The 71936-nt window shown below is 44.3% G+C and overlaps 3 protein-coding genes across 6 annotated transcripts; 1 reads left to right on the plus strand and 2 right to left on the minus strand.

Annotated features, from left to right (window-relative positions):
- The first annotated feature begins 11454 nt into the window (after window positions 1-11454).
- On the plus strand, window positions 11455-14614 carry LOC120058350 (frizzled-5-like). The gene has a single exon (XM_039006951.1). It carries the CDS (start codon window positions 12382-12384, stop codon window positions 14131-14133), a length of 1752 nt encoding a protein of 583 aa, XP_038862879.1. The 5' UTR covers window positions 11455-12381; the 3' UTR covers window positions 14134-14614.
- Window positions 14615-17869: 3255 nt separating this feature from the next.
- Window positions 17870-31485, minus strand: LOC120058352 (cyclin-Y-like protein 1). Of its 3 annotated transcripts, none has more exons than XM_039006953.1 (10): window positions 31329-31485; window positions 26210-26284; window positions 25863-25897; window positions 24337-24431; window positions 24209-24244; window positions 24016-24067; window positions 21836-21955; window positions 19678-19844; window positions 18356-18518; window positions 17870-18150 (listed from the first exon to the last, which is right to left on the minus strand). In XM_039006953.1, exons 1-10 carry the CDS (start codon window positions 31483-31485, stop codon window positions 18034-18036), a joined length of 1017 nt encoding a protein of 338 aa, XP_038862881.1. In that variant the 3' UTR covers window positions 17870-18033. The 3 variants fall into 3 exon arrangements, with proteins under 3 accessions (XP_038862881.1, XP_038862880.1, XP_038862882.1); XM_039006952.1 differs by having other exon boundaries at window positions 25854-25897; XM_039006954.1 differs by lacking the exon at window positions 26210-26284.
- Window positions 31486-42287: 10802 nt separating this feature from the next.
- On the minus strand, window positions 42288-55297 carry creb1b (cAMP responsive element binding protein 1b). Of its 2 annotated transcripts, none has more exons than XM_039006957.1 (8): window positions 55145-55297; window positions 51122-51234; window positions 50373-50519; window positions 50035-50135; window positions 49793-49941; window positions 49355-49537; window positions 49105-49261; window positions 42288-42326 (listed from the first exon to the last, which is right to left on the minus strand). In XM_039006957.1, the coding sequence occupies exons 2-8, from the start codon at window positions 51224-51226 to the stop codon at window positions 42305-42307; spliced, it is 864 nt and encodes a 287-aa protein (XP_038862885.1). In that variant the 5' UTR covers window positions 51227-51234; window positions 55145-55297; the 3' UTR covers window positions 42288-42304. The 2 variants fall into 2 exon arrangements, with proteins under 2 accessions (XP_038862885.1, XP_038862884.1); XM_039006956.1 differs by lacking the exon at window positions 42288-42326 and adding an exon at window positions 46306-48665.
- Between the last annotated feature and the right edge of the window lie 16639 nt (window positions 55298-71936).

The following is a 71936-nucleotide window of genomic DNA, read 5'->3' on the forward strand; positions in this document are numbered from 1 at the left end:
GAGTTATTCACCCTTTTTGATAAACAAATAAGGTTTTATATGTAAGATGGCTAAAGAAAGAGCAAAATTATTGATTATTATTATATTATTATTTGTGCCCTGGTCCTATAAGAGATCTTTGTCACTTCCCACGTGCCGGGTTGTGACAAAAACTCACACTCATTCTTATGTTTAATAAATGTATTGTATAGTGTGTGTGGCAGGCTTACAATGATGGCAAAAAAACAACATTTGAGATTGAACTGACCCTGGTGCTAGAGGGGGTACGCAGCTGGAGGTTGAATGTTTGAAGGGGTATGGGACTTTAAAAAGTTTTGTAACCACTGCCCTGACCCTTAGCCTAGCTAACGTTAGCGTTAGCCACCTAGCTAACGTTAGCCACAACAAATTGCAATTCGTAACATATCATACAAATTGCAATTCGTAACATATCACAAGAATTGTAATTTGTAACATATGATACGAAATTAGATGATGGACATCCACAAATTAATACATACCATGTCATACTAAATTGATTTTCCTGGATTTACATACAGCATAATATGCAGGGCCTCAAGGTGGGTCCTTGTGGTCCTCTGTAGCTCAGTTCGCAGAGCATGGCTTTGACTTTGGCGCTATTTTACTCATGCTAGGCTGTCAACCATGTCCAATCACCATCTCCATGTCCATGTTTCAAAAGCCAATCATGTATAGCTTCTCATTCTTTGGAAGAAGGACTCAGCCTATTGCGTCGTTCCATCTTTTGAAAGATGGAGGGGTGTGATGCTATTGGTTGACTCAACCAGACAGAACTGTAGCTAGCTAGCTACTGTAGCCAACCGTCTCCAACTTTCTCCTAAATTATCAGCTTTTCATACCACAAGGTAAGATTAAACACCATACTGCAATGGTGATATTAACCAGAGCAAACTTGTTTTCCAACAGTAGAAGTTAAATAGCAACCGCTGGTAACGGTACAGTAAAGTTACAGTAACTCTAGCATTAGTTTTCATAGGTAAGAAAACTCTCAAAGTTGGTGAGATCTAAAATATAATACAATCTGCTAACGTTAAGTTATTGCCCATTGTAGTAAATGCTATTCTGCTAGCTAAGTTTATTAGCTATCTAGCTAATGTTTGCAATCTATGTAAACAGCTTAAGGTACGGTCACGCATTACATTTTGACATTTTTTGCTAGGTAGCTATATTATTATGCCAGCTAGCTGTATTATTATGCTAGCTAATTTAGATAATGCTTTGATATCCAGGGGATGAACTTTGTTCTAGCCATAGCTAACATATGTTTAGGAATTTAGGAATTAAAATCAGTCAGTCCATGATATTTTATTTAACCAGGCAAGTCAGTTAAGAACAAACTCTTATTCACAATGATGGTCTACCCAGGATGACACTGGGCCAATCACGGCCGGTTGTGATACAGCCTGGAATCGTACCAGGGTCTGTAATGACGCCTCTAGCACTGAGATGTAGTGCCTTAGACCGCTGCACCACTCAGGAGCCTAGCTGATATATCAAATCAAATGTATTTATATAGCCCTTCTTACATCAGCTGATATCTCAAAGTGCTGTACAGAAACCCAGCCTAAAACCCCAAACAGCAAGCAATGCAGGTGTAGAAGCACGGTGGCTAGGAAAAACTCCCTACAAAGGCCAAAACCTAGGAAGAAATCTAGAGAGGAACCAGGCAATGAGGGGTGGCCATTCCTCTTCTGGCTGTGCCGGGTGGAGATTATAACAGAACACGGCCAAGATGTTCAAATGTTCATAAATGACCAGCATGGTCAAATGATAATAATCACAGTGGTTGTCGAGGGTGCAACAAGTCAGCACCTCAGGAGTAAATGTCAGTTGGCTTTTCATAGCCGATCATTAAGAGTATCTCTACCGCTCCTGCTGTCTCTAGAGAGTTGAAAACAGCAGGTCTGGGACAGGTAGCACGTCCGGTGAACAGGTCAGGGTTCCATAGCCGCAGGCAGAACAGTTGAAACTGGAGCAGCAGCACGGCCAGGTGGACTGGGGACAGCAAGGAGTCATCATGCCAGGTAGTCCTGAGGCATGGTCCTAGGGCTCAGGTCCTCCGAGAGAGAGAGAGAAAGAAAGAGAGAAAGAAAGAGAGAATTAGAGAGAGCATACTTAAATTCACACAGGACACCGGATAAGACAGGAGAAGTACTCCAGATATAACAGACTGACCCTAGCCCCCCGACACATAAACTACTGCAGCATAAATACTGGAGGCTGAGACAGGAGGGGTCAGGAGACACTGTGGCCCCATCCGATGATACCCCCGGACAGGGCCAAACAGGCAGGATATAACCCCAACCACTTTGCCAAAGCACAGCCCCCACACCACCAGAGGGATATCTTCAACCACCAACTTACCATCCTGAGACAAGGCCGAGTATAGCCCACAAAGATCTCCGCCACGGCACAACCCAAGGGGGGGCGCCAACCCGGACAGGAAGATCACGTCAGTGACTCAACCCACTCAAGTGACGCACCCCTCCTAGGGACGACATGGAAGAGCACCAGTAAGCCAGTGACTCAGCCCCTGTAATAGGGTTAGAGGCAGAGAATCCCAGTGGAGGGGAACCGGCCAGGCAGAAACAGCAAGGGTGGTTCGTTGCCCCAGTGCCTTTCCGTTCACCTTCACACTCCTGGGCCAGACTACACTCAATCATATGACCTACTGAAGAGATGAGTCTTCAGTAAAGACTTAAAGGTTGAGACCGAGTCTGCGTCTCTCACATGGGTAGGCAGACCATTCCATAAAAATGGAGCTCTATAGGAGAAAGCCCTGCCTCCAGCTGTTTGCTTAGAAATTCTAGGGACAATTAGGAGGCCTGCGTCTTGTGACCATAGCGTACGTGTAGGTATGTACGGCAGGACCAAATCAGAAAGATAGGTAGGAGCAAGCCCATGTAATGCTTTGTAGGTTAGCCGTAAAACCTTGAAATCAGCCCTTGCCTTAACAGGAAGCCAGTGTAGGGAGGCTAGCACTGGAGTAATATGATCTATTTTTTTGGTTCTAGTCAGGATTCTAGCAGCCGTATTTAGCACTAACTGAAGTTTATTTAGTGCTTTATCCAGGTAGCCGGAAAGTAGAGCCTTGCAGTAGTCTAACCTAGAAGTAACAAAAGCATGGATTCATTTTTCTGCATAATTTTTGGATAGAAAGTTTCTGATTTTTGCAATGTTACGTAGATGGAAATAAGCTGTCATTGAAACAGTCTTGATATGTTCATCAAAAGAGAGATCAGGGTCCAGAGTAACGCCGAGGTCATTCACAGTTTTATTTGAGACGACTGTACAACCAGCAAGATTAATTGTCAGATTCAACAGAAGATCTCTTTGTTTCTTGGGACCTAGAACAAGCATCTCTGTTTTGTCCGAGTTTAAAAGTAGAACGTTTGCAGCCATCCACTTCCTTATTTCTGAAACACAGGCTTCTAGCGAGGGCAATTTTGGGGCTTCACCATGTTTCATTGAAATGTACAGCTGTGTGTCATCCGCAAAGCAGTGAAAGTTAACATTATGTTTTCGAATGACATCCCCAAGAGGTAAAATATATAGTGAAAACAATTGTGGTCCTAAAACGGAACCTTGAGGAGCACCGAAATTTACAGTTGATTTGTCAGAGGACAAACCCTTCACAGAGACAAACTGATATCTTTCCGACAGATAAGATCTAAACCAGGCCAGAACTTGTCCGTGTAGACCAATTTGGGTTTCCAATCTCTCCAAAAAAATGTGGTGATCGATGGTATCAAAAGCAGCACTAACGTCTAGGAGCATGAGGACAGATGCAGAGCCTCGGTCTGACGCCATTAAAAGGTAATTTACCACCTTCACAAGTGCAGTCTCAGTGCTATGATGGGGTCTAAAACCAGACTGAAGCATTTCGTATACATTGTTTGTCTTCAGGAAGGCAGTGAGTTGCTGCGCAACAGCTTTTTCTAAAAATGTTGAGAGGGATGGAAGATTCGATATAGGCCGATAGTTTTTTATATTTTCTGGGTCAAGGTCTGGCTTTTTCAAGAGAGGCTTTATTACTGCCACTTTTAGTGAGTTTGGTACACATCCGGTGGATAGAGAGCCGTTTATTATTTTCAACATAGGAGGGCCAAGCACAGGAAGCAGCTCTTTCAGTAGTTTAGTTGGAATAAGGTCCAGTATGCAGCTTGAAGGTTTAGAGGCCATGATTATTTTCATCATTATGTCAAGAGATATAGTACGAAAACACTTAAGTGTCTCTCTTGATCCTAGGTCCTGGCAGAGCTGTGCAGACCCAGGACAACTGAGTTTTGGAGGAAAACGCAGATTTAAAGAGGAGTCCGTAATTTGCTTTCTAATGATCAGGATCTTTTCCTCAAAGAAGTTCATGAATTTATCACTGCTGAAGTGAAAGCCATTGTAACGCTCGTCCTCCTCCTCGTCTGAAGAGGAGCATGGATCGGACCAAAACGCAGCGTGGGTTGAATACATACTTGTTTTATTAAAGAAAGACGAACACGAAAAAACACTTGATAAACTACAAAACAATAAACGACGTTAACAGACCTGAACTTGTGAACATATAACATGAACGCACGAACAGGAAGGAACACACGAATGAAATGAACGAAAACAGTCCCGTGTGGCACAAACACTGACACAGGAACAATCACCCACAAACAAACAGTGAGAACAGCCTACCTTAATATGGTTCTCAATCAGAGGAAATGTAAAACACCTGCCTCTGATTGAGAACCATATCAGGCTAATTGAACATGAACCCAACATAGAAACACATAACATAGAATGCCCACCCAGCTCACGTCCTGACCAACTAAACAAAGACAAAACAAAGGAAATAAGGTCAGGAACGTGACAGCCATCCTCTCTTGGGGAATGCTGCTTTTTAGTTAGCTTTGCGACAGTATCAAAAATACATTTTGGATTGTTCTTATTTTCCTCAATTAAGTTGGAAAAATAGGATGATCGAGCAGCAGTGAGGGCTCTTTGATACTGCACGGTACTGTCTTTCCAAGCTAGTCGGAAGACTTCCAGTTTGGTGTGGTGCCATTTCCGTTCCAATTTTCTGGAAGCTTGCTTCAGAGCTCGGGTATTTTCTGTATACCAGGGAGCTAGTTTCTTATGACAAATGTTTTTAGTTTTTAGGGGTGCAACTGCATCTAGGGTATTGCGCAAGGTTAAATTGAGTTCCTCAGTTAGGCGGTTAACTGATTTTTGTCCTCTGGCGTCCTTGGGTAGGCGAAGGGGGTCTGGAAGGGCATCAAGGAATCTTTGGGTTGTCTGAGAATTTATAGCACGACTTTGATGATCCTTGGTTGGGGTCTGAGCAGATTATTTGTTGCGATTACAAACGTAATAAAATGGTGGTCCGATATTCCAGGATTATGAGGAAAAACATTAAGATCCACAACATTTATTCCATGGGACAAAACTAGGTCCAGAGTATGACTGTGACAGTGAGTAGGTCCAGAGACATGTTGGACAAAACCCACTGAGTCGATGATGGCTCCGAAAGCCTTTTGGAGTGGGTCTGTGGACTTTTCCATGTGAATATTAAAATCACCAAAAATTAGAATTTTATCTGCTATGACTACAAGGTCCGATAGGAATTCAGGGAACTCAGTGAGGAATGCTGTATATGGCCCAGGAGGCCTGTAAACAGTAGCTATAAAAAGTGATTGAGTAGGCTGCATAGATTTCATGACTAGAAGCTCAAAAGACGAAAACGTTGGGGTTTATTTTGTAAATTGAAATTTGCTATTGTAAATGTTAGCAACACCTCCGCCTTTGCGGGATGCACGGGGGATATGGTCACTAGTGTAACCAGGAGGTGAGGCCTCATTTAACACAGTAAATTCATCAGGCTTAAGCCATGTTTCAGTCAGGCCAATCACATCAAGATTATGATCAGTGATTAGTTCATTGACTATAACTGCCTTTGAAGTGAGGGATCTAACATTAAGTAGTCCTATTTTGAGATGTGAGGTATCACGATCTCTTTCAATAATGGCAGGAATGGAGGAGGTCTTTATTCTAGTGAGATTGCTAAGGCGAACACCGCCATGTTTAGTTTTGCCCAACCTAGGTCGAGGCACAGACACGGTCTCAATGGGGATAGCTGAGCTGACTACACTGACTGTGCTAGTGGCAGACTCCATTAAGCTGGCAGGCTGGCTAACAGCCTGCTGCCTGGCCTGCACCCTATTTCATAGCCTAAGCTGATTATTTGCTAACACCATGTATTCTTGTAGGCTGACTATATTAGCATAGTTTACATTAGCTTTGCTGTGTATTGCTAATTGTTCTTGTGATAGTGTTATACATCCATCCTGTTGGTTTCAGATGTCTAAAAGAAGGGCACTGTGTGCTAGCTTAGCCAGCTAGTCCTAAGGAGGACTCCGGCACACTGCAGGCGGGAGGTGGGGCGACACCGTGTGCTTTTGTACTTTTTGTTCGTCTAGAAAACATACTGTATTACTAGAAAAAGCTGTCATTAAATATAGGCCTTTACTACTAATGAACAGCAACTTTATTATAATATTTGGCCATCAAATTGTCATTGCATATTGTAACAAAGAGTATACACAGTGTCAAAGTCCCAAGCTGTGATCTTGTCAACCAATCACAACAGGTTAACAAAAGTTCCAGAGAGAGGTAGAGTTCATCACCCCTTGACTCAAGGTTTTGGGTGTGGGGGATGGGTAGTGGGGTGAGCTGCTTGTGAGTTCTGGGAGATGGTGAAGTCACCAGCAGGTGACTTCATAACAGGCTTCCTTATGTATTGTTACAGATAGAGAATTGTCCAATGCAGGTCCATGGACAACTCTGCTCGGGGGGCTTCAGAGATGTGTCTGTGGATTTCACCCCCAGGAGATCAAATGAATAAAGCTTACAGGCTAAACGAACATGCATTCTCTTTTCTGATTTACTGAAATTAGATACCATACTCTAGTGTTGTCTCTGTATTTTCCCCCCTATATTTGAAGCAGGTCTCTATCTACAGCTTCGCCAGTGCCTGTGTCTGTGTCTGCTGTTCAGACTCCTCCATTGAGGACTGCAACTGAACTTGTTGTCAATGGTAAATGTTACATTTCTTTTTTTTACTATTAGGTTTTTCTTTCTCTTTTGCAGTTCAATAAGCAAAGTTTTTGGAGGCTCTCGTTTCTGCAGTAAGACCAAACCTTAACTTGGCAAGGAAGCCTTTTAATTTTTTATTTATTTAACCTTTATTTAACTAGGCAAGTCAGTTAAGAAAGCCTGCTCATGTAAATCAAATACAGACTAACCTGTCAAAAGCTTGGCTTGTATTGATCTGTTTTTATAACAGTATAACCTTAAATAATCTTAATGTAACTACATAGATGTCCGTAGCCCGGCCAAGTTCTCTACAGCCTCTCTGAGTGCCCCCACCACTACACAGCGTCTGAGTACCCCAATCCCTGCACCCCTGTCTGTGAGTGGAATTGTACCTGCTACATCATACACTGTTGTCATTTTAGAACTAATACCTAGAACTTACATCAATCAAACATGATGGAGAAAAACTATTGTGTGTCATGTTTGAAATATCGCATGACCATATTGTCGGTATTCATACACATATTTTCCTTTAGCATTTCAGCATGATGTGCCTAGGAAGCCTGTTTGGGAACATATTATATAGCTTAACCTGTCAAGAGCTTGTTTGATTAATACTGTTCACCCTCAAATCATTTTCATATTAGGTTATATACACTGCTCAAAAAAATAAAGGGAACACTTAAACAACACAATGTAACTCCAAGTCAATCACACTTCTGTGAAATCAAACTGTCCACTTAGGAAGCAACACTGATTGACAATACATTTCACATGCTGTTGTGCAAATGGAATAGACAAAAGGTGGAAATTATAGGCAATTAGCAAGACACCCCCAAAAAAGGAGTGATTCTGCAGGTGGTGACCACAGACCACTTCTCAGTTCCTATGCTTCCTGGCTGATGTTTTGGTCACTTTTGAATGCTGGCGGTGCTCTCACTCTAGTGGTAGCATGAGACGGAGTCTACAACCCACACAAGTGGCTCAGGTAGTGCAGTTCATCCAGGATGGCACATCAATGCGAGCTGTGGTAAAAAGGTTTGCTGTGTCTGTCAGCGTAGTGTCCAGAGCATGGAGGCGCTACCAGGAGACAGGCCAGTACATCAGGAGACGTGGAGGAGGCCGTAGGAGGGCAACAACCCAGCAGCAGGACCGCTACCTCCGCCTTTGTGCAAGGAGGTGCACTGCCAGAGCCCTGCAAAATGACCTCCAGCAGGCCACAAATGTGCATGTGTCAGCATATGGTCTCACAAGGGGTCTGAGGATCTCATCTCGGTACCTATTGGCAGTCAGACTACCTCTGGCGAGCACATGGAGGGCTGTGCGGCCCCACAAAGAAATGCCACCCCACACCATGACTGACCCATCGCCAAACCGGTCATGCTGGAGGATGTTGCAGGCAGCAGAACGTTCTCCACGGCGTCTCCAGACTCTGTCACGTCTGTCACATGTGCTCGTGTGCTCAGTGTGAACCTGCTTTCATCTGTGAAGAGCACAGGGCGCCAGTGGCGAATGTGCCAATCTTGGTGTTCTCTGGCAAATGCCAAACGTCCTGCACGGTGCTGGGCTGTAAGCACAACCCCCACCTGTGGACGTCGGGCCCTCATACCACCCTCATGGAGTCTGTTTCTGACCGTTTGAGCAGACACATGCACATTTGTGGCCTGCTGGAGGTCATTTTGCAGGGCTCTGGCAGTGCACCTCCTTGCACAAAGGCGGAGGTAGCGGTCCTGCTGCTGGGTTGTTGCCCTCCTACGGCCTCCTCCACGTCTCCTGATGTACTGGCCTATCTCCTGGTAGCGCCTCCATGCTCTGGACACTACGCTGACAGACACAGCAAACCTTTTTGCCACAGCTCGCATTGATGTGCCATCCTGGATGAACTGCACTACCTGAGCCACTTGTGTGGGTTGTAGACTCCGTCTCATGCTACCACTAGAGTGAGAGCACCGCCAGCATTCAAAAGTGACCAAAACATCAGCCAGGAAGCATAGGAACTGAGAAGTGGTCTGTGGTCACCACCTGCAGAATCACTCCTTTTTTGGGGGTGTCTTGCTAATTGCCTATAATTTCCACCTTTTGTCTATTCCATTTGCACAACAGCATGTGAAATTTATTGTCAATCAGTGTTGCTTCCTAAGTGGACAGTTTGATTTCACAGAAGTGTGATTGACTTGGAGTTACATTGTGTTGTTTAAGTGTTCCCTTTATTTTTTTGAGCAGTGTAATAATCTTCTACCATTTCCCCTTCCTCTCGGCCCTTCTCCAGCCCTGCTACAGCCTCTGTGAAGACCACCTCGCCTTTCTCCCAGACCCCCTCTGCTACATCCTCTGTGAAGACAGCCACTGCTGTTTCTAATGGGCACCGCCAGCTCTTCTAGAGCTTCTGAGTGCTCTCCTCTGATAGAGCCTCTAAGTGCTCTCCTCTGATAGAGCCTCTAAGTGCTCTCCTCTGATAGAGCCTCTAAGTGCTCTCCTCTGATAGAGCCTCTAAGAGGAACCTCAGTACATAACACGCTGTCATTTCTTAACTAATATTGTTTTTAAAACTGTGTCAGTGTTTTGATTTTATTAAGATATTGTGAGTAATCATATTAATCTATTTTTGGCTTGTTTTGCATTCAGTTGTCTTTGTCATTCTCAGGAGAGCTGATCGGTGTGTGGACAACCTGCTCAGGCAGACTGGGAAGGCCATACATGACATGGACCTGACTCAGAAGAGACTGATATTCAGGACTATTCAATGGACCCCAGAGGCTAGTCTTTTGGATGGCTTCACTAACACCACCACTGCTGACTTCTCTGCTGCCAGGCCCACCCAAACTGCTCCCACTACAGTCCAACCTGCTTCCTCCAGTGTCAAGTCTGCTGCCACCAATACCTGGCCTGCTTCACCCACAGCCCAGTCTGCTGCCAGCCAACTCCTCCCATGCAAAAAAACTTGAGTGGCAACGCGTCACTAGTTTCCATATAGACCCTGCTGGAAGTTTCCATATAGACCCTGCTATACTCCAGCCCTTTTTATCTTTGCTAAAATTAGGGTCATCGAGTAAATCAGACTGAGCATTAACCCACGGTTGTTCTCGTGTGTCACAAACCACTAGCTTCCTTCCCACTGGGCACACCTGGGTAGAATCTATTTGGTTCCCACGTCATTTCAATGAAACTACGTTGAACTACTACACGTTGAACTACTACGTTGGTTCAACGTAGTTTCATTGAAATGACGTGGGAACCAAATTGAATTGACATCTGTGCCCAGTGGAATGTGATGAATTTATAATTATATCAGGTAATATGCAGTCCACAAGAAACTGCAACAGATAACTGAATATTTAAGATACTAATTGCAAGATACTAATTGTATAGTACTCGAACTGGGGACCTTAGGGTCCACTCTTCCCCTTCCTCTCCCCTCCCCTTAACTTATTATTGTTCCCCAGCTTTGGCGCTTGCTTTGATTCCCGGGACCACCCGTATGTAAGAATGTACGCACGCATGACTGTAAGTCGTTTAGGATAAAAGCGTCTGCTAAATGGCATATATTATGTTATTATTATATGAATTCGTTTTTCCTGACCATGTGCAAAGCTGAGACTGACCCTAGGGACCTATAGGAAGTGATGTCAAGGGGATGTAGTTCCTTTTTCTGCAGGTGTGTGTTGATCATTCAGGCTGCATTTTAATAGCTAAGCAGACGAGTTTCATGCCACTTCATTCCTTTGCTGGAATAGGCCCTTAGGGTAAACACACACTATACAGGGACCCATGAATACACACACACACCCTCTCCAAGACAATCCCCACCCTTCATTTGTCCCTACATTGACTCTTTAGCTATTTGTTTGACCCACGGTGCATATACATATACAACCTGCTGGCTGCATCCATGTATTGTGTGAAATCCTGTATTAAGACTACACTACAGTAGGGTCTGGCTGCCATCATCTGGGTCACAAGTTCACATACTGAGGGTATGTAGGCTACATTTCCCCACATACTACTCAAAAGGTTGTATTCATCCCACAGTATACATCTAGAGTATGGCATATTTGGTGTGTGTTATCATACTTTATTTTTTTCACCATCATACTTTTCCTTGAAGTGCAGGTGCGTTACGTCTCCAAATGCCACCTGTCCCTCCACATCCGGTGGGCTACATCTTAGTCCATAATTGAACTGATTTGGTCAATATTGTCGCCCACAACTCAGGTCCTGATTGGCACAAAAGGTACAAGGGGCGCGGCGTTGAAGTGCGAGTAGGCGTGGTAAAACGATCCAAACAGTCCTGGGCAATGAAACCGAGTGCTCGAGGACTGGCGCTCTGAATGAGGTGGGCGTTCTGTAGCGGGACGAGAGGGGTCTCCTGAGTTATTTCGGCTCGAGCGCAGTGAGATGTGTAGCGCAACACAGTGATACCTGCTAATATCATTGGATACAAATTTGGAAAACAAGTGCTTTAGTTTGGAATAAAACGTCTTTGTGGTTATCCAAGTGATCGGACAAAGGCAAGTGTAACGAGTTTCCCAAACTTTGGATAGAGAGGAGTGTAAACCTGTTTTCTTCCTCTACATTAGGACCCCGAGAGCGGCTGCATAAAGAGTGGATTCTGTTTTTATTGGATTTTAATCTGGACTTCAAATTAAACACATTATTTTCCTAAAATGTATTCAAACATTTTTGCTTCCAACTGTTTTTTATTGAATATAGAGCCGCTGTGACCGAGGCACGGGTGACTTCACCTGTCATGCGGGATACAAACTAGGAATAGGAAATCGTTTCCGGATTAAGCCTGCGGTTACAGTTGTTACATTTATTGGCGCGTGATTTAACTGCAAGTAAAGAGGAAATTAATTTTAAACTCATGTAATTGTAAAGGTTGGTGAATGATTTACAATTCGACCTCTTTAGACCCTCGACTTGGTGCTTTAGTCCATCTTTCGAAATCCTCACACATGTTTAATTGATTCGTTGGATTAAACAACAGTGAACGTTTATTTAGATTTTTTCCCGGACCTTAACTGCATTTATAATCACCATGGTTCATTCGAAAGGTGCTCGTGCTGTTGGAACAGAAACTTGTGGTCTGGAATGAAACTTGTCGGTGATTTATAGAACAGAGGACTCTGGGCATGCTGCTGGAGCAATTACTCTCTCCTGGGAGTTCATATTTCCGAGATGCAGTCATAAATTAAAGGAAGGACTGAGCTGAGAAAATACTCAAATCCACAGCACACAGTGCAATTTTTCTACCTATATTTCTTTCTGGAAATATCCCACTTTCCAATGGCGACCACAGTAAAAACCCCGCTATGCTGTGTCGTCCGTTGGCTGCTCGCGCTGCTCCTCTCCCAGCTGCCCCGGCTCGCGCAAACTGCCTCCAAGGATATAGTGTGTGAGCCCATCACGGTGCCCATGTGCAAGGGCATCGGATACAACCTCACCTACATGCCCAACCAGTTCAACCACGACACCCAGGAGGAGGTGGGCTTGGAGGTCCATCAGTTCTGGCCCTTGGTCCGCATCCACTGCTCCCCAGATCTGCTCTTCTTCCTGTGTTCCATGTACACCCCTATCTGTCTGCAGGACTACAAGAAGCCCCTGCCCCCCTGCCGCTCTGTATGTGAGCGGGCCAAGCGAGGCTGCTCACCCCTCATGATCCAGTATGGTTTTGAGTGGCCAGAGAGGATGAGCTGTGAGCAGCTGCCTCAGCTAGGAGACGAGACTCTGTGTATGGACCAGAACAGTAGCGAGACCACCACCCTTTCCCCTCCCTTGCCCAAACCCACCCCCAAAGGCACCCGCCGCAGGCAGCCCGCCCCCAAACCCCCCGCCCCCCAGGAGTGTGACCGGGACTGCCGCTGTCGGGACCCTCTGGTGCCTATCAAGAAAGACGCCCACCCCTTATACAACCGGGTCCACACTGGCCCTGTGGATAACTGTGCCCAGCCCTGCCACCACCCTTACTTCTCCCAGGACGAACGCACCTTCACCACCTTCTGGATCGGCCTGTGGTCCGTCCTGTGCTTCGTCTCCACCCTGACCACCGTTGCTACCTTCCTCATCGACATGGAGCGCTTCCAGTACCCTGAGAGACCCATCATCTTCCTGGCTGCCTGCTACCTTTTTGTCTCCCTGGGCTATATTATAAGACTAGTGGCGGGTCACGAGAGGGTGGCGTGCACTGGGAGCGGAGACCAGCAGCACATCCTGTATGACACCACTGGCCCACCCCTGTGTACCCTGGTCTTCCTGCTCATCTATTTCTTCAGCATGGCCAGCTCCATCTGGTGGGTGGTGCTCTCCCTCACCTGGTTCCTGGCCGCGGGCATGAAGTGGGGCAACGAGGCGATCGCTGGTTACTCCCAGTACTTCCACCTGGCTGCCTGGCTGATCCCCAGCGTCAAGTCCATCGTCGTCCTCGCTCTGAGCTCTGTGGATGGAGACCCAGTGGTGGGGATCTGCTACGTGGGGAACCAGAGTCTGGAGAGCCTGCGGGGATTTGTGTTAGCTCCCCTGGTGGTCTACCTCTTCACCGGCTCCCTGTTCCTCCTAGCGGGCTTTGTGTCTCTGTTCCGCATCCGCAGCATCATCAAACAGGGAGGGACCAAGACAGACAAACTGGAGAAGCTGATGATCAGGATCGGATTGTTCACGGTGCTTTACACGGTTCCTGCTACTATAGTAGTAGCCTGCCTGGTGTACGAGCAGCATTACAGGCCTGGTTGGGACCGGGCTCTATCCTGCTCCTGTCAGGCTGAGAGACAGAGGCTGGGCCTGGGGCCCGACTACGCCGTCTTCATGTTGAAATACTTCATGTGTCTGGTGGTGGGGATTACGTCCGGTGTGTGGATCTGGTCCGGAAAGACCCTGGAGTCGTGGAGGAGGTTCACCGCTCGCTGCTGCCTCTGCTGGGCCTCCAAGCCCACCGCACCCCCCTCCATGTACAGCGAGACCAGTACGGCCCTCACAGGACACCCCAGTGCGGCCCTGCCACCAGGGTCCTACCACAAACCTGCCCTGCCCTCACACGTGTGAACGGGACCCTAGAGGGTAGAGGAGCCACGAATGCACATGTCCAGTGATAGCCCCCTGTCCTATGTTGACTGTGAACGTGCCTCACCTGGAAATTGGACAAGATGGTGACTGTGATAAAAACACCATACAGCTCTCTGGAAGGAAAAGGGACAGAGGACAAGGAGATAACCAAGTAATTCCACAGGTTCTAAATAGAACATTTATTGACCAACCAGCCTCACTAGCTCTTCTTCTTGGAACATGAAGAACAGACACAAATGTGTTTTAACAGGAAAGAAATGGAACGTTTGTATCATATGAACTCTGTGGTACTTCTGATGCGCCTTACTGCTTTGGTAAAGTACCACTACTTCAAAAGAGCCACTAGAACATTCTCTGAGAGGGGGGAAATGGAGATGTGTTTTTATGTGTATAAACCAGTACTCCTGTCAATCTATCTGAACCATTAGAGATTACTCACTATTTATTCCTGTATACAGTACCAGTCAAAAGTTTGGACACACCTACTCATTCAAGGTTTTTTAATTTTTTGAAACTATTTTCTACATTGTAGAATAATAGTGATGACATCAAAACTATGAAATAACACATATGGAATCATGTAGTAAACAAAAAAGTGTTAAACAACTCAAAATATATTTTAGATTTTAGATTCTTCAAAGTAACCACCCTTTGACTTAATGACAGCTTTGCACACTCTTGGCATTCTCTCAATCGGCTTCACCTGGAATGCTTTTCCAACAGTCTTGAAGGAGTTCCCACATATGCTGAGCTCTTGTTGGCTGCTTTTCCTTCAATGTTTGGTCCAACTCATCCCAAACCATCTCAATTGGGTTGAGGTTGGGTGATTGTGGAGGCCAGGTCATCTGATGCAACACTCCATCACTCTCCTTCTTGGTCAAATAGCCCTTACACAGCCTGGAGGTGTGTTGGGTCATTGTCCTGTTGAAAAACAAACGATAGTCCCACTAAGTGCAAACCAGATGGGATGGCGTATCGCTGCAGAATGCTGTGGTAGCCATGCTGGTTGTGTGCCTTGAATTCTAAATAAATCACAGACAGTGTCACCAGCAAAGCACTCCCACACCATCACCCCTCCTCCTCCATGCTTCACGGTGGGAACCACACATGTGGAGATCATCCGTTCACCTACTCTGCGTCTCACAAAGACACGGCGGTTGGAACCAAATATCTCAAATTTGGACTCATCAGACCAAAGGACAGATTTCCACCGGTCTAATGTCCATTGCTCGTGTTTCTTGGCCCAAGCAAGTCTCTTCTTATTGGTGTCCTTTAGTAGTGGTTTCTTTGCAGCAATTCGACCATGAAGGCCTGATTCACGCAGTCTCTTCTGAACAGTTGATTTTGAGATGTGTCTGTTACTTGAACTCTGTGAAGCATTTATTTGGGCTGCAATTTCTGAGGCTGGTAACTCTAATGAACATATCCTCTGCAGCAGAGGTAACTCTGGGTCTTCCTTTCTTGTGACGGTCCTCATGAGAGCAAGTTTCATCATAGTGCTTGATGGTTTTTGCGACTGCACTTGAAGAAACTTTCAAAGTTCTTGAAATTTCCCGGATTGACTGACCTTCATGTCTTAAAGTAATGATGGACTGTCATTTCTCTTTTCTTATTTTAGCTGTTCTTGCCATAATATGGACTTGGTCTTTTACCAAATAGGGCTATCTTCTGTATACCACCCCTACCTTGTCACAACACAACTGATTGGCTCAAATGCATTAAGAAGGAAAGAAATTCTACAAATGAACTTTTCACAAGGCACACCTGTTAATTTAAATGGTGACTACCTCATGAAGCTGGTTGAGAGAATGCCAAGAGTGTGCAAAGCTGTCATCAAGGCAAAGGGTGCCTACTTTGAAGAATCTCAAATATATTTTGCTTTGTTTAACACTTTTTTGGTTACTACATGATTCCATATGTGTTATTTCATAGTTTTGATGTCTCCACTTTTAATTTACAATGTATAAAATAGTAAAAACAAAGAAAAACCCTTGAATGAGTAGGTGTGTCCAAACTTTTGACTGGTACTGTGTATGATGCTCTATAAAAGATTATGGATTGAGCTGGCCCAGAATGCCCCCATTATCCAGGGTATTATTCATTGTGGACACTGAGTCCGTAATGGGTGAAAACAAAACTCGAGGAACACTGATGAAAATATATATTTTTTATTTTCAGCATGATCCCGTGATTTAAATCACAATATTCTGTATGAATCAAGTACATATGTGGTATGGATGCTGCTCGAGTTGAATCAATCAGTATGTACCAATGCACAAAATCTTTGCCATATTCTGCCTGGTAAATCCAGCTTGGTTGACTGGCCGGTCTGTGAACAACCTAGCCGGTCAGTACAATAGTAGGATGAGGACCTCTAGCCCAACTGTTGACCAGTTGCTGGACTGGAGTTATGGTAAAACAGCCTCCCAAGAGGTAATCAGAGTATGGATGTGGAGCAATGTACCAGTAAACAACAGTTATGAAGTCTATACTTTTCTCAAACAGTGTATTATTTTATTTTAGAAATCAATGTCAAAGGTAACCTCTAAAAACCACAAGCCCCATAATAGCCATTGCAGTAAATGTAGTGCTTTGGAATAGCCTTGATACTGAACATGTTGTAAAGTGGTTTGGAGAGACTACTGTCTGTCAGATCAGTCTCCCAGGCCAGAAGAGAGTAGTCTCAAAGTGCACCTGGCTTTTGCTCAGTGAGTCCTTTGCCATTGTGTTACTACCCCTAGTGGTACACACAGGAACTGTTCACACCAACCCAATGGTGAACTTATGTATCTCTTAGGGCTCTGTATACATTTTCAATGACCGTGTCAGTACTTATCTTGTGAGTTTTACAAGTCAGAGGTTTACAAAAAATGGCAAAACATTTCTGTTCAATGGTATCCTGCAGACATCAAAAACTGTCTTCTCACACTTGATATACTAATCATCTATAGGAACTGTGGTGGAGAGCCAGAGTATGGTTGAACCAAAACTCTGGGTGAACCAAAACTCTGGGTGAACCAAAACCTTGTCAAGTAGCCGTTTTACTCTGCTGTGCTTGTCCAAGTTGTCGTGTGCCTCATTGTTTTTCTAACCAGACTAATGTGTAAATGGTCCAGTGTCTGTTTAATTTATTAGCCTGTTTCCTCTGTGTGTGTTCTACCCCATCATTTGTACATCTGCTTTGGCATCCTTCCATAGGAGTCTGGACTGCATCGTTGTGTGTACTTAATTCTCCAAGAATGAAATGTCAGATTTCTTTAAATAGATATTTATGAAAATGCTTTCTTTCACTCGTTTCATTTGTCTCTGACTGATAGAGAATTAAACTGTGGACCAATCTGTTTCTGAGTATGTGTCATTTGATGTGTAAAGTAAAATGTACATTTTCTCAATGCGCTGTGCCACTCTTGCATAGTCTCATCTCCACTCCAATGAAAGCCACACGGATGTTTCATGATTAGTGTTTATTTAAAATACTCCATCTGCAAATTATTTTTCCATTTAAAAACAGAAAAATGTCACAGCTAGCAGCCTACATAGTAAGCAATTTTTTTTTTTTTTTTTTTAAATAAACAGGAAAGGAGTCTTTTCTTTTCTCTCTGTAGTGAAGAAGTTATTTTGCACAGGGGTCTGGGACCGGCCAGTCAGGGGAGTGGGCATGAGGGGCTGCCAACGACAAATCCCTGAGAGGTACGAGTTGGTATGGGGTTTGTGGCGAGTCATGGTTAGGTATCCTGGAGTGTTTGTTGGTTAGGCCGTAGAGGTCAGATATTGTGTCGCTGTCCAGTGAGCACAACATTGGAGTATGGCTGTCCAATAAGAGAACAGCATTCGAGTGACATTTGTCCAATGAGAGAACAGCACTGTAGTATGGCTGGCCTATGAGAGTACAGCATTGGAGCAGCGGATGCCCACCAGGTTGTCAGCGCTAAAGGACCTCCTCATGGCTGCTCGGCTCCGGTCCTTATACTTGTCCTCACACAGTCTGGAGATGGCCTGAACACACACACACAGAGATGAGTGACTAGTCACTGTGGCTTCAAACCTAATGGACTGGTTAAATTCCCTTTCTACAACTCTTATGTGTCCCTCTCTGCTACCATCTTTTCTGTGACGCATTCTCAAACCTCTACTGATACCTGTAAGCTCCATCATAGCCCTCTCCCACCCACCACCCTTTAACTACCCCTCATTGCCGTACCTCCAGTTTCTGTGCCCTCTCGTTGCCGAGTGTCTCCAGTGGGAAGCGGAGGTTGTTGTCGTCAGCCAGAGAGCGCAGGTCGAAGTAGTACTTGGCATAAACACTAGCCGGGACGTTGATGTTGAACTGCAGCAGCTCCAGGAATTGGCGTTCCATCTCGTTCCTGAAAGGGGAGAGAGCGAGGGAAACATGGTTAATATACACATTCCTAGTAAAAGTTGCTCTTAGGCACAGCTATAGGATCAACCTCCCCAAATGAAATAATAACCCTGACAATCAGTGGGGGAGAAATGCCAAATGGACTTTAGATCAGTGATAGGGGTAGCTTCATCCACAGGCAAGCGCTCAGGGCATCAATCTAATCAATAGCAAACTCCACTTGTCTTTCCCTGGAGTAGCAAGGAGAACGGTACATGAGGGCTATTCATTCTAACTGTCCTGCAGTGAAGACCATACTGGCTTTCTGACAGAGCGGCTTGCTTCAGGTATATCATGTCTCTCCCTGTACAGATCCCCCTCATCATCCTCATCTTCACGACAATGAATAAGAGCGGCATGCCGGTCACCATGGAGACAGCATCCAGGATGCTTTGTGGGAAAGGAGACATGAGAGGGCCAGGGTGGCTGAAGGTTGGTGTGTGTGTGTGTGTGTGTGTATTGGAAGGCTGGTCTCCCAGGGAAACTAATGGAGCGGGCGAGGGCTGAGGCCATTATGTAGTAGCGGTGAGAGCCACTCCAGACCCTCCCTCCCCTTTCCTACCCCCGCCAGTCCTTGGCCCAGCTCACAAAGAGCACTTCAATGGAGGAGATGAAACTAGACCGCGAGAAGAGAGGGAGAGCACACACACAGAAAAACATGTACACACGTGTACTGTTAAACAAATGAGACATACAACACACTCCAAAACCTACTAGAATGATGGCCAGTAGTGTAGTGAGGAGCAGCCTACTGATTGCTTTGAGATTGCCTTCTGAACACAACCTCACTCAGCCTCCGTGCCTCTCTCCCTCTGTAGTCTCCTCTCAGTTTGATCCTAACACAGGGGCCCACATCACACAGCCCTGATCAGAGCTAGAGACAAGACTACTATACCAGTCTACAGACCACTGCCCAATAACTGATCATCAGACCAGGAAGGCGGTCTACGTCTGTCCTCCACCTGGACATGACTCAAAAGAATGACTGCCAATGAGCCTTTTCCTTCAATGTGAAAAGATGACATCTGAACCAGCATAGTACGGTTCAGGTTGGCACAATAGTGAAAAAAGGGTATATTGTGTGTAATGACTCTATATAAAAGTGACAACTGTGGCAGACGTACATGTCCTCCACGGTGATGTCTTTGAGGATCTGGCAGTAATCTACGTTCCAGACAGCCTGGTCATCCCACACCTTGGAGGCCAGCAGGATGGCCCCCAGTACAATGCGCTTCCAGTTACATGGACAGATGTCTATCTCAGCGTAGGTCAGCAGACGCTCCAGGTACACCTGGTGAGGTAGATAAACCTGCGGTGGCTATTTCACTTCAGAAATGTGATTGGCACAACAAAGAAAATAAGTAAGCGCAATCAGTGGGTAACAGCATGTTATTGATTTATTTGAACCAATCACACTGTAATAAACAAATGCAGGTCTACTCTGTTCATTGAGATGAGGCTCTGTTCACTTGACTTGCTGTGCTTTATCAATGGTTTCTAATACTTTGCTTCCCTCTGGTGGTACATTAGTGCAGATGCAGGTTAATACAAAATCAAATCAAACTTTGTCACATGCACCGAATACAAGAAGTGTCGATCTTACCGTGAAATGCTTACAAGTCCTTAACCAACAGTGCCGTTCAAGAAGAGTTAATAAAATATTTACCAAGTAGACTAAAGTAAAAAATAATAAAAAGTAACAATAACAAGTCAGTGTGGGTACAGCTTAGAGGTCATTTCTACATGCAGGTAGGGGTGAAGTGACTATGCATAGATAATAAACAGCAAGTAGCAGCAGTGTACAAAACAAATGGGGGGGGTCAATGTAATAGTCCGGTGACCATTTGATTAATTGTTCAGCAGTCTTATGGCTTGGGGGTAGAAGCTGTTAAGGAGCCTTTTGGTCCTAGACTTGGCGCTCCGGTACCGCTTGCTGTGCGGTAGCAAAGAAAACAGTCTATGACTTGGGTGACTGGTCTGACAATTTTATGGGCTTTCCTCTGACACCGCCTATTATATTAGGTCCTGGATGGCAGGAAGCTTGGCCCCATTGATGTACTGGGCCATACGCACTACCCTCTAGCGTCTTATGGTCAGATGCTGAGTAATTGCCATACCAGGCTGTAATGCAACCGGTCAGGATGCTCTCGATGGTGCAGCTGTAGAACCTTTGAGGATCTGGGGACCCATGCCAAATCTTTTCAGTCTCCTGAGGGGGAAAAGGTTTGGTCATGCCCTCTTCACAACTGTCTTGGTGTGTTTGGATCATGATAGATCGTTGGTGATGTGGACACCAAGGAACTTGAAACTCTCGACCCGTTCCACTACAGCCCCGTTGATGTTAATGGGGGCCTGTTTGGCCCACTTTTTCCTGTAGTCCACAATCAGCTCCTTTGTCTTGCTCACATTGAGAGAGAGGTTGTTGTCCTGGCACCACACTGCCAGTTCTCTGACCTCCTCCCAATAGGCTGTCTCATCGTTGTCCATGACCACTGTTGTGTCGTCAGCAAACTTAATAACGGTGTTGGAGTCGTGTTTGGCCATGCAGTCGTGGGTGAACAGGGAGTACTGGAGTGGACTAAGTACACACCCCTGAGGGGCCCCAGTGTTGAGGATCAGCGTAGCAGATGTGTTGTTGCCTACCCTTACTACCTGGGGGCAACCAGTCAGAAAGTCCAGGATCCAGTTGCAGAAGGAGGTGTTTAGTCCCAGGGTCCTTAGCTTAGTGATGAGCTTCGTGGGCACTATGGTGTTGAACGCTGAGATATAGTTAACAAACAGCATTCTCACATAGGTGTTCCTTTTGTCCAGGTGGGAAAGGGCAGTGTGAAGTGCGATTGAGATTGCGTCATCTGTGGATCTGTTGGGGCGGTATGCGAATTGGAGTGGGTCTAGGGTATCCGGGAGGATGCTGTTGATGTGAGCCATTCACCAGCCTTTCAAAGCACTTCATGAGTACCGACGTGAGTGCTACGTGGTGGTAATCATTTAGGAAGGTTACCTTCGCTTTCTTGGACAACAATACCTAGCGGAATACATCTACAGCACAGGAGGTTGGTGGAACCTTATTTGGGGATGGGCTTGTGTTAATGGCTGGAGCGGAATGGTATCAAATACAGCAAACACACGCGCCGTTCCAGCCACTATTATGAGCCATCCTCCCCTCAGCAAACTCCACTGATCTATTGTATCCTTTCATATATGTGTTGATTAATCATGTATTCGCTGCTGATACGTGGGTGTATAATGTGTTTGGATTGTGTTGTTGCTGACTGGACTCACCAAGGTGACGATGGCACACTCTGCAGTGAGCTGTGCAGCGCTGAACAGAGTTCTGACAAAGCGGTAGATGAGTTTGTGCTCGGGGTCCGTACGAGAGTAGTCACCAGGAACCTGCTCTCTCTTCAGGGAGAAGACCGTGTTAGACACAGATACAATATACACCAGTGGAGGCAGCTGAGGGGAGGACGGCTCATAATAATGTCTAGAAAAGGAGCGAATGGAATGGTATCAAACCATGTGTTTAATGCATTTGATACCATTCCACTCATTACCACGAGCCCGTCCTCCCCAAATAAGATGCCACCAACCTCACATGATACACCAGCCCAGATTCAACACATTCAGTCTTAAATGGCGTATAGACTACTCTCAACAAGATACAGTTGAAGTCGGAAGTTTACATACACCTTAGCCAAATACATTTAAACTCAGTTTCACAATTTCTGACAATTAATCCTAGTAAAAATTCCCTGTCGTAGGTCAGTTAGGATCACCACTTTATTTTAAGAATGTGAAATGTCAGAATATTAGTAGAGAGAATGATTTATTTCAGCTTTTATTTATTTCATCACATTCCCAGTGAGTCAGAAGATTACATACCAAATACTAATTGATTGTATCATTGCCTATAAATTGTTTAACGTTTCAGGTAGCCTTCCACAAGCTTCCCACAATAAGTTGGGTGAATTTTGGCCCATCCCTCCTCACAGAGCTAGTGTAACTGAGTCAGGTTTGTAGGCCTCCTTGATCACACACACTTTTTCAGTTCTGCCCACAAATGTTCTATAGGATTGAGGTCAGGGCTTGTGATGGCCACTCCAAAACCTTGACTTTGTTGTCCTTAAGCCATTTTGCCACAACTTTGGAAGTATGCTTGGGGTCATTGTCCATTTGGAAGACCCATTTGCAACCAAGCTTTAACTTCCTGACTGATTTCTTGAGATGTTGCTTCAATATAGCCACATAATTTTCCTCCCTCATGAAGCCATCTATTTTGTTTAGTGGACCAGTCCCTCCTGCAGCAAAGCACCCCACAACATGATGCTGCCACCCCCATGCTTCACAGTTGGGATGGTGTTCTTTGTCCCCATGTGCAGTTGCAAACCGTAGTCTGGGTTTTTAATGGCGGTTTTGGAGCAGTGGCTTCTTCCTTGCTGAGTGGCCTTTCAGGTTATGTCGATATAGGACTCGTTTTACTGTGGATACTGTGGTACCTGTTTCCTCCAGCATCTTCACAAGGTCCTTTGCTGTTGTTCTGGGATTGATTCGCACTTTTCGCACCAAAGTACATTCATCTCTAGGAGACAGAACGCGTCTCCTTCCTGAGCGGTATGACGGCTGCGTGGTCCCATGGTGTTTATACTTGCGTACTATTGTTTGTACATGTTTTTTTTCTGAGGTCTTGGCTGATTTCTTTTGATTTTTCCATGATGTCAGGCAAAGAGGCACTGAGTTTGAAGGTAGGCCTTGAAATACATCCACAGGTACACCTCCAATTGACTCAAATGATGTCAATTAGCCTATCAGAAGCTTCTAAAGCCATGACATCATTTTCCAGAATTTTCCAAGCTATCAACTTAGTGTATGTAAACTTCTGACCCACTGGAATTGTGATACAGTGAATTATAAGTGAAATAATCTGTCTGTAAACAATTGTTGGAAAAATTACTAGTGTCATGCACAAAGTATATGTCCTAACCGACTTGCCAAAACTATAGTTTGTTAAACAAGAAATTTGTGGAGTGTTTGAAAAACAAGTTTTAATGACTACAACCTCTGTGTATGTAAACTTCCGACTTCAACTGTAAATAAAATATTTAAGTAATTTCTAAATTTAGGTGAACTATCAAACCTAATGGGTTTATGTTGAGTTTTCTACTAGCTAAACTAAATATTATTCAATCCCCCTGCAGTGGTGTGTTTTATGCTGAAGTTGGAACTAGAGGTGCACTGGGCTGGGCTATGGCATAAAGTTACAGTGTAAGGTCTAGAAGGGTGTGGGCAGACTGGCTGATGCCAGATATTGATGTAGACAAGGGCAGACACACCAGGACAGACAACAGTAGATCCACTGCAGATCCCTGTTTGGATGTAAACCTATATTAGAAGCTATTCTTTGGAATACATAAGATTCTGCAAACCCAGAGTGGATTATGGCAAAACTGGAACTGCCCACTCACCGATAAGGGGTGCATCTTCTCATCAAAAATGTCCAGTGACCTGTCAGAGTCCCTGAGACAGAGAGAACACCACTCTTTCACAAACCCCAATACACAGACATTTTGCCAGGCCCAGAGACCACCAACAGATCCATAATACCTACTACCTATGTATACTCAAAATGTATACTCAAGTCAAGACACTGCCACTCACCTGTTTTTAATGTGGTAGTATATCGCTAGTGTAACACTGGAAGAGGAGAAAGATAATTCATTAGGACCTGTGTTCAACTAGAAAAGGTACATGTCTTGTATGTGCATATGAAGGTAGCAGGTACCCACCATTTTATTGTGCTTTTCAAGTTGGGCTGGCTGACCGTGCTGTCATCTATAAAGATGGTGGAACAGGAACTGTACTTCTTAGAGAGAGGAGAGGTCTGCAAAAGGAAATGTGTGACATTCAGTGGAAGTTGTCTTGGAAGTCAGACAATGCTACACTGCTCAAAAAAATAAAGGGAACACTTAAACAACACAATGTAACTCCAAGTCAATCACACTTCTGTGAAATCAAACTGTCCACTTAGGAAGCAACACTGATTGACAATAAATTTCACATGCTGTTGTGCAAATGGAATAGACAAAAGGTGGAAATTATAGGCAATTAGCAAGACACCCCCAATAAAGGAGTGGTTCTGCAGGTGGTGACCACAGACCACTTCTCAGTTCCTATGCTTCCTGGCTGATGTTTTGGTCACTTTTGAATGCTGGCGGTGCTTTCACTCTAGTGGTAGCATGAGACGGAGTCTACAACCCACACAAGTGGCTCAGGTAGTGCAGCTCATCCAGGATGGCACATCAATGCGAGCTGTGGCAAGAAGGTTTGCTGTGTCTGTCAGCGTAGTGTCCAGAGCATGGAGGCGCTACCAGGAGACAGGCCAGTACATCAGGAGACGTGGAGGAGGCCGTAGGAGGGCAACAACCCAGCAGCAGGACCGCTACCTCCGCCTTTGAGCAGGAGGAGCACTGCCAGAGCCCTGCAAAATGACCTCCAGCAGGCCACAAATGTGCATGTGATTGACTTGGAGTTACATTGTGTTGTTTAAGTGTTCCCTTTATTTTTTTGAGCAGTGTATATTGAACCCTATCCCTTTGAGGTAATTGATGCTAACGCTAGCCTGTGGTGGCTATAGCCAAATAATGACGTCACCAATTGGTTGCAGTCACTCCTGACAAACTACTTCCAAGGTAAAAGGTTAGGTTTGAAATGTGGGTGAACTAGGCTATGTAATCTTGGGTCAGGGCAGTCACTATAATACAGATGTGTAGTTGAGGCAGGACAGTGGACACACTTAAAACATTCATACCAGGTCTCCTGTTTAATTGTGTTTGTCTTCTAGCTGACCGGACACCCCAGCCACTTACTACAGGGCTAGTCTGTTCTGTTCACCACAAGCACATAGGCTACATGAACACACACACACAGTAGGGTATTTGACCAGGTCAAAAAGTCTAGGCAATTAGTTAGTTTCCACAGTGGAGATATTAAATAGAGGTCAGAGTAAACAAAGATTAAGAGGGCAGCCATAATGTCAGCCAACCCTCTGCTCAGACCCTATAAAAGCTGACCAATCATCAGGTATGATGTCAGATAGTTAAATTTGCATATGTATTAGTTTGGTGTTGTCCTCCAGAGTAGGGACACAATGTTTTGGTGTCTCATCTGCCAGAGCCACAGTGCATCCGATGACCCCAGGATAACTCTAGAGCATGTGATGAATACACACAGTAGCCACCCCCCACACACAAAACCTTAATTATTGTTGGTTGACAAAAACCCAACCTAACCATGAAATACTTACATGACTAACATGGTTTATGTGATTGCTTTTCCTCTTGTCTTGCACTGGAAGGAAAAAGAAAATAGGCCATGTCAGACTCAGGCAAAACAGACACATTGAAAGGGAAAGGATGAGGAACAGTCACATTGTGCTTATGAGAGACCATAGAAGAGTCACTTACAGTAGCCTAAGTATCATCTCTTTACAGTGTGCTAGAGCAGAGACATTGGTGGTGGAGAGGGCGAGTTACCACCGTACCAAGTAGCTAAAGTGCATAAAACGAGAGTTTGAGATGTGTGCCGTATGGACTCTCACGGCATCATGATCATGTCTCGTGTGATGATGTGATGCGAGCAGAGTAGATTACTTACACGCACAGTCTGTCTGGGACTTGCTGAGGAAGATGGTGCTGACTCGGGCATGGTTCGATGGGTGGGACTCCTGGGCCAGGTCTGGAACACACAAAGTCACCATGGACCAATAGAAAACAGTAGATAAAAGGAGGATAATGATACAGACTGTTATTGAAGAGACTGACTTGTTCCATGGTTAGTGATACAGAGAACAGCCTGTGTAAACTCTTAGTTCACCGGAGGCCAGTATGTTGACCCGAGGCCGGTATGTTGACCCGAGGCCAGTATGTTGACCCGAGGCCAGTATGTTGACCCGAGGCCAGTATGTTGACCAGAGGCCAGTATGTTGACCAGAGGCCAGTATGTTGGCCAGTATGTTGACCAGAGGCCAGTATGTTGACCCGAGGCCAGTATGCTGACCAGAGGCCAGTATGTTGACCCGAGGCCAGTATGTTGGCCAGTATGTTGACCAGAGGCCAGTATGTTGACCCGAGGCCAGTATGTTGACCAGAGGCCAGTATGTTGACCAGAGGCCAGTATGTTGGCCAGTATGTTGACCAGAGGCCAGTATGTTGACCAGAGGCCAGTATGTTGACCAGAGGCCAGTATGTTGGCCAGTATGTTGACCAGAGGCCAGTATGTTGACCCGAGGCCAGTATGTTGACCAGAGGCCAGTATGTTGACCCGAGGCCAGTATGTTGACCCGAGGCCAGTGAGAAGAAAATTAGACCTGATGCTCCATAAAGACAGTAGTGACCTGAATGCATACCATTACCCAATTAGATGAATGCATGAATGAATACATTAATTAAAACAAAACAAATGTGTATAGGACAGCCAGGCTATGTAACCAAACACTCTTGGACAGCAGCATCATCGCATACTAAACGATGAAGATCGATTTGATGACCTAATTTGAAACCACACCACATAATGGGTCAATTACACACAGGTTCAATGGTTAGGCTTTACAATTAGACAACCTGAACCAACCGTAATGTAGTAACAGCTGCCTCTCTGTCTGGGATTGTGAGCCCCTGGTGTGGAACGTGGCAGGCAGGGCCAGGGGGATATCAGGTCAGGCGGCTTGGCAGAGCCAGCATACCCCCCGTCCACTGTGGCAGGGGATGGTGGTATGGGACAGGCAGGGAAGGGGCAACAATGAGGCCTTTGTCTGGGGTCTCTGTGGAGAACACTGGGTCCTCTCTCCTTGAGCTCCACCCATACTGGCCAGCATGCTGAGAAACAGAAGGTGGAGCAGAGAGGAGGGGTGCCAGTCATGCCTGCCCATCTGCAGACATGCTACCGAACAGCGTGTGCGCTTTGCAGAGCATAGAGAAGCGTCATGGACAACTTGGACCAACAGGTAAAACCAGTGGTTTTCAACCTGTGGTCCAACCACTGTTGATCCGTGGGGTACTGGAGGTAGTTTTTTGGTAAAAAGCAATTTGATATTACAATAGGCCTTTAAATCTGTTACAGTCACTGATAAAATTGACTCTTAAATTTGACCACTAAAATATTTGTGATTTGGTGGTCCCCGGAACAGAAAATGTTGAGAACTGCCGAGGTAGACTTTTGCAACACGGTACAACATACACACTTCTGCCACTACCGATCAGATAAATGACACGTTCTCTGGGATTGTGAGCCCCTGGGCTCCCGAGTGGCGCAGCGGTCTAAGGCACTGCATCTCAATGCTAGAGGCATCACTACAGACCGTGGTTCGATTCCAGGCTGTATCACAACCGGTAGTGATCAGGAATCCAATTGTGCGCCGCCCTATTGGCCCAGCGTCGTCCGGGTTAGGGTTTGGCCGGGGTAGGCCGTCATTGTGAATTAGAATTTGTTCTTACCCGACTTATTAAAAGGTTAAATAAAATACAACTCAGATTAGAGTACATCAGACACCATCATGTGATTACTGCATCCTAGATAAGATGGAGCCTCAGCTCCCCTACCCAGTCACACATCTCCTCCCTCCACCAGCATCTACCATTCACGCCCTGCCCTCTACATGGACTGGAGTCTTCCTGCCGGGGAATCCCATGCCCGCTGAGCACTGTCTGTGCCCGTCATGGTATTTCTGTCCCGGCTCCACTGCTCCAGTTTAAGAGGTATGCCACTGCCATGTGATGCCAGGAATGGGATGTGGAGTTTATGCCCGCCTGGCTCCCAGTATCTCTCAACAGTAAGGAGGGCAAGCCATGGTTAGCATGTTACCCACTAGCCTATACATACCCACTACTGCAGTAATAGGCCTATATGAGAATCTGCCCTGCCCCTGGACCTACTACAGCAGGCATAGGTCTTCCGAGTCATAACCAGTGGTCATACAAACTGGATACACAGATTACTTCATTCAGACCCCTTCACTCGTATTCGTCCCTTTTTGCCATGGCTCATGCTGTGTTCTTATACTATCCGAGTGACTCAAAATCAATGGGGGCCCCATGCCATGTTTGAATTTTAGTGTTGAGATTCAGTGATGTAAATGCGAAAGCACAACCGTCACTCACTGCTCCGTTTTTCCTCTATGTCACGGGCACTCAGAGGCTGCGTGACAGCGAAGTCTGACTGGCCTGTTTGTTCTTACATGCTAAATAAAAACATATCTAGTATCCACTTTGCTCGCGCTGCGATGGTTGTGATGGTGATGTAGTCTATTGTGCTAAAATGTGTCACTGGCGCTAGGCCGAAGAGTGGCTGTCTGAAGTCTCTGCACATGGTGATTACGCTCTAAAACTTCTCATTTCCTGGCTCTCACAAGACAACACTTTGGCATGAGTGGCCCTTATCAGGTGATCTACCCTCAGTTCAGTCTACTACTCGTTATCATCCACCTACAGCTGGTCCTAGACCTGTGATGAAAAGCAGGAGGACTGTCTTCATAATAGTGCTGAGCAATTAGTGCTTTTTGAGGTCGGTTCGGTTATTAAAAAATAAAGATTTTCGGTTTCGATAATTGTTTTTAAACATGAAATGCACTATGCATTATGTGGGTTGAATGCTGTAAAAACACAATAAAACAATGAATAAAAGTCACATGACGGTAGTGACTGCCATACCCATGACACTTATTAACAATCAGTTATTCACAATATTTAATAAAAATATTTCAGGTTGTGTATTTAACAACTTGTATTTCATTCCAAATCATCTCTATAGAGCTGTTTCCTATGCTGTCTAACAAAACCACTATTGTAGTAGTTCAAAGTAAATAAGAATACTTTTGTAACAGTTGAATACCAATTATTAATCACTTAGATAATGTATTTTCAGGTAAAGATGCCTCATGAAAAAACTGCTCTCTTGATCGTGGATTCTTCTGTCTCCTATGTAGCAGGCGTAAAAGAAACAGACTGGACAAGTTTAGCAGTCAATGGACTATGGTCATTGTAGTTAATTATCAAGTTGTCTGCGGTAAACTATGTAGAAACTATGTTGGAAACTACAACTCCCTTCTACATCACACCGTTTGAGCTTGATCCGATTTATCTCTAGAGAAACTGCAGCACACATTGAGTTCTCCCAACAACAAAAAAGAACATGGAATTCAAATAATTTAACCAAAGTCAGTTTAAAAATGAAAAATAACCGACATTTCAGTAAAAAAATAACAACTCAGCACTACTACATAAGGACACAAAGAGAGACTGACCATCTAACCCTGACCCAGGGTTAGCCTTACAACAGCTGGGTCCAACACACTAGGCTTAGTGCTAGTATACAGGCAGACCCTCTCTCTCTCTGGTCAAAAATAAACCAAGGGGGCTGGGGAAAGTGCTCTCTCAAGGGAATGCCTCTGTTACAGTAGGGTGGGTAAGGCGTTGCAGAGATCAGCGGCTATATCAAGGATTCATTCATCCGTTTATGGCAAGGACTGCTAAAACAAAACATCCTTGTAACATTGCTGCAATTCTTTCATGAGGAGGATATCCCAAGCTGGAAGGCATGCAATGAAATCACATGGGTGTCATCCATAGACACACGGGGTCTTATACTCACTGAGGATTAAAATAGTTATACTGTAGCTACATAACACTGCTTATCAGAGCATAGTGTACATAGTATTGGTTTAAAACAGATTTTCCACTTGTATATGATGTGTGTATGTGTCAGCTGTCCTGTGGTATAACATCGGGATGCCAGGGATATCTGGCAGATTTGGGGAATAGATTCTTGGGGGTCTGTGCCATATTACAACGACCAGCCAGACTCACAATGCAAAAACTATGCCATAGTGCAGTACTTTTGACAAGGGCCCATAGGGCTCTGGTAGTGCACTAAATGTAGTCCTTTGTAGTGCAGTTGGTAGAGCATAGAACTTGTAATGCCAGGGTAGTGGGTTTGATTCCCAGGACCAACCATATGTAAAATATATAAATGCATGACTAAGTCACTTTGGATAAAAGCATCGGGTAAATGGCATACACTCACTAGCATTTTAGGTACACCCACATTTTAGGTACACCCATTTAGTACCGGGTCAGACCCCCCCTTGCCTCCAGAACAGCCTGAATTATTTGGGGCATGGAAATGTTGCTAAATTGGTATCAAGGGACCTAACGTGTGCCAGGAAAACATTCCCCACACAATTACATCAACAGCCTGTACTGTTGAGACCAGGCAGGATGCAGATGACCACACCGGGTTCCACTCCGATAATGCTGTTTACGCCAAATCCTGACTGGCATCAGCATGATGCAACAGAAACTGGGATTCGTCAGACCAGGCAATGTTTTTCCACTCTTCAATTGTCCAGTTTTGGTGATCATGTGCCCACTGGAACCACTTCTTGTTTTTCCTCTGATAGAAGTGGAACCCGGTGTGGTCGTCTGCTGCAATAGCCCATCCTTGACAAGGACCGACAAGTTGTGTGTTACGAGATTTTGTTCCACACGCCACTGTTGTACTGCGCTGTTATTTGCCTGGATCAAACACCCCTCCTTCCCAGGCAGCCTCACCACATCTAACTTTATGTGCATGTAATTCAATTGGCTACAGACCTGAGGGAGGTGTATGAGAAATGGTGTGCGCAAAATACTAAATGTGTGTAAAACTAATCAGAATATTGTACCTTTAGTATCTCTACTGCAGCAACTACAGCAGCTAATCCCAACTGCGCGTGCTTGACACCTACCGTCAGGCTCCTCTCTGTCGCTAATGTGCTGCAGGTACGGGCGGGTGTCTTCCCTCACGTTCGCGCTTATTTGGTAGTCTTCCTGGCGGTTCGCCAGTTGCCTTGGTAACTTTGGGCTTCTCTCCCGGGACACGCAGCATGCTATCGTATTCCCCATTCCGCACGAGGAATAACTTCAATACTATTTTAGAATCAAGAGTAGTGCAAAATTCCTTCAAATCAAGTATGCCAGCTAGCTAGTTTCAGCTACCAACAAATACATACGCTTATCATTCAGCTACAAAAAACATTAAAAACAGAAAATATTAAATTATAAACCAAATTGCTGACAAGAAATATCAATAAATTGCACTTCTGTCCATGGGGGTGTGCTTGCCTGTTCTCCTTCCGCACCATGCATTAATCAAGATTGCTGGCTGTGCAACAAAAATAAAAAGCGATGTTTCTTCGTGTATACTATATTAGCTACATTGAGCAAAAACAAGGTTGCTCGCTACTTAACGACATAAATCATTTGTAACACCGAGGTCATCAAGAAGCTATTTAAACCTGAGCAATACAAGTGGCTGCCCATTCATCCATTGCCATTCCTTTACAAGCAAAGTCAGCTAGCCAGCAAGCTAGCTATAGCAGCAACGGAACACTGTCTGTATGAGCGATTAGCTTGTCCCTTTAAACAATATAACTACTCCACGCATATGCAACTAGTTTCCAACCGTCGATTCCGAGGTAAATTAGATCTCTCACGCCAGTCCCTTCTTTGATTACCAATCCCAGGATCAGACGCCAACTCTATCCCGAGGCTTGGTGTTCACGTAGCTGCCGTCTTGATAAAGAAATCAAAGCCGGAGCGGTTCAAATCATTTATCGAAGTCAATCTGGTCAAGTCTTCCCGAAGTTCATCTTCGACCCCACCCCCCTAACTTTCGGACTGAGGATCATCCGTTACCACCTCCTCCCCACCGGCCAGTTCTGCGTACCGCTCGCAGCCACTACCGCCATCTGTTCCGAACACCGCTACCTGGCATGCACAGTTGACAGAATTCCTTAAATTACTATTGGGCGTGTAATCAAAACGAGTGGAATTTCTCAATGGCCATTGGTTCAAAAACGTGTAAATTGAAATTAATTCGGGAAAATAAATACGTTCAGAGCATACATCTTCATCCTTATTGCTCTTCAAAATATGAATAATTAAGAATGACCGTCTCCCATTGTTCAATGGGCGGATTCGATCATTCTGAGCCGCGGGACACCGGCCCATGGCCCGTGACGTGACCGGGCAATGGCGGTGAGGCATGAACGCCGTAATCTACGTCGCGTGGTCCTGTCGTCAACAAGGCACCATGGTGCATCGTCCAGAAACATACATATATTTCCCATAAAACATACACTCACCGAACAGTTTATTACTAAAACGAATGCAATCAACTTTCACCCTGTGCAAAACACGCCGACCCGACCGCCTGATTAATCGAATCCCCTCATTGTACATGTCCAATTTTTATTTTGATGTAACCTTTATTTAACTAGGCAAGTCAGTTAAGAACACATTCTTATTTACAATGACGGCCTACACCGACCAAACCTGGACGACGCTGGGTCAATGGTGCGCTGCCCTATGGGACTCCCAATCACGGCCGGTTGTGATACAACCTGGATTCGAACCAGGGTGTCTGTAGTGCCAGACAGCTGCGCCACTCGGGAGACAATCAAGTTGTTCCATATAACGACACCGCTTGTTTAATCGTCATTTGATTGGACAAAAAACAAGGAAAAGGCCATACCTCAATTATTCTTACAGAAGCAGCGCCTTTATATTGAGATAGCTCTTCATTCTGAACATAATTAAAATTCCAATTAGAAGACGCTCAGGTCAGAAATTATAACACATACTGCTTGCAGTTAGAGAGGTAGGAGGTGAACCAGTTTAGGGCAGTCCCACAGATGGCAGTGTGCTCTCTGAGGTGCTGCTGTGTTCTACTGTGTCAAAAGCAACACTGAGGTCCAGAAGAATCAAGATGGTGGGGGATCCTGTATCTGCAGCCATGAGCAGGTCATTAGCAGCCGCCTTCACCAGGGCTGTCTGTGCATGGGTCTGAAGCCAGACTGGAGAGCTTCGTAAAGCTGGTTAGCGCTGAGGTGTGAGGGAAGTTGAGTTGCCACCATCTTCTCCAGGAATTTAGATATAAATGGGAGGTTGGAAATAGGTCTGTAGTTTGAGAGGAGGTCTGGGTCAAGGGATGTTTTTTTGAGAAAAGCGGTGATGGCAGCAATTTTGAATAGTGACGGCACCTGCCCGCTGTGGAGGGACTTGTTGAACAGATTTGTTAAAAACTGGATGAGAGCAGCTGAGCATGTTTTGAACAGTGATGTTGGAATAGGGTCGAGAGTGCCACTGGTAGTTTTCATTTTTTATATTAGTTTATATTAGCAAAGTCACTTAGAGGATGAGCAGATACGGGTGGTGCTGTAGGAGCCAGAGTGGGGTTAGATTTGGAGGATAGTATGTTCTCTCGGATGGTGTTGATTTTAGCCTTGAAGAACTCAGCAAATATATTGCATTGTTCGGTAGTTGCTGTGGGAGGGCCAGAGTCTGTAGGGTGGAGGAGGTGACTGATGGTGGAAAACAAGGTCCTAGGATTTCCTCGGTTATTGTCTATCATGGCAGAGTAGAAGGTGGAGCGGGCTGCTTTAATGCTTTGAAATAGCAAGCCTGGTGGTCTTTATGGTTTGCTCTGGCTTGCGGCCATGGGTATTCATCAATGATGTACTGTATATAAACCCTGGATTGCTGATGCTATATATTGGACATTGAGAGGCTTTGAAGCCACCGGTCGGCCATATTGGCACTCCCTAGTAGCAGCAGTCCTCCATAGGAATGAATGGAATTCTACAGTGTTTCAATTAAATGTTTCAAGGTCGAAATTAAATGTATGGAAGTATTTTTGTTGTTATAGTGGGAACAGTAACATTTGTGCGCTACAATTTTTTTTTTTTAAGGAAAATGTTTTATTTTTATGTTTATTTATATAATATAATTATGTACGCATTAAGGTGTCTAATAGAATAAACGTGTCAAAAACAAATGTAGACATTAATAAGTGCATTTTTATAGCTTCCAAAATCTTTTTAACAATGGTAGAGGAGTAACAAGATTGCTGTGCGGTGGCTTCAATACAGCGCCCCCTGTCAGTCATCCAGGGTTTATACACATCATTAGTCTTCATGCAACTCAGCTCCTCTGTGAACCACGGGGATGACCATTGGAAGGACAGTTTATGTGTTTTTTCAGGGGCAAGGCTGTTTATGGTCCTTAGAGTGCTGTTATACAGGTCAACCATCACATCAGGGGTGGACTCATGACAGTCAGCTTGTAGGGCAGGGAAAACAGACTCCTGGAAGATGGGGGTGTCTAGGGACATGATGTTTCTGAATTGAATAGTGCACTTTAATAGGCTCATTTTAATGGCTGGAATGGAATCAATGGAACAGACTCAAACATGTGGTTTCCGAGATGACGAACCAGCACAGGTGTAACCATACTGACTAACGAGGTGACACCAATTGGTGCGCCCCACGTGCTAACATCCAACCTCGAAATATAAAAACTAAAGGCAATTTCTTTGAAAAGTACCCCATAGGGAGTTTAACATTGTTATCGTCTTTCTGTTACTAATGGACAGCGACGTCTTTCTGCTACTACTGGACTTTTTGCAAGAACTTTGCTGTGATTGTTGCGCTACGTACAGATTTGATCAGTGCGAACGTCGTTTTCTGGCTTTTGAGAAGACAAAGACCCTTTCGGTGCTAGCTGCTCCGGATTTTCGTTTTCCATTTGCTTTGTACACCGATTCCAGCGACGTAGGAGCAGGGGCCTACGTCGTGGGCTATACTCGACCTTGTCTCAGGATGGTAAGTTGGTGGTAGAAGATATCCCTCTAGTGGTGTGGGGGCTGTGCTTTGCAGATTCTCACTGGCAAACTCACACGTGCGGTGCAATCTGTATCGAAAAGCGCAAACGTGCTCCAACAGATTTGTTTTTGTGTTTAAGGTGTTGCCCTGCAACAACCTCTCTCTCAGCAAGCTCAAAGGATCTCTGACATGATGTCCAAACACAAGCTCATTCGGACTAAAACCAAGACATTCCTGAACAACCTCCTGGGCTGAAAACAGCGGGATCCATTCATCCCAGTCTTTCTCAAACTCAAAGCAGTAAGCTCTTAACATTGACTTCAAAGTCTGATAAAATCTCTCAAGAGCACCTTGAGACTCTGGGTGGTATGCACTAGAGGGGCAATGGGTAACACCCAATTGCTGTAGCAGTGACGGGAAGACCTTTGACATGAAATCCGAACCTTTGTTCGATTGCACTACCTGCGGAAGCTCAAACGCTGAAAATAATTTCACCAGGGCCTTAACAACACAGGGAGCTGTGATTTTTCTCAGTGGAATGGCCTCAGGGAAATGAGTGGCAGTGCACATGATGGTCAAGATAAAGTGGTTACCACTCTTTGCTTTGGGCAAAGGACCAACACAATCCACCAGAACCCTGCTGAAAGGTTTGTCCAAAGCAGGAATAGGCAGCAAAGGTGCAACAGGTTCAACTTGGTTCAGTTTACCCGTCCGCTAGCAAGCACAACAGGATTTATAGTAAGACACAGTATCCTGTTTCAGACCAGGCCAGAAGAATTTATGCAAGATACGGTCATACGTCTTGTTGACCCCAAGATGGCCTGCCATACTACCATTGTGAGCCAACCTCAGTATCTCTTGTCAAAGTGTAACTGGAACAAAAATTTGAGAAACAATGGGCCAATCGACTTGCCCAGAAGTGGCGCGAGAATGCCATTTCCTTATTAGAACACCATCTCTGTCAAAGTAACCCCCACAAATTTAATCAAACTCCTCCTCTGGACGTATCTCAGCGAAAAGAGGGGAAAAGGAAACATCTTTACTTTGTTCAGCAATCAGCTGCTTCCTAGACATCAAGTCCTACAAACTCGCTCACCTTTGGGGTTTCTTTTTTTTGTTTATTACCCCTTTTTTCCCCCAATTCCGTGGTATCCAATTGGTAGTTACAGTCTTGTCCCATCGCTGCAACTCCGATACAGACTCGGGAGAGGTGAAGGTCCAGAGCTGTGCGTCCTCCGAAACACAACCCAGCCAAGCCAAGCCGCTTCTTGACACAATGCCTGCTTAATCCTGAAGCCAGCCACACCAATGTGTCGGAGGAAACACCGCACACCTGGTGACCGTGTCACCGTACACTGCGCCCTGCCTGCCACAGGAGTCACTAGTGTGCGATGGTACAAGAACATCCCTGCCTTGCCAAACCCGGACGACGCTGGCCCAATTGTGCGCCGCCCCATGGGTCTCCCATCACAGCTGGCTGCGACAGAGCCTGGACTCGAACCATGATCTCTAGTGGCACAGCTAGCACTGCGATGCAGTGCCTTAGATCACTGCGTCACTCGGGAGGCCCACTTTTGGTGTTTTCAAGGGAGAGGTCAACTCAGGAGGTTTACCGAAATCAGGATAGCCCATAAACGTCTCAGACAGATTGACCATGGTGGGATTGTTGACATCCTCCTCAACACTAGACTTGTTCCCGGTGACTTTCTTAGACAGCACGTGTAACGGCACACGCTGGGAACACTCTAGGGTACTTTCTGATTACCCATCAGGTTCCTATACTCTGGGTTCCTTACAAACGACAGGATTTGGCACGACCTTCCCTCCAGCCAAATCGTTTCCCAAAATATATGAGACCCCTGTCACTGGTAGGCTAGGCCTCACTCCAACGATCAGGCTCAAGTTCCACATTATACAAAATAACTTCCATGAAACCCATCTCCACGCCTTGCACTAACACACTGTAACCAGTTGTTGAAGTGTCAGACAAAGGCAATACACCCTTCAAATGAATGACTGGGCTGCCCAGTATGTCGCAGTGTCTTCACCGGCTACTTAACAGCATTGCCACTCTGCAGAGACACGAACCCGGGTTCATGCACATCTGATCCAAAATCTTGTTTAGGAGCTACACCAGTCACAACCAGAAACTTAATGGGCTGGAGTGCTCCCACAAGAACAAACTGCTTTTTCTCTCATTTTTATGTTTTAACTTAGGACACAGAGACAATGTGTCCTTTCCCAGGTAGTAATGACAAACTGGCAGATACAAAAAATACTGTTTTGCGCCAATCCTTATCTTTGGGCACTGTAGAAAAGGACTGAAACCTCGCAGTAGGAGGTGACTTCTCTGGATTGCTTTTTGCGTAGGGATAACTACTGGGTGCTTTGTTCATCTACAAGAACTGCAGCTTTCTCAGGAGTGAGATCCATAAATGTAGGTAGCAACCCTTTTCGTGAAGGCAATTTTTGAACTGCTTGAGAAGTATGAGTGTCTTTAAATCCTCAAAGTCCAAAAAGACAGGCTTGTTCCCTTAAGAACTTAACATGGCTTTGTGATTCCGTCTTTTGTAATTTACGGAATTGTTGTCTGTTGGTCTTGAGAGAGGTGGAGGGTTAACACCTTTAGTTGTCTCTCCATATTTGATTTCTAGACAAACAATCCTTTATCTGATCTTCCCTGTATTCGTTTTGCTGCACTTTTTGGTTTGCTTTTGTCTTGAAGTTTGGTGTGGGTTTTAATTTTGTTTACCTGTTCTTAGGCTAATTTAGTGCGTGCTCATGGTGGGTGTGTTTTAGGTTCCAGTTGTTGTTTCTAGTCAAATTTCAGTGGACACCCCTGTTGTCACGCTGTATAATGATAGGAACCTAAAATAAAGTACGTCATGAAAACAATGAGGACGAAGCCCAAAAACAAACACGTATATATATATAACACAGGGATGTAACCCAAACAATAGAGTGAGGTGTAAACCTCTAAATAATACACGGGACGAGACCCGTAATAACAAGTGCACAATAACACGTAGCACGAAAGCCGATACAACGGAGCACACGACCAACGGACATGGGACAATGATCGACAAGGACAATGGGGAACAGAGGGCACATATATACACATATTAATCAGGGGGAATGGAAACCAGGTGCGCGTAATGAGATAAGACAGTCCGCGGTTGGTGGTAGTGAATTCAGTTCAGTGACGCCTAGAAGGCTGGTGATGTAGACCTCCGGAGCTGGTGAACTGAATGAGCAGCAGTACCGGGGGAAGAGTGTCTTTCAGGACCCCTCTTAGCTTGACCTGGTAAAATCAACAATGTTAGCTACATAGCTAGTAGCTAGCTAATGAACAGCTTTCCAGTCCCAAAGAGAGAACTATGAAAATACAAAAACACAATTGCAACAAAAATATCAAATGTTATATCACTTCAAAATAATGATGCAAGTCCAGGTCTAATTTCTGTTTCCTAACCTCAGATACAGAGACCTGTGAAAGCTGATAAACCCTGTCTGCTGATGAATGTCCCAAAGAAAGTCCCAAGTCCTGGAGAGACTGAAGGGTATATCTCCAACATGTCATATATGCTATTGGTTTACTGTTACAATTGGTTGTAGGACTACCAAAATACTGTTAAAAGTAACAATGCATAGACCTAGAACATGCATGGACAACCTTGCTCTTAGAGGTCTAGCTACTGGGTGTGCAGGTTTCTGTTCCAGCCCTGACATTCTGGCTATTATTTGTAATAGACACTTGTTTTAGAGTAAGATGAATGTTTAAACCCACTAACCATTTACATATGCGTTCTTTGTATGATATGAAATAAAGTGTTGATTCTTTGATTTAAGTATAGTGTATTTTTTGGTAATTTAACATTCCTTGTTTGTCTGGTTTATTTGGTTGTCATTTACTCTCATTTTGTCTGATTATATTGCACAGATTTGCAGCTGCAGCTGATGTCCTTGATCATTGTTATAGGTGTAACAATCTCTGTATGGCTGACCTAGGATGCAACCCCTGTCCACAACAGCACTTCATACCCACAAAGCAGCGTCCATTATCCTACAAAAAACATAATCTTGGTTGGGCTAGGATAACAGTACTTTAGTTCGCAGGGCAGGTGACATCACCACACGAAGGCTACTAGGGCTTTGCCATACTTTGTCTTTCCTTGATTACTCGCACTCTACCTCCTCAACTGTATTGTCTTGCAACTGTATTGGAGGAGAAGGTGCAAGCTCCCTCCCATCAGACCTATCCATGCTCTACCCTTTTGGTTACAGTGGATGTGAGATTATTTATGGCATGCATGCCAAATGCAGACATACGATGAGATTAATATTGACCTCGTGGGCATGACAATTAATCTTGATGGTTGTACAGTCGTCTCAAATAAAACTGTGAAGGACCTCGGCGTTACTCTGGACCCTGATCTCTCTTTTGACAAACATATCAAGACTGTTTCAAGGACAGCTTTTTTCCATTTACGTAACATTGCAAAAATCAGACATTTTCTGTCCAAAAATTAGGCAGAAAAATTAATCCATGCTTTTGTTACTTCTAGGTTAGACTACTGCAATGCTCTACTTTCTGGCTACCCCGATAAAGCACTAAATAAACTTCAGTTAGTGCTAAATACGGCTGCTAGAATCCTGACTAGAACCAAAAAAATGGATCATATTACTCCAGTGCTAGCCTCTTTACACTGGCTTCCTGTTAAGGCAAGGGCTGATGTCAAGGTTTTACTGCTAACCTACAAAGCATTACATGGGCTTGCTCCTACCTGTCTTACCGATTTGGTCCTGCCGTACATACCTACACGTACGCTACGGTCACAAGACGCAGGCCTCCTAATTGTCCCTAGAATTTCTAAGCAAACAGCTGGAGGCAGGCCTTTCTCCTATAGAGCTCCATTTTTATGGAATGGTCTGCCTACCCATGTGAGAGACGCAGACTCGGTCTCAACCTTTAAGTCTTTACTGAAGACTCATCTCTTCAGTAGGTCCTATGATTGAGTGTAGTCTGGTCCAGGAGTGTGAAGGTGAACGGAAAGGCACTGGAGCAACGAACCGCCCTTGCTGTCTCTGCCTGGCCGGTTCCCCTCTCTCCACTGGGATTCTCTGCCTCTAACCCTATTACAGGGGCTGAGTCACTGGCTTACTGGTGCTCTTCCATGCCGTCCCTAAGAGGGGTGCGTCACTTGAGCGGGTTGAGTCACTGACGTGGTCTTCCTGTCCGGGTTGGCGCCCCCCCCCCCCATTGGTTGTGCCGTGGCGGAGATGGGCTATATGGGCTATACTCGACCTTGTCTCAGGATGGTAAGTTGGTGGTAGAAGATATCCCTCTAGTGGTGTGGGGGCTGTGCTTTGGCAAAGTGTGTGGGGTTATATCCTGCCTGTTTGGCCCTATCCGGGGGTATCATCAGACAGGGACACAGTGTCCCCCCAACCCTCGTGTCTCAGCCTCCAGTATTTATGCTGCAGTAGTTTATGTGTCAGGGGGCTAGGGTCAGTCTGTTATATCTGGAGTATTTCTCCTGTCTTATCTGGTGTCCTGTGTGAATTTAAGTATGCTCTCTCTAATTCTCTCTTTCTTTCTTTCTCTCTCTCGAAGGACCTGAGCCCTAGGACCATGCCTCAGGACTACCTGGCATGATGACTCCTTGTTCAACTGTTCTGCCTGCGGCTATGGAACCCTGACCTGTTCACTGTGATTACTATTATTTGACCATGCTGGTCATTTATGAACATTTGAACATCTTGGCCATGTTCTATTATAATCTCCACCCGGCACAGCCAGAAGAGGACTGGCCATCCCCCATAGGCTGGTTCCTCTCTAGGTTTCTTCCTAGGTTTTGGCCTTTCTAGGGAGTTTTTCCTAGCCACCGTGCTTCTACACCTGCATTGCTTGCTGTTTGGGGTTTTAGGCTGGGTTTCTGTACAGCACTTTGATATATCAGCTGATGTAAGAAGGGCTATATAAATACATTTGATTTGAAATTTGATTTGTTTAATGCACTTGAACATTTGGCTTGTCATTTCTATACTGAAACCGGATTAGCAAATCCTCACACATTGTTTACATTTTGTTGAGATGTTTTCTCCATTTCAAATTATACTATTAGAAATAGGAAACGCAATCACATATCAGTGATAATTTATATGTGTCACAGATGGCCTGAGGCACCTTAATTGGGGAGAATGGGCTCATAGTAATGGCTGCAACGTAAGAAATGGAACGTATCGAACAAGTCAAACACATTGTGTCAGAGTGTTTGATACCATTCCATTAACTACATTCCATCCATTATTATGAACCATTCTCCCCTCTGCAACCTTTTGTGGTGTGTGGGAATAATTTGCTAATAACATGAAAGAATAGAAAAGGCTGATACTGGCAAGATCAGTGTGTGGGTTTTTCTTTTCATAAGACAATTAATGAGGCTAACCATGTTGAAGGATATCCAATTTGACTTCTACAGCCACTGTATATGCTGTCATGAAATGGATTAGTGCAAGCCCTATCCTTGTAATGAAGGTAGGTAGGCCTTAAGGATGACATGCACAGGAGAGATATTACTAGCAAATATCACTATGAGTGTGTGCAGAAAGGAATTATTTAAGGTTATTTGATTTAATTTCAAAATACATGTTGCTTTAAATAAAATTGCAATTTGTTTGCTTCATTTATCATCCTGGTGTAATTAATATGCAGTTCTACATTATCACCACAAGTTGCCTTCCGACTGGTGCAGCAGTCCAAGGCACTGCATCGATCCTGGACTGTATTGCAGGCTTCGACCGGGAGACCCATGAGGCGGCAAACAATTGTCCCAGCGTCGTCCGGGTTAGGGGAGGGTTTGGCAAGGCAGGGATGTTCTTGTCCCATCGCGCCTGTGGAGGGTCGGGCGCATGCACGTCGCCAGTTTGACGGTGTTTCCTCTGAAACATTGGTGCGGCTGGCTTCCGGTTTAAACGGGCAGTGTGTCAAGAAGCAGTGCGGCTTGTGTTTCGGAGGACGCATGGCTCTTGACCTTTGCAGCGATGGGACAAGACTGTAACTACGAATTGGATATGACGAAACTGGGGAGAAAAAGGGGGTAAAAAATAAATAAAAATGATCTGCGTTAGCATTTGTACAATAGTCTCCTATAGCTTTACAATGTAAACAAACCACTAGCTAGGTCTAGTAAAGTGAGGTCAATAATACATGCCTAGCGCAAGCTAGTGGGTCATTAAAACTACAGTATATTTCGTAATTGAAACTAAGTGAGCTATACGCTTGGTAAAATATATTTGCGTTTTGGAGGAAGTAGACGAAGAGCTAGGAGAGACAGATTGGTGAGGGGGGAGAGAGAGGTTGATAGTGAGATAATTACTGCTGCTAGTTAACTTTTGATGTAAACAATGTGGCCGTCAAACATTGGACTCGTATGCTAGCAACATTTAGTTTAGTTATATTGTTGGCTGTCTTGAGATAAATTATCTGGCTAACAAGGTAAGCTGATCTTTACTTTGACATCACGCTAGCTCTGTGGTTATTTGCTGTGCTCGCCAAATGTAACACCACCAGAGCAAACGGATAATAACCAGGAAATTAACGTTGTCTGATGATTTGCGCGTGCATATCGAACATGTTATTGTTTTGACAGTTAAAAAGTTCTATAAAATGATGACAAATAAGGCACTTTGAATGCAATTTATTGTGGCATAAATGTTTACAAAAGAGTGGTACAATGTGTTACATAGCGCTTTCAAAATGTCTATCTGTCCATAGCTGTGGAAAGATGTTTCGGGGTGGTGACATTTTTTAAAGATTTTTTTTGTCTGCTGACAAGTACTTTGCTTCGCTCCACTTGTACAGGAGTAATAAAGGCCTAGTGCACTAATTTGATTAAATGTTTATTTCTTTATTGATCAGAGGACAGCACCCCTATTCCCCGCGGCTTTGTATCTGTCTAAAGTGTGGATCGTTTAGCGCTTTAGTTTAATGCTGTTCACAGACAGTATATACAATGGACAGATACACAACTGGAACACAATAAAACCTCCCTTAACAGGATTACATTATGTACAATAAATGGTATTTAAAGATTACAATTTGTAAAATTGGCAATATTCAAACAGGGCACAAAAGTTTAGAAAAAGGTTATTGTTCAAAGTTCCACTATGACAGGCTGTTCATGCAAGAAGTAAAGCCAGGTTATGTACCTCAAAATGATACAGAAACCAAACCACTAGGCTATTGATCTTTTTTGAATTCATTCAGCTACTTAAATTTAATTAAATGCTAAATAAAAAAGCCTATAGGCAAGTTTACCTCTTGGTATCTTCACTGGTATTTTGTCAAGATGAATTCTTCTGTTCAAGCAAACCTCACCTACTGTTTTGTAAGCGCCATTGACCTGCTCTGCTCAGTTCTGCTCTTCTGTCATAAAATAATTAGTTTTACAGAGCCGGCAAAGCTGAAGCTCAAGGTGTGCTGTGTCAAATTGCATCCCTTCAGCATGAATCCATAATCTACCCTGAAAAAGCTTTGCTAAGAGATTACCTCTGCAATTTGTCATGCTTGGATTCAGCCGCACAAATGACTTGTCAAAGCGTCTGTAAAAACTGAAAGAGTAGGGCCAGGACAAGGTAATGATTCAAACGACTCAATAGATGGCTTTGCCTTTTGCAAGCAACAGAAGAACAAAATTACAGTGCTACCCTTGCACAATGATAATCAGAAACATTACTTTCTGTGACCATTTCACACGAACCCAACCCACTTTTCTTTTTACAATACCATTCACATAATATGATGAATGGTGTACATTATAAACAGTCTTTTAATGTAGAAAAATAAAGCAAGCAGAGTGACACTGGATTGACTGAATCTCAACGTACAAACACAGTAAAAATGATAACCATTAACAAACTACCCCCATCCTAACTGAAAACTCAAGAAGCTATGCTGTTTGATGTGCATGAGATGAATCTGGGTATTCACACTGAAGATACATTCCAATTCCAATGTGTTGATTTGTTTTTCATGGTTCTCCCAGGATCAATATATTTAGATTCCTGATGCGTCCTCCTGAATACAAAAAGACTAACAAACTAGGATTTTGGTACTGATTATTTCCACAAATAATGTTTTTTTTAAAAGATATTACAGTTTTGGACTTGGCTGAACCATGTATTTATTTCACATTCAATTCAGGAATATTCTAGTGTCTAAAATGTATTCTTATTTATAAAGTACAAACAAAGACAAAAAATGTAGGAAGAAATGCATTTACTGTACCGTGACATTACATATGACATAATATCTAACAAAAAGAAAAAAAGCTTTTGTTGCATGATGGTGTTGCTTCCTAATCTAGGGGGGGTGGGGGTGTGCTCTGTGAGGAAATGCATTTATAGTAAGCATGTTACAACATTCGCAAGAGGCTTTTACAACCACTTAGGGCTCTCAGTCCTCTGTACAGATGAGTGGTGTGGCCGGCAGAATCACATTTATTTCTTAGCCATTTACAGCTTAATGAAACCCAGAGGAATAATTGAACTAATATGTCTTGTGGGTCGTAATAGCTTCCAACAGGCTGTTCACTCGCCTGCCTTAAAAGAAGATGAGCAGAGCACCACAAAGCATGATGAGTTTAAAAAAGGCCTTTTTCTTAAATAGCTGCCGACATTGTAATAGGCCTGGTAAGCTAAAGGAATATACATGTATATATTTTTATATTTTTTTTTATGTGCTGCAGTATATGATACAAATACGTTAATCTATATTGGTTTCATATTATGCATAACAATTTTCTTATCAAATCAATAGAAATATCATAGTAAAATCTACACATGCTGTAGGCTCCATGTACAGTAATTATATCAAAAGAAAAATAATCAATATGTAATACAACATGGTACTACTTTATCCTATCATAAACAGAATATAAAGTATCTCTGTCTGTGATGTTGGAAGATTGATCCCAAGTCCTACATAAACCTACTAACAAATTGTTAATGTAATCGTATACACTACCGTTCAAAAGTTTGGGGTCACTTAGAAATGTCCTTGTTTTTGAAAGAAAAGCAAATGTTTTGCCCATTAAAATAACATCAAATTGATCTGAAATACAGTGTGGACATTGTTAATGTTGTAAATGACTATTGTAGCTGGAAACGGCAGATTTTTTTTATGGAATATCTACATAGGCCCATTATCAGCAACTATCACTCCTGTGTTCCAATGGCACGTTCTGTTAGCTAATCCAAGTTTATCATTTTAAAAGGCTAATTGATCATTAGAAAATCCTGTTGCAATTATGTTAGCACAGCTGAAAACTGGTGTTCTGAATAAAGAAGCAATAAAACTGGCCTTTAGACTAGTCGAGTATCTGGAGCATCAGCATTTGTGGGTTCCATTACAGGCTCAAAATGGCCAGAATCAAATAACTTTCTTCTGAAACTCGTCAGTCTATTCTTGTTCAGAGAAATTAAGGCTATTCCATGCGAGAAATTGCCAAGAAACTGAAGATCTCGTACAACGCTGTGTACTACTCTCTTCACAGAACAGCGCAAACTGTCTCTAACCAGAATAGAAAGAGGAGTGGGAGGCCCCAGTGCACAACTGAGCAAGAGCACAAATACATTAGTGTCGAGTTTGAGAAACAGACGCCTCACAAGTCCTCAACTGGCAGCTTCATTAAATAGTACCCGCAAAACACCAGTCTCAATGTCAACAGTGAAGAGGCGACTCCGGGATGCTGGCCTAGGCAGAGTTGCAAAGAAAAAGCCATATCTCAGACTGGCCAATAAACATAAAAGATTAAGATGGGCAAAAGAACACAGACACTGGACAGAGGAACTCTTGCCTAGAATGATCAATTAGCCTTTTAAAATTATCAACTTGGATTAGCTAACACAACGTGACATTGGAACACAGGAGTGATGGTTGCTGATAACGGGCCTCTGTACGCCTATGTAGATAATTAATTAAAAATCAGCCGTTTCCAGCTACAATAGTCATTTACAACATTAACAATGCCTACACTGTATTTCTGATCAATTTGATGTTCTTTTAATGGCCCCAAAAATGTGCTTTGATTTTAAAAACAAGGACATTTCTAAGTGACCCCAAACTTTTGAACGGTAGTGTATGTACTGAATGTATGTACAGTAGTACACTCACCATAAATATGTGTATGCCGGAGATTACAAATGTATCTATTCCAACAAGATTTACTTGGGTGAATTTAATCTCAGATAATTGCCATTAACCCATAGAGGGCTATGTGGTGTGTACTGACAACTTTCCCCTGTATTCAGACATGAATCTGTTTTCTTCAGTAGTTATATGGGATCCATATTCCACCACCACCTAGCAACAGCCCAAATCTTTAGAGCGTAACAAAAGTAGCTCAAATCTCAGATATCAAAATGTAACGAAATAAAGAAAATACCCAAGACACTTGAAATGGAAGATGAATCCGAGTTGATGGGTTATACTGATTATGGAGGTTTAACCTAAGCACTGAGATCTAGAAAATAACATAATCTGATCTCATATGATCTACTAAGCAGGGCCCGGTTTCCTGATAGCGATGGAATTTAGGCGTGTTTTAACAATGTATCTTTCCCGAAGATGTAACATGCGTTTCCCAAAACCACACAGAGAGAACGCTCGCCAAGAGCGTCGTTTGATCATGTGTCGATACTGATAGGATTGAAAGAAAGGGAACTTTCCTCAACATTATAATTATTTCACAATACTGACGACAGATCAGCTCCTAGAGTGATATTACCATGGCCGCAGGAAGTTGTTTTGGGGTGGGGGTGCTGAAATGTTTTGTCGACGGGGGAGTTGGGGGGTATTTCCCCGCTCTGCTGTTGAGTATTTTTCTCCGCTCATACAGGGGTAATAAAGGCCTAGTGCACCAATTTGGTTTATTCAAAGGCCTAGTGGACTAATTTGGTTTATTGTGATATATCAGGGGGTGATTCAGCACCCTTACTTCCCGCGGCTATGGATATTACCACCTATGGATGCAAATATTGAGGCGCCTTTAGTCTAATGCTTACCCACTAAATCAAAGATTTGGCACATCATTGAGCACGTTAGGCTACACATCATTAAATATATTGAGACAAATTACAAACAGTAGCCTAGTAGCAAAATAGAACTCAATTGATTGAACATGGTATGTATTTCAATAGGACTGAAATAGGCCTATATCCTACTGTTTATATTTAAATGCAGTCATCTCTGTTTTCATTTGAAGCATATTTTTAGACGTTGCTTGTTTGTATCAATTACAAAGACATTGTCAACTTTGCATTTGTAGTCAACTTTGTTCTGAAGTTATCGGCGGTCACAGAGACGGATAAACCATGTGATGTTTAGCAGAGATCTTCTGTATATAAAAGAGGGCAAAAAAGCATCTAACGACGCACTGCTGTTCTACGAGTGGTCTGAAGCATGCGTTAGATTACGAGCGCTTTCAAGTGCAATGTTAATAACGAGATTTAACGAGGCTCCTACAAAGGTTCTAACGATGAACTTAGCCTTAAAATGCTTTTGGGAAACCGGACCCTGGGAAATCTACAATGTCTTAACTGACTCCAATGCCAGGGTTCTGGAGGCTACCTTGACTTCCTTGTCTTGACTTCCTCTTGAGCTGATTGGACATTCAGACGCTAACCCTCTTGTTTGATTGGCTAACCTTTGTTAGTGAAGACATAAGAGGCTTTGGGTTAATAAAAAATGACTATGTCAGAAGTCTGTGACTTCTCTTCCCAGTAGTCAAACCCCAAACAAGAAGCTTGAATAGGGTAAAAGAGTTAGTGTTGTGTTTCACCACGTTATCCCTGGAACCACAACTGACGAATGAATCCTCATCCTTTCAGTTCCGTGGTGGGATAATATTGAGAGAAGTTGGGAGAGGCAAAGAAAGATGAAAAGGTGGATAACAAGTGAGCGGGAGAAGAAGGAGTGGAAGCAAGAGGATGTGAGAGAGAAGACAGGGTGAAAATGGATTGGTGGATGGGAGATTGGGGGACGTATGGGCCAAAGTGGTCGTGTTTACTACAATTCCCACAAAGCACTGTCCATCACTGATCTCCCGTCCATCAATCCATTTTCATTCTGTCTTCTCTCTCACATCCTCTTGCTTCAGATGTCATGGGTCATGCCCGTAGGCCAATGCTTGGCAGAGTCTCTGTACAGGTCAGTGGGCAGTCTGATGCCCGCTGAATAGGGAGTGACAGTTGGGCTAGGATGGGTTATTTTGAAGCTACTCAGATTTATGGCAGTACAGGTCTTTAAGTGCTTTCAGTTCCTCTATGAGGGTTTTGTTCTGGTTCTCCAGCACGGCCACGCGGTTCTCAAGACACTTGACATACTCCTTCTTCTTCCTGCGACACTCGCGGGCCGCCTCTCTGTGACACAACAAGGACCAAGACACAGTTAGGGAAACCTCTGGCTATTGGCTCAGCTAGCATGGGATGGTACACCATCTTCTCTAGAGCAGCTTCTAGTTTTGTGCCAAAAACTCTTGAAGTTTTTCTTCATTTGTATTTGTAAATATGTATATATATAGCCTGTGACTGCATAGAATTCTTCCAATCCTTTATGCTGTACATGTTTTGTGTTGTATGTTATCTGTCTTGTATCTAGCAATCTGTCACCACACATGAAGTTATTGGAATTGAATGAATTGATGGTCTTGGTTACACTTTACTTAATGCAAGCAGGTATAATGCTTTATTACTTGTAGCATGTATAAGCCCTAAAATGGCTTATTATAAGGTTTACAGGTCTTGGCTAAATGGAGTTCACAGTAGACCATAACCAAAGGGAACCTCATTCTGTCCTTACCTGTTCTTCATGAGTCTGACCTCTCTCTTGCGGGTAACTTCTACCTCTGGGCCCCCCTGGCCAGACAGGGCAGGGGAGGAGGCCATGACCACCCCTGGGGCGATGGTGCTAGTGGGGGCCGTACGGATCTGGTAGGCCTGCACATCTCCCGACGCAGCTGGGGAACAATGGAAACGATCCAAACGATCTCAACCACTCCGATTGACTGTGTGTTTTTATCCATATCAAGAGGTAAGGCACTACCACTCACCTTGCACTACCACCTGGTTGCTGGGCACCAGGATCTGCTGGCCGTCCGAGGTCTGAGCGTACTGCAGGATGGTGGTGCCCTGCTGGGCGGCCGCAGCGTTGGTCATAGTCAGGGTCTGCAGTCCCTGGATCCCGTCTGTTCCGTTATTGGCCAGCTGGATTGCCCCGCCCTGGGTGATGGCGACTGGGAGAGGGGAGGGAAGGAGAGAGCAAGAGAGAGAGAGAGAGAGACAAAGAGAATACAAAGAGAGAGACAGAGAATGAGGGCAGACAAAGAGAGAGCGAGAGAAGGAAAATAATGTTGTAACATTAGCAACTAAACATCTTGCTTAAAATACCCTCTTAAATTACCTCTGTCAGTGACTGAAAAAATAACTTTTGCTGCTCCGATGACCATGACATTGTTGAGTAAAAGAACAAAGGGTCAAACGTGACGTACTGTACTGGCCACTGCTGGTCTGGTAGATGGGGCATGATGTGGGCATGGTAACCGTGGTGATGGCGGGCGCTGTGTCCTCCTCCGACTTCTCTTCCTCGATCCTGGGAACCCCTGGGGTGTCACCTGATGACAGGTCATTCAGGATCTTCCTGTTGGGGTTAGAGGGCAGGACGTCAGATAAACACAAAGGAACACCTACAGTAATCACAGCACTGCATTATCACACACACACCAAACGGTACCTATATGAGGGGCGTCGTGAGAGGATCTCTCTGCGTTTCTGAGAGTCAGTCACACTGTCCACTGACTCCTGAGAGTCTTCACTCTCTGCTAGGGTGGAGATCTGGAAAAGTCCAATCAGGTGTGTTAGTGCTGGGCAGGAACAAATATTTATTTACACTGTATTTCTTCAACACCAGGGTTGGTGATCATAATTGGTGTATTATGACCAAGTCTGGTTGGGATCACAGTGAATTCTTCTAGTGCTAAGTTGTTGTATCTAAGCTAAGGTTTTGGCTAAAGTTTTTTATCTTAACGACAAAGCTCTATAAATAAAGGTTAGATGAAAAGGTCTACTCACCTGAACAGTCTGGACCTGTGGTGACTGTATGACAGAGGGCTGAGCGGCCTGGATGACGCCATGAACCTGGACCGTCTGACCGTTGGGCAGCTGCACCAGGGTGACCGTAGGACCGCTGGATGTGGCGTGACCTGCTGCCATGGAAACCTGCAAAGCATAAACATAATCCTGCTGTCCAGGGGACACACACCTATAACTAGAACCCCCGAGTTCTCCTGGTCTGGAAAAACTTGGGGTTTTCTGGGCCCTACTACTTACGTTTATAAAACAACTATTTGCTACATTCTTTTGTCTCTGTATGTATACATATTTACTGCATTGGTGTGCATATGAGAATGAAGCGGTAGCGTGAATTATGTCAGTATGTACAGTATATTCTGTGACATCCTACTGTCTCCTGCTTGCATCTTGCATCAGCCTCTTCTGCTGTAACTGAACTTGTGGGGGGGTGACTATTTCCATGTCTTCCTATTTCTTGTACAACAGGGTCATGCTGACTACGGTCTCCCAGTGAGTCATACTGTATATATCTGCTGGGTGTGTGAAGTGGCATACCATTCCCTATCAGTCAGAGAGTATTCACAACCCTGTGAGGGACTGGGTCTAGTCATAGATGAGTCAGTGGGGTAGTGAGTGGTAGATGTAATGTGCGAGTGTGTGGTAGAGAGGCAGAGTAGGCTTACCTGTGAGTGGTAGTAGTAATGTTATACTGTACTAGTGTGTGGTAGGTAGATGGGCCGGCTACTTACCTGTGCCAGGGTGGCTATCTGTGCCTGGGAGATCTGTTGGCTCTCTGTCTCTGATACTGCCGTGTCTCCTCCCTGATGAACCTCTGCTCCCGACTCCATGGTCATCGACTTAGCTGTAGGAGAAAAGGGGGAGAAGGACATTAGGGTTAGAGAGGGCTTATATTGGACTTTCTGATACATTTTATGGATGTCTTGTTATGATCATTAAGGAGAAAATCTCAGTAATGCTGATGATCATTTCAGCTGGTTTGACCTGGTTTTTGTTGAGAGATATGGTAGTATTGTGCTTAGTAGTACTTTCTACTTGTACTTATTTTGAAGGATTCAACACAACAGATAGTTAGTTACCTGGCACCAAATGGAATTTGGGGCGGCAGGCAGCCTAGTGGTTAGAGCGTTAGGCCAGTAACCGAAAGGTTGCAAGATCGAATCCCCGAGCTGACAAGGTAAAAATCTGTCGTTCTGCCCCTGAACAAGGCAGTTAACCAACTGTTCCTAGGCCGTCATTGTAAATAAGACTTTGTTCTTAACTGACTTGCCTAGTTAAATAAAGGTAAAAATGTGTTATTATCATGCTAATTACCATGTAATAGCAGATTGTGAGCAATGCATGTAATTAATCTGCCTTCACAGCTCATTGAAAGGAAATCAGTGGAAAGCCTGTCTCTAGAATCAACCCACTCCTTGTCTGTTAGACAAGTGTTTGTTTCTGCAAACTGACCACAGCCGTCCTTCCAGCTTTTATGAACAGAGTATTTAATAACTGAAACAGATGTGGATTATGTGACTGTTTGTAACTGACCCAGTTTTATATGTCTTGTGTCACTTAAAAGTGACTGGCAACATGATAGCTTGTACCTCTCAGAAGTCAAGCGGGGCGAAGCCGCTTCTCACGGATGTAACTGAGAGGTCCAATGTAAGTTGATAAGTTCTCAGGGCTATTCCTGAGCTTTATCATACTCTTCTAAAGCTACATAAGAGAGTTGGGGCTACCCTTTGACAATGTGATGTCCTTTTTGGGCTGGAAATCTTTTTAGGAATGTCCTGAGACAACCTTGGAAAACAGATGGCATTACTATAAAGAACAAATTATTCCATTCTGGCTGAGAAATACCTTGGAGACTGGCGTAGAGGAGTAAGGAAGTGACCCATTCCTAGGTTATAAACACACACACACACACACACACATTTACAAGCATTTCCCTACACCTGCAATAACATCTGCTAAATATGTATTTGCGACCAATAAAATGTGATTTGACACAAACACACCCCCCTATCCCCTGGAGAGGTCATTCATCTCATTGTCTAGGAATGCGTCACTTTCCTCCTTGCGGGTATAGGGCCTAGCAGGCCTGGTTTGGGCAGCTGACATTCCCTCTGGTCCACCTTGTTCAGCAGAAGGCCTGTACATCCACCTAATGGCTACCAAACATAGCATGGCTGCACATGAAATGGCATCCTATACCCTATATCAGGAGTCCCCAATAACATTCAGCCGTGGGCTGATTTTTCCTTGAGCGGATGGTCGGAGGGCCGGAACATAGTTATAAATAATTTGTACAGTGCAAACAGACCGCAAGAATCCCAAACATTATTTGACAAAAACAGAATCATTTTAAACTTTAATTACAGTGGAATACAATCACATATGCCTCTCTATTTATGCGTGGGAATACTTGGGAACAGATTTACTCAACTAAAATAATTTTGAGCTAATTCCCTGGTGATTTTTCAGTCTTTTATGTCCAAAAAAAATAAAAAATTCTCAGAAAACTTGGGGGGCCAAATAAAATAATTTGGCCCGCGAGTCGCCTTTTGACCTAACGCCCATAGAGCGCTAGCCAAAAGTAGTGCACTATTTACGGGATAGTGTGCTGGCCTCTGGTCAAAAGTAATACACTATAAAGGGGATAGGGTGCCATTTTGGACTCTTCTCTAGACCTTTAAGCTTAAATATTCTCTGATAGCTGTTGCTAAACTCCACAGAGTCCGACCAACTCAGACTTGGCAAACATGTGCACTGCCAGAAACCCATTACCAACATGTCATGCATTGGCTTTATCCGCTAGAGGCTTTTCCCAGATTCCCAAAACACTTCCGCCTCCTACTCCTCTGTCTTGTCAATATGCCATGTCTTTAGACTAGCCAGAGAAATGTTTCACCTAACAGGGATAGCTAGGACAGGACACACACACGGGACAGGGCTCTCAGGCAGTCTGTGGCCATAGGCACATATGTGTTATGACTTGTCTGGCCTGCCAGTGCCACCCCAACGGCGCTAGCTCTGTCTGTCAGAGAATACAATGTTGGAAATCCCCCTACTACCAGTGACCATTGGCTGGCTGCTAAACATGGTAGTCTGGTTGTGGAGGGGAGGGAGGGCCAGCAGCCACAAGCCCTCCCTCAGTGGAAAAGCAGGGTCATGAAAGAGGTGCCTGTTGCAGACAAAGGGAGAGAAACAGCTTCATTCTCCCCTGCTAGTCAACTCTTTTTTCTTGCCCTTTTTATTTTATTTAACCTTTTCAGAACCATAGAGAAAGAGCACGGCAGAAGAACATTTGTGGAATAAAGCTATCAACCATTGAGTGTAGCCTATAGATTTTGACAATAATATTTTGACAATGTAATTTAAAAAAAATGTTTTTACTAAATATCAATGCAACAGTAATAGTGTGTAGAATGATCAATCATTATTAAAGTCCCATTCAAAAGAAAGAAATGAAAGCATCGTGAGCTCACACACTGCATCACAGTCGGTCACAGTGCATAACGTCTCTGTGAAATCTTAGAGTTCGCCCTCTTCAAAAGTCATTGGGTGTGTTCGAGCGGTAAGGCTTAAAGTAACCGACTGTAGACAATAGTGAAGTTGGGGGAGACAGCTGAAAGTCGGACACTAATGTGGTTTTCAACAGCAAGGCTCAGTGCAACATGGCAGTATAAAAAAAGATTTCTCTAACCACCATATCACACATTTTCTAACTGTAAATATATGTGTACATAACGACTTTATATCTGCTCAGTGACAAGACAGAGCCACATGGAGAGTAGCGACGCCCCCTTTGTGTCATACCGTTCATAAATAGCTTACCATTGGTTTAACATTTAGTTCGCGACAATGTTTGTGAACTTTTGAGAGCGATATATAACATTATTTCATGCTATATAATAAGTGAATATCCAAAATAGGCTTACCAAAAACTCATGGCCTTATGCGTTTGAGAATGTTTTGACTAGACTCCACTTACATAACTTTATTTTGGCAAAAAACGACTAGAAGCAAATAGACTAGCATTACGTGATGGGTCATATTATTGTAGCGACCCAGGCATATGGATACATAATCCAAATTAGAGCACGTGTCTAAACTGACGATTTCTTATTATAGACTAGGACAGCAAAGCAACAACCCTTCTCCCAAATAGTTGGTTTGACAAGTGGACTAGGCCTACCCCTATAAATAAAATCGAAATTTCTCATAATTTCTTATTCTGGTTTATGAAAGCCAATACATAATTTTGCACTTTAAGAATTTAAGTTCAATAATACTCAACACATTTTTCGTACGAACAATTATTTAGCAGTTGAGTTTGGCTTATAGAACCACTACATTTTTTAGGCTACATAAAATCTAAGACAGCTCCCTTTGCATTTCTACTCTACAGGCGAGGGCTAGGCTGCTGCGTAAGAATACCCACGGCGCGCGAGTAGCCTTCACTAGGCTTTTGAAAGCAGAAAGTCTAATATTTGATCACAGTGCGCATTTGCTTGTAAATGTCGCATCACAGACTATGCTGTCCAAACAAGCAATATTCTCGATCCTGACTGGCGAGCTAGCATACTCCTCATTCCCTGCCTTTTTCTACTAGCCGCAGCAGCCTCCCCTCCCTCCATGCCTGCATGACTGCCTGAAACAAGCCCGCCGCCATGATCTCTTTGTTCATCCGATATGAACCGGACCAGAATACAGTTTATGTGGGACGCGCCTTGTCTCTCTTCCCCTGGACACTAGTCCTCTCTTACCGAAACAGACTCCCTCGGTCACTCCCGGGCCCTCGGAGCTCCACTTTTATTCAGGCCGACACGTAAGAGACCGCGTCAGGCTACACCTCCGTCGCGTCACCGAGAACAACAACACCGAGAACGAGAGGGACGAAAATCAAATCGTCAGCGGCACCATCGAGAACGACCGAATGATGGCCGGAACAAGCCGAACAACTGACGGAGTAGACCGAAGTCATCTCGAAAATAGGCGGAAAGGAACGAACGTTTAGGCGAGACATAAATGGTCATAATTCTGTTACAAAGTAGCAGCGTATTTTGATACATTTAAGCGAGGTTACTTTGTAGCGACTAGTTGGTACGCCAACCAAGTGAAGTGCAATGTTACAATGTGGCAACCTGTGCTGTGTGTGTCCCAAGGTAATTATAGTAAATTTAGTAAAAATATTAAATCAAATAATTAACAAACCGCTAAATGTATCTAAAACTAAAATATACTTACACTATTATACAATCAATTACAATAAAAAACATCATGTTTTCAGTTTTAGTTTTTTTCTCTCAAAGTTTTGGGCAAAATCAAATGGGGTTTTCACGATTTTTTCTAAAGTGTTTTTAAGCTTCTGAATCTGGTGGGTCACATTGAGATTTACTTTAATTCAAATGTAGACTCAGCAAAATTATATTTCCACAAGCAGAGATGCAGATATTGGTTGTGTTCCCCTGCTCAGATGTTGCATGCATCATCTGTCGGCACCAGATTTCTATACATTTTGGTTACGTCCCTCTGCTCAGAATTTCCGAATGCATGCCAGATCTTACAATGCATGGATAGGTATTTTGTGCATCAGCTAACCACATCATATGGTATAGCAGTCTGGTGCTCGATTGCACAGTCAACGACTTGGCATGCACCCATTGGTTGATGCATGCAACTTCTGAGCAGCGGTACGCGGCCATGATGTGGTTAGCTAATACCTAAAATACCTATCCAAGTGTTGTAGGATTTAGCAGACGTCAGCAACGTCTGAGCAGATGAACACATGCTCCCATTAAGATGAGCGCAATGCAATAATTTGCTCTCACACAGTCACACAAAGTATCTGCACATGTGCACAGGTGCTTCAAACTGCTAACTAACAATGGGCGCGTTTGAGTGTTAAGCTGAAAGTAGCAAACTGTAGACGGAAGTCGATGAGTAAAGTCGTGGGAGATGCGTCTGCACCGACAGCAAATTGGACAACTTTTGCTTTCTTTTTTAATAAATGTTTTTACTTTTCTAAAAACATATTCAATGCCTTCGGAAAGTATTCAGACCCCTTGACTTTTTTCACATTTTGTTACGTTACAGCTTTATTATAAAATGCATTCCAAAAAATTGTCCTCATCAATCTACACACAACACCCCACAATGACAAAGCAAAAACAGGTTTTTAGAAATGTTTGCTAATTTATAAAAAAAACAGAAATATCACATTTACATAAGTATTCAGACCCTTTAGTACTTTGTTGAAGCATCTTTGCCAGCGATTAGAGCATTGAGTCTTATTGTGTATTAAGCTACAAGCTTGGCACACCTGTATTTGGGGAGTTTCTCCAATTCTTCTATGCAGATCCTCTCAAGCGCTGTCAGGTTGGATGGGAGGGTTTCTGCATAGCTATTTTCAGGTCTCTCCAGAGATGTTCGATCAGGTTCAAGTCCAGGTCCTGGCTGGGCCACTCAAGGACATTGCGACATTACATCTTGGCTGTGTGCTTAGGGTTGTTGTTCTGTTGGAAAGTGAACATTCACCCCAGTCTGAGGTCCTGAGCGCTCTGGAGCAGGTTTTCATCAAGGATCTCTCTATACTTTGCTCTGTTCATCTTTCCCTCAATCCTGACTAATCTCCCAGTCCCTGCTGCCGAAAAACATCCCCACAACATGATGCTGCCACCACCAAGCTTCACTGTAGGGATGGTGCCAGGTTTCCTCCAGACATGATGCTTGGCATTTAGGCCAAAGAGTTCAATCTTGGTTTCATCAGACCAGAGAATCTTGTTTCTCATGGTCTGAGAGTCCTTTAGGTGCCTTTTGGCACACTCCAAGCGGGCTGTCATGTGTCTTTTACTGAGGAGTGGCTTCCGTCTGGCCACTCTACCATAAAGGTCTGATTGGTGGAATGCTGCAGAGATGGTTGTCCTTCTGGAAGGTTCTCCCATCTCCACAGAGGAACTCTGGAGCACTGTCAGAGTGACCATCGGGTTCTTGGTCACCTCCCTGACCAAGGCCCTTTCCCCCCAATTGCTCAGTTTGGCCAGGCAGCCAGCTCTGTTAAGAGTCTTGGTGGTTCCAAACTTCTTCCATTTAAGAATGATGGAGGTCACTGTGTTCTTGGGGACCTTCAATACTGCAGAAATGTTTTGGTACCCTTCCCCAGATCTGTGCCTCGACAAAATCCTGTCTCGGGGCTCTATGGACAATTCCTTCGACCTCATGGCTTGGTTTTTGCTCTGACATGCACTGTCAACTGTGGGACCTTATATAGACAGGTGTGTGCCTTTCTAAATCATGTACAATCAATTGAATTTACCACAGGTGGACTCCAATCAAGTTGTAGAAACATCTCAAGGATGATCAATGGAAACAGGATGCTCCTGAGCTCATTTCAAGTCTCATAGCAAAGGGTCTGAATACTTATGTAAATAAATCTTATGTTTTTTATTTGTAATAAATGTGCAAAAAATTTGAAAAACCAGTTTCCGTTTTGTCATTATTGGGTATTGTGTGTAGATGGATGAGGATTTTTAAAAATGTAATAAATTTCTGAATAAGTTAGTAACATAACAAATTGTGGAAAAAGTCGAGGGGTCTGAATATTTTCTGAATGCACTGTATATTGTCGCAAGTAGATTATTGGATTTATTTATGTTAAAAATGTTGATCACATGTAGGCATATGTATCTAGATTGTAAGGATGCAAGGATAAAGATGTATTTAAGCTCTAAATAGTAATCCACCCAAAACGGTAAACATGCATTGATAATAACCAATGATATGTGGCGACATCAACCATTTATGAGCCTTTAGTGCCTTTGCTTCCAAAAAAACAGAAGAAGGTTGTCTCCCACAATGCTTTGGTTCCGACTTCAAGTTGCAGTTGGTGAGGAGCAACTGCAAACATTTCCAGTCAACATGGGTCGAAGATTCATAACCTTTGTTGTAAAGGTCATGCAGTCAACATGTAGTCACAAGTTGGACAATGTTTATACCCATAATGCAACACACCTTGAAAGACAGTTACCAACGTTGGTCAAGGTCTTGACAAAAGTGATCTGCTAGAACGTGCCCAAAGTAGTAGTCGCTGGGCCAAAACAGCGGGATAGCTGCCAATTTCTGCCAAATTTTCCAAAATGACCTTGGAAGCGGCTTACGGTAGTAAAATGAACATTCAATTCTCTTGCATAAGCTCTGGTGACATTCCTTCTGTTGTGAAAAACTTGATCCAAAGATTAAGACAGAGACTATTCAATTGTATGCAAGGTTGATCCGTCTCTGATCGCAGTCAAGGAAGAAACTCGAAGAGTAAAAGGTTACATGTCCCTTATATAGTGGGAGGTGATAATATAATCATATTCACAACAGTTCTTCTACACAAGCAACGGTTACAGAACACAATGGCCTTGTGTTAGGGTGCAGTGATAACAGGAGTCGATAAAATGTATAACATCACAGTCCAACACAGAATAATAACATAACCCATGAGAAGTTACAACAGCTCACCCCAGTTCTGCCACAACACTGCAGTCAGAATGCCATGGCAATTGCACACTCCATCAAAAACTTGAGACATCTGTGGTATTGTGTTGTGTGACAAAACTGCACATTTTAGAGTGGCCTTTTATTGTCCCCAGCACAAGGTGCACCTGTGTAATGATGATGCTGTTTAATCCGCGTCTTGATATGCCACACCTGTCAGGTGGATGGATTATCTTGGCAAAGGAGAAATGTTCACCAACAGGGATGTAAACTCAATGTGTGCACAACATTTGAAAGAAATTAGCTTTTTGTGCATTATGAAAAAACAAAACAAAAAAATGCTCAGCTCATGAAACATGGGACCAACACTTTACATGTTTTATATTTTATTTCAGTATAGTATACCCCTCTGGTTGTTGCGGAAAACCACCCACTACTACTGTTTACTTTGTGCATCTACATAACCTCTCTGAGTCTACCTTTAAACAGAATCTAAACTACTGTTTGACCTGACCTAGTGCAATCAGAGAAGGAGCAACCCCATTATTGCAGGGCAGATTTTTTTGTTTTGGCAGGGGATGCATAGAATGCAAAAACAATAGATTCCAACTTCCACTGACAACTCTATAACAAGTACAAAGTAAGCGTTAAATAATTGCTATTTATAAAAGTATTGAGTGGTAGTGTAACGTCCATCGTTAGGAGAAAGAGAGGAGGACCAAGGTGCAGGAGCGGACTCCCCCCAGGAGCGGACTCTGGCCGCAAAACCTAAACCTATAGGGGAGGGTCTGGGTGGGCATCTGTCCGCGGTGGCGGCTCTGGCGCGGGACGTGGACCCCACTCCACCTTAGTCTTAGCCCTCTTCATTGGCCTCTTTAGAGCGGCGACCCTCGCCTCCGACCTTGGCCCGAGGACCCTAATAAAAGGCCCCACTGGATTGAGGAGCGCCTCTGGACTGAGGGGCGCCTCTGGACTGAGGGGCAGCTCCGGACTGAAGGGCAGCTCCGGACTGAAGGGCAGCTCCGGACTGAAGGGCAGCTCAGGCGGCTCAGGCGCCTCTGGACTGAAGGGCGGCTCAGGCGCCTCTGGACTGAAGGGCGGCTCAGGCGCCTCTGGACTGAAGGGCGGCTCAGGCGCCTCTGGACTGAAGGGCGGCTCAGGCGCCTCTGGACTGAAGGGCGGCTCAGGCGCCTCTGGACTGAAGGGCGGCTCAGGCGCCTCTGGACTGAAGGGCGGCTCAGGCGCCTCTGGACTGAAGGGCGGCTCAGGCGGCTCCTGACTGAAGGGCGACTCAGGCGGCTCCTGACTGAAGGGCGACTCAGGCGGCTCCTGACTGAAGGGCGACTCAGGCGGCTCCTGACTGAAGGGCGACTCAGGCGGCTCCTGACTGAAGGGCGACTCAGGCGGCTCCTGACTGAAGGGCGACTCAGGCGGCTCCTGACTGAAGGGCGACTCAGGCGGCTCCTGACTGAAGGGCGGCTCAGGCGGCTCCTGACTGAAGGGCGGCTCAAGACAGACGGGCGGCTCAGGACAGACGGGCGGCTCAGGCGGCTCAGGACAGACGGGCGGCTCAGGCGGCTCAGGACAGACGGGCGGCTCAGGCGGCTCAGGACAGACGGGGCGCACTGTAGGCCTGGTGCGTGGTGCCGGAACTGGTGGTACCGGGCTGAGGACACGCACTTCAGGGCGAGTGCGGGGAGAAGGAACAGGGCATACTGGACCCTGGAGGCGCACTGTAGGCCTGGTGCGTGGTGCCGGAACTGGTGGTACCGGGCTGGGAACACGCACCTCAGGGCGAGTGCGGGGTGCTGGAACTGGAGGCCTGGTACGTGGTGCCGGCACCGGAGGGCTGGTGCGTGGGGCTGCCACAGGAGAGCTGTTGCGTGGGGCTGTCACAGGAGGGCTGGTGCGTGGAGAAGGCACCGGATAGACCGGACCGTGGAGGCGCACTACAGGTCTCGAGCACCGAGCCTGCCCAACCCTACCTGGCTGAATGCTCACCGTAGCCATGCCAGTGCGGCGAGGTGGAGTAGGCCGCACTGGGTTGTGCTGGCGAACCGGGGACACCATGCGTAGGGCTGGTGCCATGTACCCCGGCCCGAGGAGACGCACTGGAGACCAGATGCGTAGAGCCGGCTTCATGACACCTGGCTCGATGCCCACTCTAGCCCGGCCGATACGAGGCGCTGCTATGTACCGCACTGGGCTATGCACACGTACTGGAGACACCATGCGCATCTCCACATAACACGGTGCCTGCCCGGACCCTCTCTCTCCACGGTAAGCACGGGGAGTTGGCTCAGGTCTCCTACCTGACTTAACCACACTCCCCGTTTTGCCCCCCAATACATTTTTGGGGCTGCCTCTCGGGCTTCCTTGCCAGCCGTGTTCCTTCGTAACGCCGGTTCCCTTTACCTGCTGCCTCCGCTCTCCTGGCTGCCTCCACCTGTTCCCATGGAAGGCAATCCTTTTCAGCCAGAATCTCCTCCCATGTATAACATCCCTTGCCGTCTAGAATGTCCTCCCATGTCCATTCCTCTCGAGCTTTCGGTCGCTGCTGCTGCTGCTGCTGCCCGTTACCACGCTGCTTGGTCCTTTGGAGGTGGGTGATTCTGTAACGTCCATCGTTAGGAGAAAGAGAGGAGGATCAAGGTGCAGCGTGGTAAGTATCCATTTTAATAAGGATACTTGAACAAAGAACAAAAAACAATAAACCGACAAACGAACGAAGACGAAACAGTCCCGTATGGTGACAACACAAACACAGGAACACAGTAACAGGAACAATCACCCACAACCCACAAATACACAACAGGCTACCTAAATATGGTTCCCAATCAGAGACAACGACTAACACCTGCGTCTGATTGAGAACCATATCAGGCCAAACACATAGAAATAGACAAACTAGACATACAACATAGAATGCCCACTCAGATCACACCCTGACCAAACAAAACATAGAAACATACAAAGCAAACTATGGTCAGGGCGTGACAGGTAGAGCATGTTTGAAGTTGCTAACTTACTCCATTGGAAAACAGCGGATTACATTGCAGAATTTGACATCACAAGAATTATGTTTTTAATAGAAACTTTCTCAAGAAAAAGTGCAAGTCACCCAGTAAAATCCTGCTTGAGAAAAAGTAAAAAAGTATTTGGTTTTAAATATACTTAAGTATCAAAAGTAAATGTAATTGCTAAAATATGCTTAAGTATTAAAAGTAAAAGCAAAAATTATATAAAATTCCTTATATTAAGCAAACCAGACGGCACGGTTTTCTTGTTTTTAAAATGTACGGATAGCCAGGGGCACACTCCAACACTCAGACATAATTTACAAACAAAGCATTTGTGTTTAATGAGTCCGCCAGATCAGATGCAGTAGGCATGCCCAGGGATTTTCTCTATAAATGCGTGAATTAGACCATTTTCCTGTCCTGCTAAGCATTCAAAATGTAACGAGTACTTTTGGGTGTCAGGGAAAATGTATGGAGTAAAAACTTTACTTTAAAGTATTTTTACTTATGTACTTTACACCACTGGTCAATACGTCCAGTCACTACAAAGATACAGGCGTCCTTCCTAACTCAGTTTCCGGAGACAAGGAAACCGCTCAGTAATTTCACCATGAGGCCAGTGGTGACTTTAAAACAGTTATAGGAGAAAACCGAGGATGGATCAACAACATTGTAGTTACTCCACAATACTAACCTAATTGACAGAGTGAAAATAAGGAAGCGTGTACAGAATAAAAATATTCCCAAAACATGCATCCTGTTTGCAACAAGGCATTAAAGTAATACTGCAAGAAATGTGGCAAAGGCAATTAACTTGTTGTCCTGAATACAAAGTGTTATGCTTGGGGCAAATCCAATACGACACATTACTGAGTACCACTCTTCATATTTTCAAGCATAGTGGTGGCTGCATGATGTTATGGGTATGCTTGTAATCGTTCAGAAATGGAATGGAGCTAAGCACAGGAAAAATCCTAGAGGAAAACCTGGTTCATTCTACTTTCCACCAAACACTGGGAGATTAATTCACCGTTCAGCAGGACAATAATCTAAAATGCAGAATCTACACTGGAGTTGTTTACCAAAAAGACAGTGAATTTTCCTGAGTGGCCAAGTTACAGTTTTGACTTAAATCTACTTGGAAATCTATGGCAAGACCTGAAAATGGGTTTCTAGCAATGATCAACAACCAATATGACAAAGCTTGAAGAATTTTGCAAAGAATAATGGTCAAATGTTGCACAATCTAGGTGTGGAAAGCTCTTAGAGCAGCATTTCCCAAACTCGGTCCTGGGGACCTGAAGGGGTGCATGTTTTGTTTTTTGCCCTAGCAAAACACAGATGATTCAAATAATGAACTCATCATCAAGCTTTGATTATTTGAATCAGCTGTGTAGTGCACAGGAGGTTCGTGTCACCTTCATTGGGGAGAACGGGCTTGTGGTAATGACTGGAGAGGAATAAGTGAAATGGTATCAAATTCATCAAACACGGTTTCCAGGTGTTTGATGTCATTCCATTTGCTCCGTTCCCACCGTTATTATGAGTCGTTCTCCCCACAGCAGCCTCCTGTGGTGTAGTGCTAGGGCAAAAACCAAAACGTGCACCACTTGGGGTCCTCAGGACCGAGTTTGGGAAACACTGTGTTAGAAACTTACCCAGAAAGACTCACAGCTGTAATCACTGCCAAAGGTGCTTCTACAAAGTATTGACTCAGGGGTGTGAATACTATGTAAGTTAGATATTTCATTTTCAATGAATTTGCAAAAATGTCCAAAACATGTTATCACTTTGTCATTATGGGGTATTGTGTGTAGATGAGTGAGAGAAAAAATCTATGTAATCAATTTTGAATTCAGGCTGTAACACAACAAAATGTGTAATAAGTCAATGTAAGCATGGAGACTTTCTGAAGGCACTGTATATGGACTTAGTCTAGTGTCTGTGAAAGCACAGTAGAACTTGGTGTCAGTTCTATACAGTGGAGGCTAGCTCTATGAAGCCTTTATGAAGTTTTTTTTTATACCTTCCGCCAACTGTTCCCTGTCCCCTAGAACCTGTGTTTTAAATGGATGATGGATAGACGTCCAAAATTGGAGACAAATTAAAGATAAATTAAAGAGACAAATTAAAGATAAAAATCAGACTTTTTTTTCTATTGCTCCTTGAATGAAACGTGCAGTTGACATTAGCCCACTGGAATGTATAAATGTAGAAAGCCTATTGAAAAGTGTAGGCCTGGGCAGGCCTATTGAAAAGGGTAGGACTAGGCCTATTGAAAAGGGTAGGACTAGGCCTATTGAAAAGGGTAGGTCTGGGCCTATTGAAAAGGGTAGGACTAGGCCTATTGAAAAGGGTAGGTCTGGGCCTATTGAAAAGGGTAGGACTAGGCCTATTGAAAAGGGTAGGTCTGGGCCTATTGAAAAGGGTAGGTCTGGGCCTATTGAAAAGGGTAGGACTAGGCCTATTGAAAATGGTAGAACTATGCCTATTGAAAAGGGTAGGACTATGCCTATTGAAAAGGGTAGGACTATGCCTATTGAAAAGGGTAGGTCTGGGCCTATTGAAAAGGGTAGGTCTGGGCCTATTGAAAAGGGTAGGACTAGGCCTATTGAAAAGGGTAGATCTGGGCCTATTGAAAAGGGTAGGTCTGGGCCTATTGAAAGGGGTAGGTCTGGGCCTATTGAAAAGGGTAGGTCTGGGCCTATTGAAAAGGGTAGGTCTGGGCCTATTGAAAAGGGTAGGACTAGGCCTATTGAAAAGGGTAGGTCTGAGCCTATTGAAAAGGGTAGGTCTGGGCCTATTGAAAAGGGTAGGTCTGGGCCTATTGAAAAGGGTAGGTCTGGGCCTATTGAAAAGGGTAGGTCTGGGCCTATTGAAAAGGGTAGGTCTGGGCCTATTGAAAAAGAAAGCGGTTGAGACATCTGAACTCATTTTATTTATCAAAAGAGCAAGAATGGATTGATGTTTCTCCATTCTCTACATCACATATCAATCAATATATTTAGGTTAGAAACTGATACACTGCATTTTGTCAGCCCCACTCTATTTCCAACAAGTATTCAAATGCTTGTCACTGTTAACTTCAGTTGACAAAACGGTTGATCAATGCACCGATGAGATAATGACTGTTATTATTTTAGAATACTGTACAAAGCCTATGGGTACATAGATGATTGTTAGTTTTTTCTTATTGTTATGTAAAACTTGTGAAATAACCCAGAAGAGGGTGGTCTTACCACTTTGTCATGGGTTGTCCTTTCACTGACAGTACCTCTTCTGTCCAGATGGGGGCACCCTACAACAGTGTACTGGAAGAGGACCAATGGCTTCCAGTCTCAACCTACTGCCTGTTTAAGAGGGGGTTGTAGCTGCTGCGGTGGATATGTGAGTTTATCAAGGCATTTTTTTTTATAATCCTCCAGATACTCGCTTGTACTTGTTTTATCTGTTTAATAGTGCTTTATGGCCACGAGCCATAAAAAACTGCTTTTTATTGTGACATGAAACACATTGTTTGGGGAATTGACCCTGCCTCGTTAATGAACAACAGTGAATTTGCGGCTGCTGGCTAAAACCTCAAAGGAGAAAAAAATACAATTTTGACCAAGCAGTGTAACGATCTTTTTGAAAGAGGAATAAACATCACAGTCACACTAACACAGAGCTGTCCGTGCTCACATATGCATAAACAGACACAGAATAATCAATAGAAGCATTTGGTCTATTATCATAAATACGCTGTGCATCTGTGTTCGAATAATCAGCTTTTTATCACCAGGTGGTTGGCTTTGACTTGGCTAATAAACACTATAGTTTGTTCAATATAGAGATATGTCACATAGAAAGAGATGCAGGGAGCTGCTTCTCTTTTTATTCTCTACCTTGAGTATGTCTAGTGTGCAGGCACTGTGTACCTGTCTATGTTTGTTTGTGTGTGTGTGCTCACTGTGTGTGTGTGTGTGTGTGTGTGTGTGTGTGTGTGTGTGTGTGTGTGTGTGTGTGTGTGTGTGTGTGTGTGTGTGTGTGTGTGTGTGTGTGTGTGTGTGTGTGTGTGTGTGTGTGTGTGTGTGTGTGTACCTGGCTCTGTGTGTGTACCCGGCTCTGTGATTGACCTTGAGAAAGCAGGCACAGTTGGAGCAGAGTGGGCCGTGGAGGCTCTTTTTCTTTCTCTCTGAGCCCCGCTGCGTGTCTTCCCCTGGGTTAGCGCTCGCTTTGTCTTTGGCTCCCCGCCTCACGCTCATCGCGACCGTATCCCTGGGCCAGCATGGAGCCAACCTGACGGGCTAGCTGAATTACTCTGCTCTCCTTTAGGAGACCCTTTCATACTGCCAAGGTGCTCCACCAAAAATGCATGAAAGGCCTAACCATGCCTCAAGCTTTGAAAATGCATAACCAAATGGTAATTCAAAGGAAAGAGACAGGTGTCTTAGTGTATGATACAGTTCATGAGGCATTTCTTTATGTCTGATGCATGTATTTACCTTGGTTACTAAAGGAGCTTGGTGTGTTGTTATCTAGTATTTGGTAGTATTTGTTCCTCACAGCTTGCACTGCATCTCACACTTTCTTTGTTGTTTCCTCTCTAAAGCTTTCCTCAAAATGCTCATGAAAGAAATATCAAAACAGTTTGATTTCGTATAGAAAAAAACCATACAGGCTTTATTTGTGGATGTTCTCTCGCATTGTGTTGCCCCTTGATAGTTTGTTTTCTGAAGCAAACGGCAACAAAATATTGTCTATATTTTATACATGGTTATTTTTCTAATCATTGGGGACGGGGAGGTTTTGAGTTGAACTGTAACGGTTATTGGTCTATGTTATAATTTATGTTTGCATAGGGCCTTATGCAACATTCAACAGCATCTATTTACATTCTATCCCCAGTTAATAGGAACTGATGAATTGCTCTGTGTTGAGGTGCTAGTGAGCCTTGTTGTCACCTTTACTTCCTCTGCAGGGAGAAGCTTTCAATGTGCATCAGGCAGATAGGTCTGAAACAGCAGGGGACTATTGTCTTCATTCAGTATAGTGGAAGTGAATGAGTTCTCTACTCAGTTCTGAAAAACTGTGTCCGTCTCTGTCTCAAGGGCGGGGGTGTGTGTCTCTTTGTTAACAACACCTGGTGCGCAATCTTTAATATTAAGGAAGTCTCAAGGTTCTGCTCGTCTGAGTTAGAATACCTCATGATAAGTTCTAGACCATACTATTTACCAAGATTAGTTTTCAACTATATTTTACTTAGATGTCTATTTACCACCACAAACTGATGCTGGCACTAGGATTGCACACAATGAGCTATATAGGGCCAGAAGACATCAAGAAAATGCTCATCCAGAGGCAGGGCTCCTAGTGGCCGGTGATTTTAATGCAGGAAAACTGAAATCCGTTTTACCTAATTTCTACCAGCATGTCCACTGTGCAACTAGAGGGATAAATAACTCTAGATTACCTTTACTCCACACACAGAGACACATAGAAGGCTCTCCCTCGCCTTCCATTTGGCAAATTTGACCATAACTCTATCCTCCTGATCAACCTGGTCTCAGAGCATTTTGTAATATTCTGTACGTAAATCCATTTAGTATGATATATTCCATTTCGTATGGTATGTGTTAATTTGTGGATATCCGTCACCCATTTCGTATGATATGTTACGAATTACAATTCGTATAATATGTTACAAATTTGCCTAAAACGTATAATATGTTACAAATTTGCAAAACATATGCTATGTTATGAATTTTTAAGATGTATGATATGTTACGAATTCTAGTTAGGTGGCTCACGTTAGCTAGCTGGCTAATGTTAACTAGGCTAGGGGTTAGAGTTAGGGTTAAGGTTAGGGTTAAGTTTAGGAGTTAGGTTAAGGTTAGGGGAAGGGTTAGCTAAAAGGGTTAAGGTAGGGGAAAGTTTAGCTAATGTGCTAAGTAGTTGGAAAGTAGCTAAAAAGTAGTAAGTAGTTTAAAAGTTGCTAATTACCTGAAATGCTTAAGTTGTCCTAGATGAGATTCGAACTCGCAACCTTTTGGATTGCTAGGCGTTCACATTATATGACTACCCATCCACTCCGACCAACCACCCTACTTTGTTTTTTGCCCTTAAGATGGTTGATCTTTCTTATTTAACCATCCCAAACGTAACATATCGTACTAAATGGAGTGTTTCGGATTTACATACAGAATAATACAAAATGCTCTGAGACCAGGCTGTCCTGATTCCTGGTTACAAGCCAGAACTCAAACAGGAAGTACCAGTGACACGCTCAACTCGGAAGTGGTCTGATGAAGCATATGCTAACCTTAAGGACTGTTTTGCTAGCACATGTTCCGGGATTCATCTGATGACATTGTGGAGTTTACCACATCAGTCACCGGCTTCATTAATAAGGGTATCGGCGACGTCATCCCCACAGTGACCGTACATGCATATCCCAACCAGAAGCCATGGATTACAGGCAACATCCGTTTTGAACTAAAGGCTAGAGCTGCCGCTTTCAAGGAGTGGGACACTAACCCAGACGCTTATAAGAAGTCCCGCTACTCCCTCCGATGAACCATCAAACAGCAAAGCTTCAATACAGGACTAAGATTGAATTGTACTAAACCAGCTCTGATGCTCGTCACATGTGGCAGGGCTTGCAAACTATCACAGATTACAAAGAGAAACCCAGCCACAACCCAGTGACACAAGCATACCAGACGAGCTAAATGCCTTCTATGCTCGCTTCGAGGCAAGCAACACTGAGCCATGCGTGAGAGCACCAGCTGTTCCCGAACACTGTGTGATCACGCTCTCTGTAGCCAATGTAAGACCTTTAAATAGGCTAACATTCACAAGGCCGCAGGGCCAGACCGATTACCATAATGACCCCTACTCGGAGCATGCGCTTACCAGTTGGCAAGTGTCTTCACTGACATTTTCAACCTACCTACATCTTTCAAGCAGACCAGCATAGTTCCTGTGCCCAAGAATGCCAAGGTAACCTGTCTAAATGACTATCACACTGTACCACTCACATCTGTAGCCATGAAATTCTTTGAAAGGCTGGTCCTTGCTCATATCAACACCATCATTCCAGACACCCTGGACCCACTCAATTTCGCATACCGTCTCAACAGATCCACAGATGACACATTCTCTATTGCACTCCACACTGCCCTTTCCCACCTGGACAAAACGAACACTTATGTGAGAATGCTGTTCATTGACTTTAGCTCAGCATACAACACCATAGTGCCCTCAAAGCTCATTACTAAGCTAAGGTCCCTGGGACAAAACACCTCCCTCTGCAACTGGATCCTGGACTCCAGGATCCAGTTGCCGCCCCCCAGGTGGTGAAGTAGTCAACAACACATCTGCCACACTGACTCTCAACATGGGGGGCCCCTCGGGTGAGTGCTTAGTCCCCTCCTGTACTCCCATAGTGAGGGCACTATGACTGCGTGGCTGCGCATGACTCCAACACCATCATTAAGTTTGCCAGGGATACAACTGCGGTAGGCCTGATCACCGACGACGATGAGACTTGGCAGTGTGGTGCCAGGACAACAACCTCTCCCTCAATGTCAGTAAGACAAAGGAGCTGATTGTGGACTACATCTAATGGAGGGCCGAGCATGCCCCCATTCACATTGTAATGGCTGTAATGGAGCTGGTCGAGAGCTTCAAGTTCCACTAAGGATCTATCATGGTCCAGACACACCAACACAGTCGTGAAGAGGGCACAACAACACCTCTTCCCTCTCAGAAGGCTGAAAAGATTTGGCATGGGTCCCCAGATCCTCAAAAGGTTCAACAGCTGCACCATCTAGAGCATCTTGACTGGTTGCATTACCTCTTGGTATGGGAACTGCTTTGCATCCGACTTCAAGGTGCTACAGAGGGTAGTGGTTACGGCCCATTACATCACTGGGGCTGAGCTCCCTGCTATCCAGGACCTCTATACCAGGCAGTGTCAGAGGAAGCCCCCCAAAATTGTCAGACTTCAGCCACCCAAGCCACAGACTGTTCTCTCTGCTACTATACGGCAAGCGGTACAAATGCACCAAGTCTGGAACCAACAGGACCCTGAACAGCTTCTACCCTCAAGCCATAAGACTTCTAAACAAGACTGCTAAATAGCTAATAAAATGGCTACCTGGACTACCTGCATTGACCCTTTTTGCTCTAACTCTTTTTCACTCTCTATGCACACACACTGGACTCTACACACACACACACACACACACACACACACACACACACACACACACACACACACACACACACACACACACACACACACACACACACACACACACACACACACACACACACACACACACACACACACACACACACACACACACACACTTGTTGCTGCTTGTCACTTTACCCCTACCTATATGTACAGTACATGGCTACCTCAATTACCTCGGTACTCCCTGTATATAGCCATGTTAGTTTCTACTCCCTGTATATAGCCATGTTATTTTCTACTCCCTGTATATAGCCATGTTAGTTTCTACTCCCTGTATATAGCCATGTTTTTTTCTACTCCCTGTATATAGCCATGTTAGTTTCTACTCCCTGTATATAGCCATGTTAGTTTCTACTCCCTGTATATAGCCATGTTATTTTTTACTCCCTGTATATAGCCATGTTTTTTTCTACTCCCTGTATATAACCATGTTATTTTCTACTCCCTGTATATAGCCATGTTTTTTTCTACTCCCTGTATATAACCATGTTATTTTCTACTCCCTGTATATAGCCATGTTATTTTCTACTCCCTGTATATAGCCATGTTTTTTTCTACTCCCTGTATATAGCCATGTTAGTTTCTACTCCCTGTATATAGCCATGTTAGTTTCTACTCCCTGCAGTGGTGGGCCGTCAGGGCCTGCAAGGCCTTCTCTGCTGGCCTAAACATCATCAGAATAAAAAAAGATTAAAAATATATTTTCCCACAAATATGTATTAAATTATTCCCCAGAGTAAGAGTTATACTCTTCATTTCATAGCTTTCCTCTTGGTTGCACTGCTTCCAGCCCCAGGTTGAGATTTGGAGGGCTTGTCTTTATGTTAGATCTTTTATCCAATCATATTCAGCCATCATGTGTTGCCAGGGGTCTAAAATCTGCCCTCAGGCCTTCAGAATCAACAGTGCGGGCGCTTGTCGCTTATAGTGAATGGAAATGAAAATTTAGTGTCAACCAATCAGCTTTAGAGTTGGCTATTGTACGCCTGCTGGCTGGCTCCAGTGTTACACAGGAGCCAGCTAGCAGGCGTAGTGCGTGCACGTCTTTTGATTGGATTACCAATATTGAGAGGCAGGTCCTATGGAGATCTAGGAAACTGAATTTGATAAACGAATTAATTTGCGTACTACTAAGCTGTTTTTTCAACCCACAATGGCGGAAGGAGGAGAAGATATCGATTTGGTCGAGGATATAATTATAACGCCATTCTCAAGACGAACTTTTCAAGAAAAGTTAGACATTGTAAGGAGAGGCGGGAAAGGGCTTCGTTCGCTCGCCACTTTCAAAGTTTCAACTACGAGCGCTGTCAATGGCTCCTTGGCTCCGAGAAGCACTGCAAACTGTACTGCTGGGAATGCCTATTATTTGCAAGTGATCGATTTGGTGTTTGGAGCCACACTGGCTTTGCAAACTTGAGTTGTCTAACCAAGGCAGCAACGAGACACCAAAGTACGGCTGGGCACTAACAAGCAATGGTGCTTTTGAAAACTTTTGGGGACACCGGAGTGGATCTACAGCTCAAAGAACACGCGCGCAGGGCAACGGAGCTGCACAATGAAAAGGTGAAGGGAAATATTGAAAAGACTCATTGATTGTGTCATGTTTTTGGGTAAACACTGTTTACCCAAAAATGTCAATTTGTCAATTTCAAGGTGACGCAACGCCTGGTTATACTGCGTTTCTGTCTAAATGTATAGTGTCTAGAGCCATGGCATCATAATGAGGTGGATTAATTCGGGTGGGACTGTGTAATACCTCACTGAAGGCCCAGGCCCCAGGCCCACGGCACGCCACTGACTCCCTGTATATAGCCA

This window comes from Salvelinus namaycush, chromosome 13 (genome assembly GCF_016432855.1).
Source record: "Salvelinus namaycush isolate Seneca chromosome 13, SaNama_1.0, whole genome shotgun sequence".
NCBI classification, from domain to species: domain Eukaryota; kingdom Metazoa; phylum Chordata; class Actinopteri; order Salmoniformes; family Salmonidae; genus Salvelinus; species Salvelinus namaycush.

Excerpts from the sequence above, each read along its gene's own strand:
- LOC120058352 (XM_039006952.1), bottom strand. The coding sequence starts at position 31,485 with ATGGGGAATACGATAGCATGCTGCGTGTCCCGGGAGAGAAGCCCAAAG. Across the intron at positions 26,285-31,328 it reads CGACAGAGAGGAGCCTGACG|ACCTGGCCCAGGAGTCCCAC; the intron begins GTAGGTGTCAAG and ends TGTGTGTTCCAG. Across the intron at positions 21,956-24,015 it reads AGAAGATGCACCCCTTATCG|AGAGAGCAGGTTCCTGGTGA; the intron begins GTGAGTGGGCAG and ends TTCTCCCTGAAG.
- LOC120058350 (XM_039006951.1), top strand. The coding sequence starts at position 12,382 with ATGGCGACCACAGTAAAAACCCCGCTATGCTGTGTCGTCCGTTGGCTG.
- creb1b (XM_039006956.1), bottom strand. The coding sequence starts at position 51,226 with ATGACCATGGAGTCGGGAGCAGAGGTTCATCAGGGAGGAGACACGGCA. Across the intron at positions 49,942-50,034 it reads TCACGACGCCCCTCATATAG|GAAGATCCTGAATGACCTGT; the intron begins GTACCGTTTGGT and ends TAACCCCAACAG. Across the intron at positions 49,538-49,792 it reads GACCAGCAGTGGCCAGTACA|TCGCCATCACCCAGGGCGGG; the intron begins GTACGTCACGTT and ends CCCCTCTCCCAG.